Source organism: Hordeum vulgare, chromosome 1H (assembly GCF_904849725.1).
Source record: "Hordeum vulgare subsp. vulgare chromosome 1H, MorexV3_pseudomolecules_assembly, whole genome shotgun sequence".
Classification (NCBI taxonomy): domain Eukaryota; kingdom Viridiplantae; phylum Streptophyta; class Magnoliopsida; order Poales; family Poaceae; genus Hordeum; species Hordeum vulgare.
The window spans coordinates 83,076,879-83,148,967 of NC_058518.1; the positions used below are offsets into that span (position 1 = coordinate 83,076,879).

Consider the following 72,089-nt stretch of genomic DNA (forward strand, 5'->3'; position numbering starts at 1 on the left):
TTTTTACTTAGGCGACTCTGGGTCGCAGCTAAGTCCCCGAGTGTGACTTTTAGTGTACACTCGGAGCGAGTTTGTACTTAGGCGACTCTGGGTCGCAGCTAAGTCTCCGAGTGTGACTTTTCGTGCACACTCGAAGCGAGTTGTTACTTAGGCGACTCTGGGTCGCAGCTAAGTCTCCAAGTGTGACTTTTCGTGCACACTCGGAGCGAGTTGTTACTTAGGCGACTCTGGGTCGCAGCTAAGTCTCTGAGTGTGACTCTTAGTGCACACTCGGAGCGAGTTGTTACTTAGGCGACTCTGGGTCGCAGCTAAGTTTCCGAGTGTGACTCTTAGTGCACACTCGGAGCAAGTTTGTACTTAGGCGACTCTGGGTCGCAGCTAAGTCTCCGAGTGTGACTTCTAGTGCACACTCGGAGCGAGTTTGTACTTAGGCGACTCTGGGTCGCAGCTAAATCCCCGAGTGTGACTTTTAGTGCACACTCGGAGTTAGTTTTTTTTAGACTGGAGTCTGCAAACGCGGAAGAATTTTGAATCGGCAAGAAATCAATCTGCTTTGTATTACTTCAATGATACTTGTTCTTTACATTGTCTCCGTCGGCGGTTATGTGTAGAAGCGCTTCAGTAGACCTTCATTCCATGCTTGCGGCTCGTCCTTTCCCTGTCGAGGTTATAGAGTCGATATGCTCCGTTGTTCAGCACCTTAGAGATGATGAACGGTCCTTCCCGAGAGGGAGCCAACTTGTGTGGTCTCTGCTGATCCACTCAGAGCACCAGGTCGCCTGCTTGGAATGTGCGGCTCCTGACGTGCCGCGCGTGAAATCGTCGCAGATCTTGTTGATAAATTGTTGAACGGATCAGTGCCATCTCGCGCTCTTCTTCTAGAAGATCCACTCCGTCTTGCCTGGCTTGCTCTGCTTCGGCTTCGGAGAAGAGTTCGACTCGTGGAGAGTTGTGAAGCAAGTCACTCGGAAGGACTGCCTCTGCTCCATAAACGAGGAAAAACGGGGATCGCCCTGTCCATCTATTCGGAGTTGTGCGGAGGCCCCAAAGCACCGAAGGCAGCTAGGTGACCCACACGCCGGCGACATGTCCAACTTCTCGCAGGAGTCGAGGCTTCAACCCTTGAAGAATAAGTCCATTTGCCCGCTCTGCTTGCCCGTTTGTTTGGGGGTGCGCCACGGATGCAAAATCCACTCGGATACCTTGGCCTGTGCAAAAACCTTTGAACCTGTCCGAGTCAAAGTTTGTGCCATTGTCGGTGATTATGTTGTGCGGAACCCCGTATCCGGCGATGATGTCTCTGATAAATTTGATGGTCGTAAGGGCGTCAAGCTTCTTGATAGGCTTGGCTTCAATCCACTTGGTAAACTTGTCGACTGCTACCAGTAGATGAGTGAATCCTCCTTGGCCTTTTCTGAATGGTTCGACTGTATCCAATCCCCACACGGCGAATGGCCAAGCAAGAGGAATTGTCTTCAGCGCGGACGTTGGTTTGTGGGACTTGTTTGAGTAGAACTGACAACCTTCGCAACGGTCGACCATATCTTTTGCCATTTCATTCGCCTACCACCAGAAGAAACCAGCTCTGAATGCTTTGGCGACGATTGCTCTTGAGGAGGCATGATGGCCGCAGGTTCCCGAATGAATTTCTTCCAAGATTAACTGCCCCTCCTCAGGAGAGATACACCATTGAAGGACGCCTGAAACACTTTCCCTGTATAACTGGTCATCAATGACGGTGAAGGACTTCGACCTGCGAACGATCTGCCTAGCTTGGACTTCATCATCTGGTAACTCTTGCCTCATGATGTACACGATGAACGGCACAGTCCATTCGGGAATGACAGCTAGAATCTCCATGATCAAATCAACCACATCGGGGACCTCGACTTCAGTCTGATCTGTTGAGACTTCGGTTGTACTGGTTCCTCTATAAAAGGATCTTCTTTTACCGAGGGGAGGTGTAGGTGCTCGAGGTAGACATCACTCGGTACCGGTCTCCGAGTGGATCCAAATTTTGCCAATTCATCTGCTGCTTGGTTTTTCAGTCGGGGAACATGGTGAAGTTCCAGACCTTCGAACTTCTTCTCGAGCTTCCTTATTGCGTTGCAGTATGCAGTCATGGTGGGGTTCCTTACATCCCATTCCTCATTACTTGATTAACCACTAGATCTAAGTCGCCATAGACCATCAGGCGACGGACGCCGAGTGTGATGGCCATGCGCAACCCGTAAAGGAGAACTTCGTACTCTGCTTCGTTGTTGGAAGAATCAAAATGGATCTGCAACACATACTTGAGTTTATCACCTTTTGGGGATATGAGCACTACGCCAGCGCCGGAGCCATTCAACATCTTGGACCCATCGAAGAACATGGTCCAATGAGCCGAGTAGATGTGAGTCGGTTGCTGTTGTTCTACCCATTCTGCTATGAAGTCAGCAAGAGCTTGAGACTTTATAGCTTTCTTGGCTTCGAACTTGATGTCGCGGTATAGCATCTCCATTGCCCACTTTGCCACTCGGCCTGATGCGTCCCGATTGTGGAGAATTTCCGACAATGGAGCATCAGATATGACAGATACCGAGTGGTCTTGGAAATAATGAGCCACCTTCTTTGCAGTCATGTAGATCCCATAAATAAGCTTCTGATAATGGGGATACCTCTGCTTGGAAGGAGTCAGGACTTTGGAAACATAATATACTGGCCGCTGAACCTTGTACGCTTTGCCTTCTTCTTCGCGTTCGACTGTCAGAACGGTGCTGACGACTTGATTTGTAGCCGCGATGTACAGAAGAAGGGGTTCTTTACTGAGCGGGGAAATAAGAACCGGCTGGGTGGAAAGCAGGGCTTTGAGGTCGTCGAATGCGATTTGGGCTTCGTCTGTCCACTCGAAGGTATAGGACTTCTTCATGAGTCGGTACAGAGGTAACGCCTTCTCGCCGAGTCGAGCGATAAACCTGCTCAAAGCCGCTAGGCAACCTGTGAGCTTTTGAACATCATGTACTCTTACCGGCCGCTCCATTCGAACAATGGTCCCGATCTTTTCGGGGTTGACATCGATCCCTCGTTCGGAAACGAAGAAACCAAGTAACTTCCCGCTGGGAACGCTGAATGAACACTTGGCTGGGTTGAGCCTGATATCGTACCTACGTAGGTTGGCGAATGTTTCTGCCAAGTCAGTCAGCAGGTCGGAACCTTTGCGTGACTTGACTACGATATCGTCCATATATGCCTCCACATTTCGACCGATCTGGTCAAGGAGGCATTTTTGGATCATGCGCATAAAAGTTGCTCCTGCATTCTTCAAACCGAATGGCATAGTGAAGTAACAGAAACACCCGAATGGGGTGATGAAGGCTGTTTTTAATTCATCTGGACCATACAGACGGATATGATGATAGCCCGAATAGGCATCAAGGAAGGATAAACGCTCGCAACCCGCAGTCGAATCAACAATTTGATCAATGCGGGGGAGCGGGAAGTGATCTTTCGGACAGACCTTATTGAGATGCTTGAAATCGATGCACATATGGAGAGACTTGTCCTTCTTGGGCACCATGACAACATTAGCGAGCCACTCGGAGTGGTGTACCTCGCGAATGAAGTTGGCTGCCAAAAGTTTAGCCACCTCCTCTTCGATTGCTTTCCTCTTGTGCGCGGCAGACCGACGCAGGCGTTCTCGGACAGGCCGAGCAGCAGGATCCACATGCAGTCGGTGCTCAGCCAACTCCCTGGGTACACCTGGCCTGTCAGCAGGCTTCCATGCAAAAATGTCCCAGTTCTCACGGAGGAATTGGATGAGCTCGGCTTCCTATTTTGGATCAAGGGTGGTGGAGATGTTTGTCGGGGCGGCGGTGTCGTCCGTCGGATGGATGCTGACTTTCTTCGTGTCTCCCGCCGACTGGAATGCGGACTCGGAAGCTAGCTTCTTTGAATGCATCAGGTCAGCGGGGTCGGCGGTCTTCTTGTACAAACCAGATCGAGTATAGCCATCTGCTAATCAGCAATCCTCGACCCCTGCTGCAGACACTCCTCGACCCGCTGCCGATTGCCTGTGACAGTAATCACACCTTTGGGACCGGGCATCTTCAGCTTCAAATACACGTAACATGGACGGGCCATGAAACGCGCATATGCCGGACGGCCCAGAATCGCATGGTATGCACTCTGGAAGTCTACCACCTCGAATGTCAGCTTCTCCTTGCGGAAGTTCTTGTCAGAGCCGAAGACGACATCCAACGCAATCTGGCCGAGTGATTTGGCCTTTCTTCCTGGGACGACTCCGTGGAACTGCATGCTGCTCTCGCTAAGTTTGGACATTGGAATGCCCATTCCCTTGAGAGTGTCGGCGTACATGGTATTCAAGCCGCTGCCGCCGTCCATGAGGACTTTGCGCAGCCTAACTCCTTCCACCATCGGGTCGACGACCAAAGCCTGCCTCCCTGGGGTGGGTACGTGTGCTGGATGGTCCGACTGGTCAAAGATGATCGCAGTCTGTGACCACTTGAGGAACGTGGGAGTGGATGGGGTTGCCATGTTTACCTCCCTGTTGACCAGCTTCAGTCGAATTTTGCTTTCCACATCAGCAAAAATCATCAACGTTGCATGGACTTGCGGGAACGGATCCTCCTTGTCCTCATCATCCTGCTCGGTGTCCTTCTCACTCGGCTGTCCTTCACCGAATCCTTGGATCGGGAGGCGACACTGCCGAGTGGTATGCTTCGGCAATATGGCATTGCCTTCTTCATCCATCTTCATGTGGATTGGACACGGTTGATCCAGGATGGAATTTCCTATCTGCCTCTTCTTGGGGGTGTACTGAGCTTTCCCCTTGCCTTTGAACTTGGCATTTGTAACGGCTGCTGCCTCTGCCTGCGGAGTGGATTGAGCTTTCTGCTTCTGCTTCCGATTGTTGTTCCCATCTCCATCGGCGACCGACTTATGCTTGCCGCTACGTATGGGGTCCTCCTCTTCGCCATTTGCATAGCGCACGGCTATCTCCATCATCTTGCTCATGGAGATGTCGCCTGTCCGACCGAACTTCAGGTACAGATCTCTGTACCGCACGCCTGCCTTGAAGGCGCAGACTGCTTGGTGCTCTGTGACGTTCTCCACTCTGTGGTAGAGGGTCGTCCAGCGCTGGATGAAATCGCGCAAGGGCTCGTTCTGCCTCTGGACACAGTGTTGGAGCTCTACGAGACCAGCAGGGCGTTTGCACGTACCCTCGAAGGTCCTGATGAAGACTCGGGCCAAATCTGCCCAACTGTAGATGCTTGACGGAGCTAACTGGTTCAGCCAGGCTCGCGCTGAACCGTCGAGCATCAGTGGGAGATGTTTCATGGCGACATGGTCATCTCCGCCACCGATCTGGACCGCCACTCTGTAGTCGTCCAACCAAGTTTCTGGTTTGGACTCTCCTGTGAACTTGCTGATTCCCGTCGCCAATCGGAAGTTGGGAGGGATGTCAGCTGAGCGGATGGCCCGACTGAAGCACTCGGGGCCAGAGACAACGGTCCTGCTTCCACTCGGACGGTCTCTATCGTGACCATCACGGTGGGCTCGACTTCTGTCGACCTTCTTCTGGGCGATGTACCCTCTTGCATCAGGCCTTGGATCATGCGCGTCACCGCCCGAACGACGATCATCGTGATGTCGAGGCCCGTAAGGCCCACCCCACGGAGGAGTACGCGAACGGCGACGATCTTCTGGATGAGACCGAATGGGAAGCGGATTCCGACTCGGGTCCCTGGAACGCCTGCCCCCTCTGCGCCGCTGATGAGAGTCGGGACTGAAAACCGACCGATGCGTGTTCGTTTGAACAGAACTGTTGTGGATCGTGTTGTGTGACTCAGAGACCGCCGAATTTTGCTGCTGCGCCGTATGCAACAGGGCACGGATCTGCTTGATTCCTCTACCAGCCTCTGAATCAGTCGGCTGGAGAGAATCGGCTATCCTGGCGGCTGCAGCCAAGTTGAGGATGGGTGTGCGGGACACCTCGACGTTGCTCTGGCCAGTGCGTCGACTGGAAGAACGATGGTGTTAACGACGAGCGCCGGATGATTCTCCGAACTCATGCTCGTTCCGACCAGTCTCGAGGGGACTCTCGTGGGAATCGGACATGAGCATTTCGGTTGCAGGCCCGTGACCCGGGTACTCGGAAGGAAGTTCAGTCGGAACTGACTCCAAGTACTGGGATGACGGCGGGACCACAACCGATTCGAGCACCACCACTTGTGAGGACGCGCTTTGTCGCGCCTGGGCGTGTCGCACCCAACGCTGGAGCCGCGGACGACGGGATCGCTTGTTGCGGCGCGTGACGGGGGCGAAGATCGACACCGGGGTCGATGGCTGGAGAAGAAGAATACCGCGGGAACTGGAACGGAAGTGCGTAGCCCCACGACTAGGAAGCGCCTCGAAATCGAGGGGCGCATCCCGAAGCCATGCCGAATTGTCGGCGATGAAGGAGAGGGCACCGAAGAGGATCTCATGACCCATGCACAGATCTCCGCCGGACGACATGACGAAAAGATGAAATAGCAAACTTGCCGGAAGTCGCTTAGACGCCAGCCCCACGGTGGGCGCCAACTGTCGTGGGTATAAGTCTGACAGTAGATGTATGGGGTACGAAAGGATGGGCAGAGCCTTAGCTACGGCGAGTATGTATGAGTTCAGGCCCCTCTACGGTGGAGGTAAAATCCCTACGTCTCAGTGGTCTTGGGAGCTTTGTGTCGAGTGGATTATAGGATTACACCAAGTGCCAACCCTTGCACCGGTGGGGAAGGGCGGCTTATATAGAGTGCGCTGCCCTTCATAATGGCCCGATGAACAGGGGTGGAATAGTGGCGAGTAAATGCTTGCGTTACAGGTAACGTAAGCTTTAAATGCTAATAATGGTGAATGAAAACGTATGACCGTTGCCCTCTTGGGAGGTTACGATGTACAGAGTGGATTCCAGTCGGTACGTTAGATACGCTCCGAGTGGATCGTCGCCGACTGGATGATGAGGGCGTCCTTAGTTCAGTCGGAACTGTCTAAGGGCCTTATCTTCTATGAAGGGTAGTCCTTGGGTACGACCTATAGGGCAGACCTATGACCCTACCCTGGGACTATAACCCCATCACTTGGTTTTGGGTTCTACCATGTGGTGACCTTTCCCAGTGACAGTAGGGGCAGCAAGGCACGCATCAAGTAGTTGCCATCAAGGGTAAAAAGATGGGGTTTTTATCATTGGTTTGAGATTATCCCTCTACATCATGTCATCTTACTTAAGGCGTTACTCTGTTCTTATGGACTTAATACACTAGATGCATGCTGGATAGCGGTCAACGTGTGGAGTAATAGTAGTAGATGCAGAAAGTATTGGTCTACTTGTTTCGGACTTATGCCTATAGAAACAATCATTGCATAGATATCGTCACGACTTTGCGCGATTCTATCAATTGCTCGACAGTAATTTGTTCACCCACCATCTACTTGCTTTCATGAGAGAAGCCACTAGTAAACACTACGGCCCCCCGAGTCTATTCACATCCATCGTTTACACCTCCGCTTTTACTTTGCTTTGTTACTTTGTTGCTTTCAGTTCTCACTTGGCAAACAATCTATAAGGGATTGACAACCCCTTCATAGCGTTGGGAGCAAGTTTTTGTGTTTGTGCAGGATCTTGAGATACTCCTCCACTGGATTGATACCTTGGTTCTCAAACTGGGGGAAGTACTTACCACCGCTACGCTACATCACCCTTTCCGCTTCGAGGGAACACCAACGCAAGGCTCCAAGGCCACGGGGGAAATCATTTGCATACTTGCCTAGGAAGTCCCTTAAGGCGTAGCCGCAGCTGAAGGATTCCTGGTGCCGTTGCTGAGGAGTATCAAGCAACACTCCTATTTCTGGCGCCGTTGGAAGGTCTTTTGTTGCAGTAGCAGAAGTATTTCTGGCGCCGTTGCCGGGGATACACAGCAAACATCAGAAGTATTTCTGGCGCCGTTGCCGGGGATACACAGCAAACATCAGTGGCCTCTAGCTCCATCTCATCTGAAATAAATACCTGCATGGGCAGCCAATGGCATTCTGTCACAGATCGGACGGCTCACACTTTTGGCAGTCAGTCATCCACCTGCTCCCGGTTCACCGCATCGGGACCTCCATTGAGGTGGGCTCCAGGACCTCAATTGAGGCGGGCTCCGAGACCTTCACCCTGTTCTGGTTCGACCCGTAGTTGGGCGAGACCCCCCTTTGTTGCCTGCTTCCTCGACCTGCTTGCTATCGCGGTAGACCCGCAGATATCCGTCAAGGTGGCCCTTATTGACTTAGGGCGCCTCGCTTTCCTTATGCCATTTGGGCCCCCAGACACCGTCGCATGGCACGAGCTCCTTGCGACCGTCGCTCTACACGAACCAGACATAGACCAGTTTGCTTATCGCACTTTCTGGCATTTAGAGCCTTCGCGACAGTTCTCCATGAAGTCTCTGTACAGGGCCATCGCTGCCAATCCCGCCCCGGAGCCCTTTGAGCTGATTTAGAAGATCAGGCTCCCCGTGAAGATTAGAATCTTCATGTGGCAGTGGATCCGCGTCCAGGTCACATACGGAGTGGAGGCGCTCAAGCGAAATGGCAACGGTGCCCCTTCATGGGACTGCGGAAGAATCCAACCACATCTTCTTCTTGTGTGTTTCCACCCAGTTCCTCTGGTCTTGCATCCGCGAGACCATTGGGGGTCTTTGGTATAACACCAACTTCCCCAACATATACACCGAGATCGAGGCATCACCTTCTTCGGGGCGGCACATTAGATGGTTGGTTATTGGTGTCTTCGCGTGGACGCTATGGACGGTCCGAAATAAGCTTGTTATTCAACGTGTGCCTCTTTGATGGGCAATTGACGCGGTGTTTAAAATGTGTGGCTTTATGCAGCTCTGGCGGCCGCTTAGCCGCCAACAGGACCAGGACGCTATCAACTCCATCATCGTAGATCTCTGGACGATGGCCAGCCGCTTCGCGCCACCGCTACCTCCGCCACCTCCCGAGTCGGATTAGCTTCCTCTTTCGCAGCCTTTTTCGCTTGTGTGTTATTGTGTTTATTTTAGGGTTTGTAGAGTTGTGCCCTCAGCAGAATCCCCTGTAACTGGTGTCGTGATATCCTGGTGTGTGTGTTTTTCTTGGATTTGAACCTATGCATGTACTCGTGGTTTAATGGTTTACTTTATATATAAAGTGGGACGAAATTCTTTTTCGATAACCATAATGTGTTGCTAGTCTGCATAGATGATTGAGTGTTATTTCCCCCCCTTGTGATGAGACAAAAATCTGCCCAAGCATCACCAACTGTGACAGAGAGGGGGAATATCAACTCTCATCAATAGTTTCGTTTTTAAGCATAGAAGATTTCACTTAGTGGTGGACCCGCATCACCAACTGCATAGAAGATTTCACTTAGTGGCGGCACATTAGATGGTTGGGGCTTAAGTAGGGATGTAAATGGCAAATAAATGGCAGCCACAAGTCCCATTTATTTAGCTTTTTCTAGCTTCATAGTTTATTTTCCTCGGAAAAAAAATAAATTTTTAAACTATTAGATAATAAATAAATGGATTTAAATGGGATTAAATGGGACCCAGTTTCCATCCCTAGGCTTCACGAAGTGTGACACTCGAAAGATCATAGAGACCTTATGTGCACCTGCATGTGATGACCTTGTAGGCTTGTAGCCTTATACACCTTACAGTTTGACATCTTATGAAAGGGAAGGAATGTGATATTAGAGATTGGCTGTTGGCAAAAGTCCCCGTGAAAAAAAGGCTGTGAGCAAAAGCTTTTCTCCCAAATGTATGAATTTCTCCAGAAACCATTAAATACCAGTGAGCATAGAGAAATATATAACAGATGTACATTTTACTTCCACAAGTGAGGTATAAAAAAGAAGACAAATGCGTATTTTCAAATTGGACACTTTTGTTTGTTTTTGGGACCGAATTTGTTATTTTTGTACAGCTTAAAAAATAGTATTTTCAAAGTAGATACAACTTTCCACAGAATTCCCCCCTTTTTTTTAACATGTAAATGTGGGGTTTTATTAATTTTTTGAAAGAAAAACAATCACCATAAGCTCGCTATCCTCCATTCCTGTGAAAATGTTAGACCTATTAAAGCCTACATAAGTTTACTAAACCTTCCAACTAATCTAAACATACCCCCTAATTTTCGAGGGTGGATGGGCTTCATCCTCCTCTTAATCCAATCAGTTATTATCAAATCAGACTATCACGTAAATGTACATAAACATTTACGTAATGTAGCATTGCTCTGGCCTATATATTCCCCACCTCCTAAATATCACTGGTACACACAGCTCCTTCAATCATCTGCTCTCGTCTCGTCTCGTCTCGTCTCCGCCGCTCGTTCACTCAGCATCCACAGCTTCTACTAGTCTTCTAGTGCAATCATCTGCTCTCGTCTCGTCTCACACCGACCCTCTTCCAAGTTCCAACGTCGTTCCTTTGCCTGGAGGTTGAAGGACTCGGGGAGGGCTGTCAGTCTTGCCTCCGGTACATGTTTCCGCATTGACGATTGATCGGAGGATGAGGGGTTGTTGTATGCCGAATCTCCTTGCAGCCACCGGAAAAGCTAAAGAGAAAATTGTAAACGAATCATAGACTGACTTCCTTTTGCCTTCTCGATTTTAATCCGTTAGACCCGCTCGTCAGTTATGCCGTCGAGAAAGGGCTCATGGAGTCCCCTTCGCCGCCGGCCGTAACAAGGCATGTATTGAACGCAGGCACCGGACTAAATCCACACTCGTTGTTCCTTTATTTGTTTTGCAGGGCTCATGGAGTCCGCCGCCATCCGCGGGGCCCTATTTGTGTTGGTCAAAGCGCTGAGCCCGCTGTCCGGCGGCCTGGTCGAGGCGTGGGCGGCCACCTCGGGGCTCGGCCCCAACGTCGAGGCGCTCAAGACGGAGCTCCTCTACGCGCAGGCCATGCTCGACAACGCCCGCGGCAGGGAGATCCGTAGCCACGCGTTGGCCGAGCTGCTGCAGAAACTGCGGGCCCTGGCGTACGGCGCCGACGACGTCCTCGACGAGCTCGACTACTTCCGCATCCAGGACGAGCTCGACGGCACCTTCGAGGCCGTCGACCATGACGACCGCGGGTGCGTCCATAACCTTGTCCGCGATGTTTGCCACACGGCCAAAGCTGCCACCAAGCTGCTTGGGTGTGGCTCCTGCTACTCTGCTGCAGGTGACACTTACAAACCTGAAGAGTCTTGCATGTGCGTGCGCCGGCTCGCTTCCCATACACGTACCACCGTCCACGACTTCGGTAAACGACTCCTCTGCTCTTCCCATTTATCTGTTCGTGATGATAGTAAGCATGCCCCCAGAGTACCAAAGTTGAAATTTGATAGGGTGGACGTCTCTACCAGAATGAAATGCATCACAGACGAACTAAAGCCCTTGTGCGCTAAGGTCTCCACCATTCTTGGCCTAGAGCTGTCCGGCTCTGTCATTACAGAGCTGCGGTTACTGGGTTCTAGTGGTATTGGTAATGTTGCCTCTAAAAGTAGACCTATAACCACCTCACAAGCTTTAGAGCATACATTGTATGGGAGGGAACCCCAGAAGAACACCATTATTGAGCATATTATAAACGATGAATATATTCATGAAAAACTCACGGTCATTCCTATAGTGGGTCCTGGAGGCATAGGGAAGACAACTCTAACTCAGTACATATACAACAACAAAGAAGTGCAAGACCATTTCAAAGTTCGAGTTTGGATATGTGTATCTCTTGACTTTAGTGTGCATAAGTTGACACAAGAGATTGTGAGCTCCATCCCTAAAGCCGAAGACGAAAAAGAGAAAGCAGATAGTGAGGTACATAACTTAGACCAACTTCAGAAATTAATTGAAAAAAGACTGAAAAATAAAAGATTTTTATTTGTTTTGGATGATATATGGAAATATGGTAATGAAGACGAGTGGAAACGATTTCTAATTCCCTTTCATAAAGAGCAAGGAAATGGTGACACAATTCTAGTCACAACTAGATTCCTTGAGGTAGCTGAAATGGTAAAGCAAAGAGATAAACCAGTACATCTAGAAGGTTTGGAGCCGAAAGAATATTGGACCCTTTTTCTAGCATGTGTTTTTGGTGAAACTAATCAACGAAATAATGATGACGACTTAATTGAAATCGGGAAAAAAATAGTGGAAAAATTGAAGGGTTCTCCTCTTGCAGCAAAAACCGTGGGTAGATTGCTGAGAAATAACATATCTGTAGATCACTGGACAAGAGTTCTTGAAAGCAAAGAATGGGAATCACAAACCAGTGATCACGATATTATGCCAGCATTGAAGGTTAGCTATGACTACCTACCTTTTCACCTGCAACAATGCTTCTCCCCATGTGCATTATTCCCAGAAGATTACAAGTTTGACTGTGAGGAGCTAATTCACTTTTGGATAGGACTTGACATTATACACCCAGATAATAGAATCAAAAGAATTGAAGATATAGGGCGGAACAACTTGAATGACTTAGTTAATTATGGATTTTTCAAAATAGAAACAGGCGATTCAGGTAAACACTATGTTATTCATGACCTGCTACATGATTTGGCATTGCAGGTTTCCTCACAAGAGAGTCTACATATGTCTTCCTCTAGTACAAGAGCTCTAGAAATTACACCATCTGTTCATCATTTGTCCATTAGTATGAGTGATCCGGCCAATAGTGCTGATGGAGTTGTCAAACAAAAATTTATGAAAGAACTCAATAAAATAAGAAACGTACTGAAAACTGAAAACTTGCGCACCTTGATGCTATTTGGAGATTATAATGCAAGCTTTATTCCCATATTCAGCGATCTATTCAAAGATGCAAAATGTTTGCGTGTTGTCTATTTGTCAACAATGTTCTTCCCTGTGGAGTTTCTATTGCACAACTTCTCGAAACTTGTCCATCTTCGCTACCTACGGCTTGTGTCACATTATGATAGTACAGAACATGTACCAAAGAGTATACCTAGATTTTATCAGTTAAGGGTGGTAGACATAAGTGACTGGTGGGGTGGTAAGAGTTCGGTCGAAGATATTGCTAACCTTGTAAAATTGCGCCATTTCTTTGTCCGAAATTATAAACAGTTCCATTCAAATATCAGTAATGTGGGAAAACTACATAACTTACAAGAGCTACAAAGATTTGAAGTTAGAAAAGAAACTAACGGGTTTGAATTAATGGAGCTCGGGAAACTAGAAGAGATAGGAGGATCACTTGACATTTGTAATCTTGAAAATGCACTAGTAAACGAAGCACCTGAGGCAAATCTCTTATGCAAAAACCGCTTGCAAAAATTAACACTAAGTTGGAACATGGGCCAATCAAAAATGAGTCCTGACGCAGAAGATCAGTTACTTGAGAGCCTACGGCCACATAGCAATCTTCATGAGCTATGCATTCGTGGGCATGGAGGCTCTACTTGCCCTACATGGCTAGGTAAAAATCTATCGATCAAAGGTCTGGAGGCTCTCCGCCTAGACAATGTAGCTTGGAAACTCCTTCCACCCCTTGGAGAGTTGTACCAATCTATAGTAGAGCATGAGTCTGGAGAAGAGTATTTCGGTTGCATCACAAGCCCATGCTTTCGTAACATGAAAAGGCTAGAACTCATTGGGTTGCCAAAATTTAGAAGATGGGTAGCAACTGAAGTTTGCCCTTGGTACTTCTCACATATAGAGGTACTCATTGTGGAGGATTGCTCTGAACTAACTGAGTTACCGTTTTCATCCTATACTAGTTGTGGCCCCTCGGAAACAGATTCGAGTGTAACTTGGTTTCCTAGGCTAAATGAGCTTCAAATCAAGAATTGCCCAAAACTATTGTCACTGCCTCCTATTCCCTATAGCCACGCTTTGTGCTCTGTTGCACTGACGTGTGCAGGAAGAGGTCGGAAGGAGTTACTTTATTCAAGCAAATCATACTCTTTAAAAATAGAAGGAAGTGACGATCTACATAGCCTAGATGAAACTGTCTTAGCATTCCATAATTTAAGCCAGCTACAAAAATTGATTGTAATAAAGTGCCCACCTCTGACTGAGAAACACCTTCAAATGCTAACCTCGTTGAAGACCCTCCGCATAGGTGGTTCAAACAGTATGCTCCAGTTACCAAGACGTGACGCCATATGGCAGCTTCCAGTTACCAGTTTAACATTATGGAGCAGAAATTTTAGTGGGAAGGAAGTGACACGTCTACTCACTCATCTCCCTGAGCTCTCTAACTTGCGGATATACGAAAGTGAGAAGATAACACGGTTGGGCGTGGAGGCCGAGCAGCAACAAACGGCAGCAGCGCTATCACTGTCAGCTTCTCCAGCTTCTATTGAATTGCAGGATACACATGGAGAAGATGAGCATCAAGAAAGAATGTGGGGGGTCGAGGAAGAGGGAGTAGCAGAGGAGGTTGTTCTCGAACCAGAAGAAGACGATGATGGGCTGCTGCTCTTACCGGCCTCTCTCCAGGAGTTGTTCTTGGACAACTGTCCAGAGCTTATCCTGACTGCCAAGAACGATGAGACAGGAGGGGGAGGAGGTCTGCAAGCCATGCGCTCCCTCAAGAATATAGAAATAGCAAATTGCCCCAAGTTCCTATCCGCGTACATGGCCTCGGATCTCTCTTCCTGTTGCCCTTTCCCATCCTCCCTGCAACACCTCTTACTTAGTGATCGTATGGAAGGCATGGACACGCTAGTGCTCCTCTCCAACCTCACCTCTCTGGAGAACTTAAGCATCAATCATTTGGGTGAGGATTTTAGATGTGAGGGGCTGTTGCATCTCCTTACCCAGGGCCAGCTCACCGCGTTACAAGTCTGGAATACCCCCGAATTGTTTGCTGATTGGGATCCCGCAGGGGAGCTGCAGGGAGAGCAGCTGCTTCCTTTCCCAAAACTGCAGCAACTCGAGACGGATGAAGTGGCAGGAGTCCTTACCGCGCCCATCTGCCGCCTCCTCTCTTCCTCCCTCACCAAATTATCTTTTCAATCCAACGAAGACGAGTGCTTCACCAAGGAGCAAGAGGAGGCTCTTTTCCTCCTCACGTCCCTCCAGGACCTCGAATTCATGTGGTGCAGCAAGCTGCGGTGCCTCCCGGCAGGGCTAAACAAGCTCCCCAACCTCAAGAGATTAGAGATCTATGATTGGCCAGCCATCCGGTCGCTGCCCAAGAATGGCCTCCCGAGCTCGCTGCAAGAGTTAGTTGTTGGCCAATGCATCAAACTGTGGTGTCTCCCAGCAGGGCTGCACAGGCTCACCAACCTCAAGACACTAAGGATCGCATATTGTCCAGCAATGCGGTCGCTGCCCAAGAATGGCCTCCCGAATTCGTTGCAAGAGTTAGACGTCAGTCGTTGCAAAAACAAGGAGCTAATACAACGATGCAGACGGTTAATGGGAACCATCTCAGTAATCAGACTATAGACTACTCTAAGGTAACAACTAACAAGCACTTTCTTGCTTTTCCTTGACACAAAACAAACATGTCACTTCCTTTTGTCTAGTTTACCTCGCTACTTTATAATCTGAACAGTTTGTGATTTGATCTACTGTGCAGGGCTTCTTGGGAGTTGTACATTCTTCTAGCCTTGTAGGACTCTCTCCATCCATGCACGTTTTGCACACGACAAGATTTACTGTTTGGTGTCTTTTTCCTGTACATAAATCTGGTAAGTACACCCAAAAGGGAAATAAATGTTCAGGAAACCATGTAATCCCCAGTTAATGGTGTTACATATATAGTTTCTTTGTTATCCTTTTTTGAATATATCTGTGAGGTATTCACCATTTTTTGGCCTTTTTGCAGGTTCGTATGCTTGTTCTTGTAGCCTTCTACATACTTTGTATTTACACTTCCGTCGTGAGTCCTGAAGACTTGGTGCTGTAGCTGTCGGGCTCACATCTCAGTTCCTGCTTAGTAAGTTTCTGAATTAAACATAATTTTCAGAAACTAGGACAATCTATGGTTTTTATGTTTATTATTCATGTATCCTTCCAATCTTACTGAAGAGTTGATTTTCGTTTTTCAGAAAATGCCATGAAGTGCTAGCTATACACTGCATACCAACAGATGTGAATGCTACTTTTGTTACCGACCTTCCACTTAGTAAGTTATACTGAACTTACCAAAACTTCCAATAGTTATACTGAACTTACCAAAACTTCCAATAGTTATACTGAACTTACCAAAACTTCCAATAGTAGTAGTTCACATCACTATTTATAGTAAATTTTGAGCTTTAATTTCCGTTTTTCTTGCTTCTTGCTTCCCATTTTCGTAGCATATCTAGGAATTATCTTTATTTACTTTTGCCTTCCCTTTCGTAGGTCCAGGGAACATATTCAGAAAAAGTGAGTCGTTCCCATTCCAAGGCAGGGTATCTGAAGAATTCGGAAGATCTCCATTATGAACGGCTAAGGTAATTTTACAAATATATTTTCAGTTTTTCTTGTCTTCATACTAGATTTTTTGGTTACTTTTATTTCCTCATTGCTGTCCACAAAAAAATACAACTCTTCTATATCAGCAAGGCTCAATCAGGACTCACTTCTGCGGTTCTGCCTAGTCTTTTATTTAGGTGCTACTCAACTACAAACTTGCCTAACTGCAATGCCTCCTACTCCTAGCAGGATTGCAAAAGCTTGCCAACTTTCAGAGATTAAGGATCATTGGTGTGTGCAGCCCACTGCCCACTGAGACCTCCCCAGTTCACTATAGGCTATCCAAGGTAACAAATGCATCCTTTTTTGTTCACATATCCAATTCCCACCGATACCCTTCCTCTCGAGTTTTCTGATTCTCTCAGTAGTCAGTACACAGTTTAACGAGGCATTTCTCTGTGGTGGATTTAGTTACTCTCCTCCATGTGTCAATCCTAACTTTAACACATCTTCTTCAAGGTTTGAAGCCATCATAGACAGGAATGATGAATGAACGTCAGGAACTTTGAGAAGGTAAATGAACTAGTATAGACTTGGAACCGGCGAATTTCTGCAATAGACTTGTATATATATTAAGATCATTTGCTGCTTTGTTAATTGATCGTATGTCCTAACATAATATATTCTCAGGTTTTGTTTGTGATTATCAAGCACTTCATAATGCAAAGATGCATTATTCCCTTCACACAAAGCAATGCAGATTGTGGACCAATCTGCAGCGGATCTGAAGTTAGTCGCAATCAAGGTGAGATTTCTGCAAAGCACATCTCTCATGATTTATTTTCCAAAATAATAGGGCCCTTTGGCGAGCTATAAATAATTAAATATATTTGCCTCTTTTGCAGACAATGAAGCTGTTGGAATCTGCCATTTATATTGAACCTGAAATTCTCAGAGCTACATTGTAATTGGGTGTGATTTGCAGGCGATGGTCGGAATACAGATGCAACTTTGCTACTTGAAATAAATATCTAAGGCAATAGGCAGATGACTCTCCACACAGCAAGTTGGCTCAAGTAATTGTGGCAACCAATCTTCGTTCTCACTGTCAATCTGCACCAAGGTATTTCACTCTTTCTTATCTTTTTTACTTGAAATCTGAAGACTCTAGGATAGTCTAAATCAAAAAATAAAAATTAATGCTAGTTCTTGGTGTCAGGTATGGGAGTCATGTACAAAATGCAAATTACTAGACCGTCGGAGGCCCATATACTAAAGTGAATTATGTTGTACCGCAGGTTAGGAAATAACTGAAGACAAGAACACGGACATGAAGTTAACGAGAGAATGGTACAAAAAAATCCCGTTTTATTCAAATGCTAGTTTACCTTGGATCGTGCATATAATTTATTTGGTCACATTCTAGCCCTCACAGTTTCACATTGCTATTTTTTTCTATTGTCTGCTAATCAAAACCCAAGAGTTGAGTGTAATAAGTTGGTGTCACTTAGATTGGTTTAGATTATTATTTTGTCCCACCAGAGCCATACATAACAAAAACTGAACCATCATTTGTGCAATCTAAATATTTGGTGAGCTTTGTTAACTCTGTATCCATCTAGTCAGAAGCTCTTGAAAGCCAGTCATTCTCTTTCTTTCCTTTGATTTCTACCCTATTTGACACTTGTCACTTCAATTCATACGCTGCAATCTTCCATACTTCGTTGGTGTATATATTTACCTTGAATAACCAACTTCATCCATTTGTGTATCATCTGACACTTGATTTGCTTCCGCGGTCCTTAGTAAAGAGAGACATCCAATTAGTCGAAAGCTATTGAAAGCCACTCATTTCCTTTTTATCCTTTCATTGCCTCCCTCTTTGAGATTTGGCATTGCAGTTCGTCCACTGCGATCATACATACTCTATCAGTTCATCCGTCCACCTTGTATAAACCACTTCTTCCTGTTGGGTGTCATTGTTAACCAATGATAGATTTCATTTATGGCGCTCAGCATGCATACCACTCCCCACAGTGCTTTGTAAACAGAGCCTCTAGTCGGGAAGTCTTAAGAAAAATACTAATTAAAAAGTGGGAAAAGGAGTGTTGGCAATCTATAGAGCCAAAAGAGAAAAAAGAAAAGGAGAAAAGAGTGAGCTGGCAATCAAGAGAGAAAAAAAGTGCTGGCAATCAAAATTTAAGATGTTCTGATATTTTGATAAGTGGGAGGAGTCAAATAGCGCATACTTTCATATCCTTGTGCAATCATCAGCTGATTCCCACTCTCCATGTGGCATCCATATATTTTCCCTTGTGCATCACTATTTCTAGAGATCACCTTGTGCATCTCAGAGCATCCTCGTCCGTTTGACATATTTTCCCATCGTTCTTCCTGTGACTGGAATGACAAGGCTTCACTGTACTAGTTTCGGATACTTATTTAACATTGCAATAACTGAAATTCAGATTTGCTTACTCCATTTATCCCACCAGACCACACATAAGCCTCCACATATGCATATATAGTTTAGTGGTAGGAAGATCTTGGCCAACGGCCAGTGAAGAGCCATATGCTTGTCACTGAGAGAGATACTTGTCAACGAGAGAGATTCTAGACCATGATGAGTAAGGCCACACTGAAAAGCTCACCTCTTGGGGAAACTTTTAGCACTTGTGCTTATCAAAGGAGATCAAAACCGGACAGCAACCTTAGTTTTCCTAGTTCAGTGCTGAAGTCAAGCAATCTAGTGACTTCTTGTTAAAAAAATAACCTAAATGACGCACGGCTGTGAGGGCATTACGATGCGACCATGTAAATTTGTGCATTATCTGTTGTAAGCTTGCAGGTTTGCAAAGCTCGAGAACAACTAAAGACCCTTCTCCATCGTCTTCTCTGCTTCGTCAAATCAATCACATCTTACATCAGAACAGAGGAAGCAACACAACCAAGTTTCCTGAATCCTGACACAAGAATGATCAAATCATATTGGTGAGGATTCCTCTTCCAACAATAGGTTAAACCCAGGGGGTTGACTTTGTCGGGCTAGTTTGGAGTCAGCTGCAGGCGCCGTAAGTTGTATTTCGTTGATTTGAGTAGTGTAGTCTTTTTCAAGGATAAGTAGTGTAATATTTCATCTTGTGCTGATTGGAGATCCGTAGAACTACTTTGTAATCAAAGAGAGGATTTTACCATATATTCACCCTACGTACAAAGATTGCTATGTGTCATCATCTTTCTACTGGTGGTGCGCGTAGACGGAGAAGATAAATGATCATTAGTGAAAGCTGCTACCACAGTGTTGCTTATTTTTCACCCTTGTGATGAGACAAAATGCAACACAAAGTGCGTCAGACGGAAAACATCGTCTCTTGTCAACAATTTCGTCTCTACATTATCATGATTTCTGACTGCACAAATTATCAGGAAACTACTGATTGCCCTGCTTCATCTGTGTGATGCCCAGTATTTTGTCCAGGTTTTATGATCCTATGAGGGCATCTCAAACACGGATCACCAAGTTTTCACCTCCAGATGTCCGCAGACATCCAGCAGGGCGCCGGCGGCGCCGGCCATCCAGTCATGATCAATAGATGTCCTCCATTTCAATCGATGGAACACAAAATACGTATGAAATTTAGTATGTTATAGCAAACCAATGAAATTTAGTATGTTATAGCAAGCCAATGAAATTTAAAGTGTTCAACATAAATTCAACTTAAACTAAACCAAGCTAGACTAAATGAAACTAGGTCAAGTAGCAGACGGTGGCCTCATAGGCATGGCCTTCGAGGCCATTGGCACCTTTGTCGTCGTCCGTAATGACATCACCGCTGTTGTTCAAGTCGTCATCATCAATGCCCGTAGCGAATGCCCGTCAGGGATCATGGCATCCCTCCCCTGCTGACGTATAAATGTATTGTCTAGTATTTTTCATTAGATCGGTCGTTTGATTGAATTGGCAAGAGCATGTACTTCTACCCATGGTATCGGAACCAAGAGGTCTTGAGTTCAAGACCCGGCTGACGCAATTAAAATGCAATCCACTTTCGGTCCAAATTAGTCTCCCCTCCGTCCGCCACCGCGACATCCGTGTCAAGTTCCCACACCCAACTGCTCCTATTTGATGAAATGGCCAAAAGGTGTTCTCCTTTTTCTTTTTTTCCTTGTCCTTCTCTTTTTTTCTACAATAATGTGAAAATATAGTTGAAATTGATAATTCTTGCAAAAGGGTGTGTGAACTAGGAAAAGAAATTGAGTTAAGTTTAGAGGATCCGCTAGTTCGCAGCATTGTAATATCCAGAATTTTCTTGGGGGCCTCCCAATAAGCTTTTTGGGGGGACAACTATTGGGAATGTGAATATGTGAATATGTGAAGTGGCTTGGTACCTTTTCTGAAATACCAAATTCAAAGGTATGTGATGCCTTATGCAAGATATGAGTTGCAAAAAAATGTTAATATAATGATGGAAATCAAAGGATATGTTCGTTACTTTTAGGCTCACAAGAAACATTACAAGGATGCTACTGATGAATCAGGTAGAAACAATAATACAAGTTGGAACTCCAGTGCTCTCTGAATGTTCTATAACAGCGGGAGACACCATGACAAAACAATATCCTTATTTATTTATGGCACATGTGTAGAACATCAAAGGGTAAATATCGGTGGAAATAGATACATATTTACCACCAATACTGCAGCTGTTAGATGCACGGTCTCACAGAAAAACCCTGTAATTATCCTAGTTCTTTTTTGGGTATTCTCTTGCACCAAATATGGTTGATCCAACCCTGACATTTGTGCTGCCCATTTCAATCTGCATAAACACACTCAAAAAAAGGTACACATCATTAGGCATTATTATTCAGTTTGTATATCTCTGAGTTATCTTCTTGTAACGTGTTCCTTACCGCCTGCTCAAAATCGGCAGACATGCCCATTGACAGCTCGCACTGCTCTTCCGGTATTCCAAGTTCATCACATACCTCCTTCCGGCAACTAGTCAATGCCTAAGCATTCAGCAAGGAGCATAAATTAGCCCTATGAAGCATATCAGTCCAATTAAATTTGTGCTTCAGAATATACCTTGAAATTCTCTGGAGTTGAGGAGTAATCAAGCATTCCAATTGTCATCAAACCAGAAAATACAAGATTTGGGCAGCTCAACTTGACATGTTTTGCTAATCCCACACATCCTGAGGGATCAACTCCAAATTTTGCTGCAAAATAGCAACAGGGTTTGAGGACACATATCTTCAGTCTATCAGTGGTCGGACAGGTATACTACACCATCATCTAGCAAATCATATCACTTATACAAACACTAAGGAGGTGTTTGTTTTGGTCACTGGTAATGTAAACGTAAATGGAAGCTGATTACACAAGGTAACGACACTGGAATGGACAAACACCATTTTGTTTGGTTGTACAATGTAAAGGAAACAGTTACCTTACCAGTGTTTGGTTTGGCACACAGTAACAACACGCATTTTTTCCCTTTTTTTCCACGTACAAAACATAACACAAGCTTTCACACACAATTTGCAAGTGCTTCACCAGCACAATTTCAAATTCATCAAACAAGTAAATAATTTAAACATATTTTTGCATTCATCCAATGCAAAGACATTTTTCAACAAGAATTTGGCTCAACTTTAACGACATTACACATTTTTAGAATGCATATTAGGCCATGGATACAAACCCAAAATTCAACGACACACTTTGAAATAAACTGCATAACTAATCCATAAAATTGTTTTCATAGGATAAATAGAAAGGCCAAGTTCACGATCTTCAAAGCAGCTTTTCCGTCAATCTTCATCTTCTAAGGCACACCACTGAACACATTTTCTAATCAACCTTGCTTATTTTTTTATCTTCCAATAAGCAAGAGTTAAAATGAGAATAAAGAAACACACAAGAGACAACCAGTAAAAAAATTAATAAGAGAAATATACCAGCAATAAGCGGTGCACATAGATAGCTCTGTTATGACCGGTACAACGTACCAACGGAGGAGGCCCAATGGGCAGGGTTAATTACGGGCTTAGCCCAAGTTATCTTACCTATCTTAGAGTCCAAGTTATATTAGAGTCCAAGTTAGAGTCCAAGTTATCTAGGGTTTAGTGGAGGCTGTCCTCCTATATAAACACATGTGCCCCTTCAATATTAAGCAGACAATAAACAGTATATTCTGTTGTCATCTCCCTCAGGAGACGAGAGCCCCAAACCCTAGCCGCCTCTCTCTCTCTCTCTCACGCCGCGACGGCGCCCAACCGCCAGCGCCGGCGTCCCCAACCTCGCAGCCCGCACTTCCACCCCTACAACCTACGTCCGAGACCTGGTAGAACCCTAGCCTCTACCAATTTGGTATCAGGTAGCTTGGGTTCGATGAGTTTGTCGGACCTTCCCACCACCACCGCCGCCGCCGCCACCGCCTTCCCCGCCACCTCACAGCAGCCGCCGCCGCCACACTACTCGCCGCCGCCGGCCACCTCAGGTCCGGCCGCCTCCGGTCCCGCGGCCCTGGCGGCCGAACCCGCCCCCATCCTCTCCCCGGCGAAGATGTCCTCGGCGATCCGCGACCTCAACCTGGCGGTCTCGAACCTCCGGACTTTCCTCCAGGCTCCGTACGCAACCCCGCCACCACCGCCTCCGCCGGCGGCGCCCTTCGCGCCACCGCCCCCGGCGACTATCGTGCCCCAGGGCCTGCCGATCACCCAGGTCCGGTGGCCGTCCCCGCTACCGACGTGGATTGACACGCCGACCTACACGACGGCGCCACTACAGCCGACGGTGTTGCAGCCACCCGCCCCCACCTTCGGGGGGTTCGGCGGGTACACTGATCCGTACGCCGGGAGCTCCGTGGTGCCGCAGCACTCTCCTTCCGCCACGCTGGGTCGTCACGAGGGCACCTACGCGGCCTCGCCACACGTGCAGCAGCCACCCCGCTTCACCAAGCTGGAGTTCGCCACCTACGACGGCACCGTCGACCCCCTGAACTGGCTCAATCAGTGCGACCAGTTTTTCAGGGGGCAGCGGACCATGGCGTCCGACCGCACGTGGATCGCCTCCTACCACCTCCGTGGCGCCGCCCAGACTTGGTACTACGCCCTCGAGCAGGACGAGGGCGGGATGCCTTCGTGGGAGCGCTTTCGCGACCTGTGTCTCCTCCGGTTCGGCCCCCCCATACGTGGGAGCCGCTTGGCCGAGCTCGGTCGCCTTCCCTTCACCACCTCGGTGCAGGACTTCGCCGACCGCTTCCAGACGTTGGCCTGCCATGCGCCTGACGTCACGGCTCGCCAACGCGCCGAGCTCTTCGTCGGCGGCCTTCCCGACCACATCCGCATCGACGTCGAGATGCACAACCCCCAGGACCTGCAGACGGCCATGTATTACGCACGCGCGTACGAGCAGCGCGTCAACGCCCTGCAGCAGGCGTTCCCGGGCCGCGGCACGCATCCCCCGACCCGCCCCGCCCTGCCGGCCGCTACTGCGGCTGCCCCCGCGCCGACACGCACCTTCCGGCGCTTGACGTCGGCCGAGCAGCTCGAGCGGCGCCGCAAGGGCATGTGCTTCAACTGCGACGAGCCGTATGCGCCGGGTCATACGTGCGCCCGCCTGTTCTACTTGGAGACCGTCGATGACGCGGAGGTGGAGGCCCTCACCGCGGAGCTCGACGCCACCACACTCTCCGAGGCCGGCGTCACGACCTACGGGCCGGTCGACGCGACCGCCTTCGTCGTCTCCCTTCATGCCATGGCTGGCATCAAGACGGCAAAGACGATGCTGCTTCCGGTGACGATCAACGGGGAGCGTCTCACCGCGCTCGTGGACACGGGTTCGACGCACAACTTCCTGTCCGGGGACGCCATGCGCCGCCTCGCACTCCAACCGGCGGGCTCGGAGAAGTTCAGCGTCACCGTCGCCAACGGGGACCGCCTTGCTTGCCAGGGGTGGCGCGGCAGGTTCCCGTCCTCATCGGCGACGAGCCGTTCTCCATCGACTGCGTCGGCATCGACCTGGGCTGCTACGACTTCATCCTCGGCATCGACTTCCTGTCCACTCTCGGCCCCATCCTTTGGGACCTAGATGTGTTGTCCCTCATCTTCTGGCGCGAGGGCAGACGTCGCGTTCAGTGGACAGGCATCGGCGGCTCCGGCGCCGTGACTCCACAGCTCCAGTTGATGGCGGCCGCACTGGACGAGGCGCATCCCCTCCTGGCCGACCTCCTGCAGCAACACAGCGACATCTTCGACGAGCCACATGGCCTCCCTCCCGTGCGGCCCTGTGACCACCGCATCCACCTGCTGCCGGACACGGCACCTGTAGCCGTGCGTCCGTACCGGTACCCTCAGCTGCAGAAAGACGAGCTCGAGCGTCAGGTGGCGGTCATGCTCGCGCAGGGCATCATCCGGATTTCGACATCGCCGTTCTCCGCCCCGGTGCTCCTTGTGCGCAAGCCCGACGGCAAATGGCGCTTCTGCATCGACTACCGCGCCCTCAACGCCCTGACGTCCAAGGACAAGTTCCCCATCCCCGTCGTGAATGAGCTCTTGGACGAGCTACACGGAGCGCGCTTCTTCACCAAGCTCGACCTTCGCTCGAGCTACCATCAGGTGCGCATGCACCCTGACGACATCGAGAAGACGGCGTTCCGCACTCACCATGGCCACTTCGAGTTCCTGGTGATGCCGTTCGGCCTCTCCAACGCGCCGGCGACCTTCCAGGCCCTGATGAACAACGTGCTCAGCCCATACTTGCGTCGCTTTGTGCTTGTTTTCTTTGATGACATTCTCATCTATAGTGCATCTTGGGCGGAGCATCTACAACACGTGGCCATCATCTTCAACGAGCTTCGAGCGCATCGTCTTCACCTCAAGCGCTCGAAGTGCTCGTTCGGCACGACCTCCGTCGCGTACCTGGGGCACGTCATCTCGGCGGACGGGGTAGCGATGGATGCGGACAAGGTCGCCGCCGTCGCCGCGTGGCCGATCCCGCGGTCACCGCGGGCGCTCCGCGGCTTCTTGGGCCTCGCCGGCTACTACCGAAAGTACATCCGGGACTTCAGCCTCATCGCCGCGCCACTGATGCGTCTCCTTCGACGCGACGCCTTCTCCTGGGACGAGGAGGCGACTACGGCATTCGAGGCTCTCCAGCGGGCGCTCACGACGGGACCCGTCCTCCAGATGCCGGACTTTGATATGCCGTTCATGGTGGACTGCGACGCCTCTGGCATCGGCTTCGGCGCCGTCCTCCACCAGGGAGAGGGACCGCTCGCCTTCTTCAGCCGCCCCTTCGCCGCTCGCCATCACAAGCTCGCGGCCTACGAGCGCGAGCTTATTAGGCTGGTTCAGGCGGTGCGCCACTGGCGGCCTTATCTTTGGGGCCGGTCATTCCGTGTGCGCACGGACCACTATAGCCTCAAGTTCTTGCTGGACCAGCGCCTCTCCACAGTTCCGCAACACCAGTGGATCAGCAAGCTCTTTGGCTTCGACTTCACCGTTGAGTACCGCCCCGGCCGTCTCAACACGGTCGCCGACGCCTTGTCCCGCCGCGACACTGAGGATGTCGCGGACGACGTCGCCATGGCTGGCACTATCATGTGCATTCGCTCCGGGCCATCTTTCGCCTTCATCGACGACATTCGCCGGGCAACTTCGACAGCCGTGGACGCCCAGGGCCTGCGCCAGCGCCTTGACGCCGGCGAGCTGGACACGCCCTGGCGCTTGGACGAGGGGCTGCTCCTACATGGCCGCCGCATCTTCGTGCCCGACCATGGCGACCTGCGCCACCAGGTCCTGACCTTGGCGCACTCTGCAAGGCACGAGGGCGTGCAGAAGACTCTCCATCGTCTCCGTGCTGATTTTTACATCCCCGGTGATGACGCGATGGTCCGCGACTGGGTGCGATCGTGCGTGACGTGCCAGCGGAACAAGACGGAGACACTACGACCCGCGGGTCTACTGCAGCCGCTGGACGTACCCTCCCAGGTGTGGGCGGATATTTCCATGGACTTCATCGAGGGCCTTCCCAAGGTGGGCGGCAAGTCCGTCATCCTCACGGTGGTTGACCGCTTCTCCAAGTACGCGCACTTCATCGCCCTGGGTCATCCATATACAGCCGCCTCCGTGGCGCGGGCCTTCTTCGACGGCATCGTCCGCCTCCACGGTTTTCCATCGTCCATCGTCAGCGATCGTGATCCCGTGTTCACGGGACATGTCTGGCGGGATCTCTTTCGACTGGCGGGCGTGAAGCTCCGCATGAGCACGGCGTTCCACCCTCAGACAGACGGCCAATCCGAGGTGGTCAACAAGGTGATCGCCATGTACCTGCGCTGTGTTACTGGTGATCGTCCACGAGCTTGGGTGGACTGGTTGGCGTGGGCGGAGTACCGCTACAACACCTCCTATCACTCCGCCCTGCGCACCACGCCTTTCGAGGTGGTCTACGGGCGCCCACCTCCGGCGATGCTCCCTTACGAGCCTGGGACGGCTCGGTCCGAGACGGCGGGCGACTTACTCCGCACCCGCGACGACATTCTGGCTGAGGCACGCCAGCATCTTCTCCAAGCACAGCAGCTGGCTCGGAAGTACTACGATGCTCATCATCGCGAGGCGGAGTTCGCGGTGGGCGATTGGGTGTGGCTGCGCCTCCTCCACAGGACCACGCAGTCTCTGGACCCGCGCTCCAAGCGCAAATTGGGACCTCGCTACGCCGGTCCCTTTCGTGTGCTGGAGCGTGTCGGCACACTCGCATACCGCTTGGAGCTGCCAGCTGGTTCTCGCCTCCACGACATCTTCCATGTCGGCTTACTGAAGGCCTACCGCGGGGACCCTCCTGCAGCGACACCGGCCCTTCCTCCTACTTCGGATGGCCGCCTCCTTCCAGCTTCCGCACAGGTGGCGAAGGTGCTACAGGCGCAGCAGCGTCGCGGCGTCTGGCATGTCTTGGTACAGTGGATCGGCCTGCCAGAGGAGGAAGCGACTTGGGAGAAGCTCGACGATTTCCGCCAGCAGTTTCCAGATGTTTAGCTCGAGGACGAGCTGTTTGAGAAGGCGGGGAGAGATGTTATGACCAGTACAACGTACCAACGGAGGAGGCCCAATGGGCAGGGTTAATTACGGGCTTAGCCCAAGTTATCTTACCTATCTTAGAGTCCAAGTTATATTAGAGTCCAAGTTAGAGTCCAAGTTATCTAGGGTTTAGTGGAGGCTGTCCTCCTATATAAACACATGTACCCCTTCGATATTAAGCAGACAATAAACAGTATATTCTGTTGTCGTCTCCCTCAGGAGACGAGAGCCCCAAACCCTAGCCGCCTCTCTCTCTCACGCCGCGACGGCGCCCAACCGTCGGCGCCGGCGTCCCCAACCTCGCAGCCCGCACTTCCACCCCTACAACCTACGTCCGAGACCTGGTAGAACCCTAGCCTCTACCAAGCTCACATTTCACAATAAAATGAACTAAAAAGAACAAATAAAAATAGAATACGACATATAAGCATAAGGAAAATATACATAATTAAGGTGCAACTAGTCATGCAATGGTGCACTAGTTCCAAATAAACTTGTACATTAGAAGCCTAAATAAGTCATAGATCTGATGGGCAATTGACATACTAACAGGTCAAGCAATGTTCCATGATCCAAACCAGAAATAATAATCCTCTATGCTATGCTATTAAGCTATGATTGAACAAAACTGGCTATACTACACACACCCTATTCTGAAAACAGCTAAACAAAGCACTGCTTTCAGCATCAGCGACCACCACAGCCACGCAGAGAAACGAGCCCGATACGGCGCCCCTAATCTCCGACGAGAAGAAATCCAACAGGAGATAACCGTTGATCAGGATCGGCAACGACGCGACCGTCCAGGTCACAATCTGCACCATCATGCATGCATGCGAAAGCCAGTTCAGAATTCTCTGTGTACCTGATAATGAAAACAGCTAAACAAAACACTAGTAGAACCTACTAGTATTATGGTGCTGCTCGTTGGACACCCTCGTTATTGTGCTGCTCATGCCAGCGGCCAACAGGCCGACCCCCCAAATGGAGAATTTCCCCCTGTTACCGATGTGCAGTATTTTTCTCGGGACCTATAATATGTGCGAGGATGGGGAAGTAATCTCCCCCGAACTTTTCCTTAGCATAGCATAGAGGATTGCTAGAACATGGTGTGACAAATATATGCTACACATCGCCCATCACAAATAACTAATGGATCAAGAACAGATAAAGAACACATATTTTTCTTACTTCCAGATCAAGAACAGGGATCGGTAACCTAACCTCCAGATCCACGGCACGAGGTTGATGGAGGAGGGATAGATCAATTGGAAATCCGGAGACGGGCCTTGGTGCTCCTCGTCGCTAGCTTCAACCGTCCATCTTCATCGGCGGCGCGGCGGCGGCGGCTGGCGTTCCGGCGATGTGATGTCTTCCTTCCAAGCGGCTAGACCAGGAGGAGAGGACCGAGGGGAATCGTCGGCGGCTGGACGGAGATCGAGGGGAGGTGGCAGCGGTGTTGGACTTGAAGGAGATCGAGGGGAGGCGGCGGCGCAGAAGGGGATCGAGGGGAGGCGCGGAGGGAGGAGGAGGGCTCGGGGCAGAAGGGGATCGAGGGGAGGTAACGCGCGTTACCGGTGGGGGGTGAGGGGCAACGAGGGATAATAGCCTGGATCTGATTACGGTGGAACTTAATTACGTTGTGTTATTACCAAACGTGGGTAAAGGTATCTGTTTACAGTGTAAACCGATGCGGGGCAAAAAAACATGAAACAAACACGTTCTAACAGTAGCTAACAATGTATTGCATACCAGTGTTCAAAATTAGAGACTTGGATCAATGTGTTCACAATTGTATTAAAAAGGAGAATTAGGGTACCCACATTCTTCTCCACTTGTGTTGACTTGGACCAAGACCTTAAGAGGTTTTCTCCCCAAATCAGCTACCACCCGATCAAGACGATTTGCAATCTGAAAGAGAACAAATATTACATTCAATCTCACTATAGATGCATGATCAAGAATCTGGTCTTGCAACAAGACAAATGCAATAGAGACACAAGATTTGCATTTCTTCAGAAAAAGAAACAATATAAGAATGCCAATACAATGCAAATTTTATTTCCAAGGTCTATTGGCACAATATTACAAAAAATATGATACAAACACATGTTGATTGAACAATGGAAATAAACAACTTAACAAGTTCTATGAGGCCAGTGATATGCATGAAGCCTGGGAAAGCATACTACAGTGATGTGATCCTTGATGACTAAGTGCCTGATGTAAGTATTTCCTAAAACTAGAAAAAACTGCAGTCGAATAAACCACAAGACAACATAACTGATCATATATACCTTCTCGTCATCTACGCTCTCAACCATGTCAAGATTTGGTACACCAGCTGTAGGTTAAGAGAAGATGAGAAACATTAGCTCAGTAGCAAGCAATAAAGTAGAGAAGATATCAGGTATGAATTTCAGTACAGAGGTGAAGACATATCCTATATACCTAAGAGAGTCATCCCCACTGACTTATTTATCTCAACATGCAAGCATGCCACCTCACCGTACAATTATGAATGGGATAAGACCCACCTCAACATGCAATCATGCATGGGACAAACCCCACCAAACATTCAAACATGCATGGGAAATGTTTTCCATTCAATTATTCTACTAATATTCAATAAATATTAAATAGTTTACAACTGTATATAATCAAATATAATAAGTCATGTGTATTTTAAATTTTGGTTCCATGTTATCAAATCAATTTTTTATTAACAAATTCCTGCAGCAACCTGCTGGGTATCCTCTAGTTAAGTAAAAGAGGAATATCTCTAAAAACAATTAGATGAAAACAGGAGCTCTGTCATTCATTAAAAAAGAAAGTGTTTACAAACAGAGCTTGCACACAGCAATACAAAACCAAACCAGCCAATTATTCCAGAATAAAGTAACTAGCACTTAACCGTATCTTGAGCCAAAACACCAGACTCATTTTATGACAATAAAAACCACACATTTGCCAACACCAAACCACATTGTGTAAATACTCCTAATTTGTTGAATATGTTTGCTATCTAAAAACAAGTGTAGTGTGAGTAATATATAACAATTTATGTAGCGGTAAAATCTAAGCAACTGAAAATCAAAAGTTGAGAAGACTTGTCTCTGCCAGAATAGCAAAACAAAAATGCAGACACTAACCTAAGAGGGCTTTGGCTTTGTTGCTCTGCAGGTTCCCAATGAAGTGCCACTCAATATCCTCCGGAAGCTGGAAAAAGAAGAACACTTGCTAAGACAACTAAATGACTGATAAGAATTAGGTCACTGGGTTGACAGGCTACCAAACATAGTGCTCAAGCCCTGCAACATGCAAGTACATCCATTTAAATTTTTGAAACATTTCAGAAATTATTGAGAGTGGAAAGCTGTTGGGGAAATATGGCCACACATTAGAATGTTGATTGGTTATACGAAAGTAATGTCTGATGACACATATACATCTCCACACAGGATAACTTTGTACCCTCTGGTACGAACCAAGCTTCCTACGAGAGAGGACGGCAAACAAAGCGAACATGAACATTCGGATGGTCCCCGTATTTCTTTCCGGCCTCTTTGAATCACAGGAATTTTGCAGGAGTTCAATTCATATGAAATTTTCCTATAAATGTGGTTGTTTGATTTTTAGGATCATAAACCTTAGAATTTCTCCCACGGATCACGTACTGCTCGATTCCAATAGAATATCCACATTGAGTTTAACCTGTTGGCAGAATTCCTATTGCTCATCAATTCATATATGTTTTCTGGCATGGCATAATTCATCTGTGGTGTACAAGGCGTAAGAATAATGAGCATCTAACACCCCTGCTCAAATGCTAACTGTACATGGGTGATAACTCTGGAATGAGATTACTAAGCGACTTGTTCTCCATTCGCGTTCCAATCAGCAGTTCATTCACGCAGCCAGAAAGGGGGACAAAAATCTCGAGCTAATCCGCTGGGGGTACAACCTGGGGGGCCTTGTCGATGAGCTCCTGGACGTAGTTCTCGCCGAAGCAGCGGTGGCCGGCGTCGTACACGCCGCGGATGACGCCCACGGGCTTCGTCTTGCTCACCGCCACCACGCGCACCGACTCGGGCGACCGCCCCGTCCGCGCCGCCGCCTGCTGCGCGCGCGACAGCACTGACCGGAGCGCTGCGGCCGCGCCCTCCACCGCCGCTACGGACGCCATCGCCGGCGCCGCTGATTCGCCGCCCTCCGCCGTGGCCGCTGCCGCCGTCGCCGTGGTTGGTGGGAGCCGCCTATAGGTGTAATGTGTTACAGTCGTGTGTGGCTCCTCGTGTGGTTAACTTTTTCCCCTGATCTATTTCACAGGAAATGAGCGATTGGTTGTAAAGCAACTTCATCATTTAGCTTTTTTTTTATTTAGTTGAAGTTGAGGGATCTTTTACAACAACAATGTTTGCATTTTTGTTTGTTCTCCGATCCTCTTTTTTTTTGCGGGGGCTCCGATTCAAAACTTTAAACTGTGCTACTACTGAAATTTATCAAAATTTGGTAAATTGGCTGTTTAGCCATATTCTCAAGCATATACTCCCTCCGTTCCTAAATATAAGACCTTTTAGAGATTCCACTATATACTACATACAGATGTATGTAGTCATATTTTAGAATGTAGATTCATTCATTTTACTTTGTATGTAGTCTATAGTCAAAACTCTAAAAGGTCTTATATTTCGAAACGGAGGGAGTATTTTGTAAGTGCTCTAGTACAGGTTTATAACAAAGGAAACTGAACATTTTCATTTCTTTTTCTTTTTGAAATCAATATCTACCAATCTCGCCTAATAATAAAGCGTGGAGCGTTTCTGTCGTCCGTCGCGTCCGTCATGGCATTTTTTGCAGAAAGGCCCCTGAGGTTTCATGTATTCAATCCGCGCTCCAGTTTTAAGTGGCTAAGCACCGAAAACGCTTCGTTCTTCCATATAGACCCTGTAGTATTTGATGTTTAGCTTGTGCTCTTCTTTTCAGTAGCCAACACACACGAACAGGGGATCCATTGATGCGAGCTCTCAACCTCCAAGCCTCCTAGATCTCCAGCCCAAATCCATGGAGTTCACGACCTAGATTTCAAATGGATTCGGCGCCTCAGGAGGATGAACGACACGGCGGCGGATTCATTCGATCGAGTGTGCCATATGTGGCGTTTGTGTTTTGCTTCCGGCGGCCAGTTATACGGAGCTGCTGCTGGTGCGCGGTGAAGCGGGACGTCTGCAGGTCGCTGCTGCTGTACAGCTCGCCCGCCGTAGCCGCCGCCGTCGAGGACACCGACGTGCCCTGTGGCCGCACGTAATACTGGAGCCGGTTGGAGCCCCGGCAACGCCAGAGCCGTTGTAGGTCCCCGAGGAGTTGGGCCCGACGGCGGGCGGTGCGGCATTGGGGTGGAGGTGCGCGGAGGAGGTCGGTGGCATGTAGAAGTAGGGGTTCTAGCCGATGTTGCGCTCCTTCTTGTGCGTGTTCTGGTGGCCGCTGAGCGCCTGCGACTTCAAGAACTTCTTGTTGCGGAAGAGGCAGGGGAAGAGGCGGACATCCTTGCCGTCGATGCACGCGCCGACGCCGCCATCATCGCCCCCTTCTCCATCCTCGGTGACAGACTACACCGCGGGCGCGAGCGTGAGCGAGAGGTCGGTTGGCTTGGACGACGGCGGCATGGGGGCGAGTCCATGTCCATGTGGCGGCGCCAGCACGATGCGATTAAACAACGTCGAGAGGATATGATTATATATCTACAAGAACAGAAAGTGGGTGGTTGCAGGGAGAGCAAGCTCATGTCCGTTAACAGAGGCATATTAAGATTAGTATGGCATTTGGCACCATTACCATGCTTCCCTTGATTTTATCAGAAAAATTTCAGGGTAACAGCCTTCACTACAACATATTCGTCTACGATTTCTCCCCAAATATGAAATTATTTGCCACCTAATTTTTAATCCCCTTGAGAAAACGAGAATATTTATGGACTATGCTTTATGGATGTTGACAAATTTGATTGCAATGCAGGGGTTGGCAAAGTGCAGTGCTCTTTTCTTCCCAAATCTGATATTGTTTACCGCCTAAATTTTAATCCCCTTGAGGAAATGAGAGTATTTATGGACTATGCTCTATAGATGTTGACAAATTTGATTGCAGGGGTTGGCAAAGTAATTGCAGTGCTCACCATTGCATATATATTCAAGGATACACCAAACTTTGGTTAGAAGAACATGATGACGAGGCAGGAAGGTTCATGCAGCATTGGAAGTGAGTAAGTTTGGTGTAGAATTAATGCTGCCATCACTCTGCCCCGTCCCTCTGCATTGTCGCAATACGTTGGTTTGGGAGCATCTCATGTTTCAAAATGGCATCACGAAAACCTGCCCTCAATCGATTCATTGTACACCATGTTGAACAGAGGACGTTAACATATGAAGTACTTGAAATGCTTATCTTTTTTTAAAATGTGCTATCTTTATCTTCCGTTGCAACACACGGGCATTTTTGCTAGTTTAATATATAATAACTCTCTCGAAATTGTCCACCATTGCATGTATTATGTATCACTGGATTGTCCGTTAGAAAATGAAGTTTCTCTAGGTGCTAATCATATGATGGGCTAAGTGTAAAAAGGTTAATTTTGATTAGTTCATTTATACCAATTTGTACTAAGAAGAAATTCCATCAGCTGCTCATGTTTTGACCGGAATATTCATTGCACATTCTATAAAGCAACAAACAGAGTTCCAAAACTCAAAATTATTATTCACCAAAAACTGACTCACAGATTCATGACAAATACTACTAATAGGCATACATCTTTGTTTGAATACTTCGATATTTAACAACCATATTATGGCCTCGTTATTTTCATCTGCAGATTCTGAGAAAGTAGATCATGAATCATGATTAAATGTACAAGGAATCACTTGTGTGCAAAATCCCGGAGAACCTACTGTCCAATTATTTTTGGCTGCTGCAGTGTTAGATTGTTGTATGAGTTGTCTGGCAAAACCCTGTTCTTTTTGGATTGTTATATAACTCCGCAAGCAAAAACCACAATATATTGAAGAACAACTACAATATATGAAAGAACAACCACAATATATCCAACAGACCAAAGGTGTTCATCTACAATAAAATAGTGCTTTAAACTGCAAAACCAAAACAGACCATAACAGTCTGCTAATCTTTCACAAATACACTGAAAATACACCACCATTTGTAACATTTCGTTCTAAGATTCAAAATTAATATGATGCCTCTTAGACAAGATGTCGCGGTCAGAATATACATGGAAATACCGAATACTTGGTTTAGAAGATAAACTGGTAATTTTGCTTGAGATCATGTTACATAATTTTGTCACGATTAACCCTCTTCTCCCTATAGTCCCAGAGAACCACGGTAGAAAGCATCATGTGAGAATTATTGTTGAGCTCTCACTTAGAAGATTGCGAGTCGCCAAAACTAGGTACCCAGCACTCATGATCTTTGGCATATTCTTCAGGAGTTCATGACATTTACGTAACTGCGATAATTTGTACAATCTGAAAACAAATGATCTATGCAATGGTTGTCTGGAGATGTGCTGCTGAAAACTATAACAAATTGCGCACATCTATAAAAAAAGGTGTGAATCAAATGTGCAAAATAAATTGTAATGGTCCATCGAAGTTTGTTTGGGAAATAAACTAAACAAAGAAGGATGGCATAAGATTCTGTGTAAATGCACATATTAGACATCAAATGGATACCTCCAAATAAAATGGAGAAAGGTGAATGAGGCCTACAGGTGGCCCAGGCTGTCATTACATACCACCATTGCAACAAATAATCTGCATGAATCGGTGACTTGTGTGGCGAATAACATTGCATATATAATATTATATATTGACTTTGATCGTACAAGGAAAAGTACAAAACACATAAGTTCTTCCAATCCAATTAAGGAGAAAGTTATGAAGACATGACATATGATGAACATGCACTTCTTTCAAAAAGTGATAAAATATAAATTTTCCGGAAGGGGCAAATTTTATGTTAGAGATACCTTCCATTCCATACAACATGAAGATGCGCACTGATCATGCTTACTTATATACAACATACGAACACGAGATCATGTTAACCCAGGCGAAAGCAAATTAGATATTCCCGCGGTAATCAGGAAAAAAACAAAAACAAGAAACTCACACATCAATTTAGCAGAAGAGAATTAAATATTTATGAATCATGCGAGCCTCAGTCTTATAAAAGGCACTAGAGATAATAATGGACAAATTATGGCGCATAACATACATGACCATATGATTAGATAGATCTATGGTGGCTTTGTTACAGTAACATCAATTTAGCAGAAGAGAATTAAATATTTATGAATCATGCGAGCCTCAGTCTTATAAAAGGCACTAGAGATAATAATGGACAAATTATGGCGCATAACATACATGACCATATGATTAGATAGATCTATGATGGCTTTGTTAAAAGTAATAAAAGATTATCATCTATCATATCAACGAAAGTATTCCCCTTATTCTAAAATATAAGTTTTTTTCAAAGTCAAACTTTTCTATGTTTGACCAAGTTTTTAGAAGAAAAAATTAATATCCCAAATTAGCATTAGATCCATCATGAAATATATCCTCATATTTTATTTATTTGGTATTGTAAATGTTGATATTTTTGTATAAACTTGGTCAGACATAGACATGTTTAACTTCTGAAAAAATTAATACATATTATAGTTTGGAAAGGGGGAGTAATAAAAAATCACAAATACCCTAGAATAAAATCATATCAATAGCATAATTGCAAATCATCACGGTTATTGAGCACACTCAGGCATGCTTGATAGATGACATAAATGGCAGATGGTACACATAGATGGAGATAGTTTATTTTCTTTGGGACTAATAAAGTGGACATACATAAATCTGAATCCCACAGTCAATTTACACTCAGCTGCTTACTTGGGATTAACGTACGACTCAACAGTAAGGACAGTCTGTGCAATGGTGCAAAAAAGCACAATAACACCAGCCAATGCTGCGACCACCAACCATGGATTGCTCAAATGGTTGTGCCTCAGCCAGGCAACCCACCTGTGCAGACGGTTTTGATAATATGCCTCCAGGGCAATACACAGGGGATTGAGGTAATAGTTCCCGTAGAAATCGAAGACAACACCTTTCGTCAGCCTGGTAAAGAGCTGTGATACTTCTTTATCAGTACGCATATGATGGGCGATGACCCCCTTTCGGGCCAGCAGTGCTACATCATCGGGCATGCTCATCAGCTTGGCCATGAAAATAATGTAAGCAGTAACATCATTTCCGACTTGCGGAGATGTTTGCTCCAGTGCTATGAAGTTCCTGAAACGGACTATGGATTCTTCATCCACAAACAGGAATGGAATTTCCAGAACACCGCCCCTGAGCTTGATATCCAGGAGAGAATGAGGATTACGCTCAGATTGTGTTCTTCTACTAAACTCGATCCCAGCTTCATGATACTGTGTTGCTCTCCGCCATCGATTTGGGAAATGGCCATCATGCGACAAACCTAAATGGACATTGCGCGACAAACCTAAATTGCTGAGATAATCCCGTCCCAGCTGAAGGAACTGATGAATGTAGTGTCGCGTTGATAGATCATCATGCTCATCCTGGTTAGAACTGTGTCTGAAGTACATATGGCACAAGTGTAACAAATGATCAAAATCTTTTGGGCGATTGGACTCACGTATTGCTGTTGGATAGAATGATACATACTTTTCCATATATTGAGCAACACTTGATTTACACGTAGTTGTTGGTACCATCTTGTTCGAAGTCAGTACCTCGTATATTCCCTCGACTATGAAAAAGGGAATTTGGTTCTCCAGCAGGAGTAGGTCATGTGTAACAAAGACATCATACCACTGTCCAATCAGCTGAGCATTATCCTGATATAGACATTGTCCTGTCTGATGACCACTAGTTTCTGAGCATAATTCGATCTCAAGCACTAAATTTTCTACCCCAGAATGCTTGGAATTGACAGACTGTTGTTCCACTACAGTGCCCTTCATGGCATTCTGCGTTCTCATGTTCATTTGTTCACCCTCATTTCTCGCCGTTACATTGTGCAGTCCAGAACTCAGATCTTCCTCAAGTATTCTGGTATGTGGTGAACTAGACAAACCACTCTGGTCCCCACTAATAAGCTCATTTAATCCCACTAATGAAACAAGCACAAAACATCCACCGAGCAAGAGAGTCTGCAACAACTTCCTCTTGTTCATTTTGACATCTCCAGAATAGCACATTCTTGCTCGTTTCTCTAGTCCGTTGACAATGGTCAAGTAATCTTTCAGACCCTTCTCACAATTCAACTTAAGTAAGTAGTCCAAGCAGTTCCATTTTTCTCTCTCCATAAAAGAAAGTGCTGGAGATCCATCGTGATAGGGACCAATTGACACTATTATTGGTTCATAAGAATATCTATCAATCACTCGGATGTGCTCATGTATTCTTGGAATCAAACAGAACTCAAATGCGCTGTCATAAACGATATCCAACAATAAATTTTTCGTCAATGCACCTTTCATCGAATTACCTAGTTCCTCTATCTCGATATCTGACATAATGTCTTCAACTTCTGTCATTTCTTATATCTTCCAAATGCTGCTGCATAGTCACGTGCAAAGACAATGAGCATCAGTTATGACCTACGACAATAGGCAGGAACGTAAGAATAAAATGCAGAGATTAGTGCTCGATAATAGGCATAGATTAGCAAAATCAATAGTGCAATCTACCTATGAACACTCTGTTATATGAGAAAAGGTAGTTTTAAGGAAAATATTGCTGTCAAATCCATTAATCTTATCAGATCAGTATGCTGGCAGGAGATACTCCCTCCGTTCCTTTATTAAGGTGTATTTGTTTTTCAAAAGTCAAACAAGTGCAAATTTGACCCTTTTTTAAGAAAAAAATGAATATCCACAAAACTAAATTTATATCACTTGATTCATCATGAAAAGTAGTTTCATATTTTATCTATTGGGCATTGCATATGTTGTTATTTTATTCTATAATCTTGGTCAAACATTCAAATGGTTGACGTGCAGGGAAATCAATACACCTTATATTCTGGAACGGAAGGAGTATTTGTACAAAGATAGCATCGTGTGTAGGCTAGAGAATGAATAAACAATGTAAACAACAGTGTCGAGAGTATATAATCAAGCATATGAAGAACATAAGACTAATCCAAGCTTAGCCTAGTTTTTTGTTGTCACAAACCAGCACGTGAATTGCTCCCAGATTCAAACGGCCTCCACTCTAACAACACATCCTACATTAGTGCAGCAACCCCTAGATAAAGTGATGCATCTTGTGGCACCATGGCAACGTCCCCCTCCCCCCTCCTGTTTGGGAAGCAGTGGCGTAGCTCGACGAAGTTCCTCAAAGTGGCCAGCGTGATACCACCCATGTGGTGACACCACTGATGGTTTTGTACACTGGTACACGGGCTTGAGAATTGGGAAGGCCCTCAATGGTGATCTGCAGCCTGGCGCTAGCCTGTGGACATGGCGACCACAGGAGTGATACAAAAACCAGGGGACGACAGTATCCACATTGCTGCTTTTGTGATCTGCTTTCGCTGCTCATGGTATAACTTTGGGAGGGATTTTTATAGAACGCATTGCATAAATAGCTAAAGAAGTGACTTTGGGACATTTTGTCAAACACATGGCGGCAAGGTATATGTCCGGCGGAGTAGGACATACCTGGGCGACGACCGTACCCGGAGCGGCAAGGACATCCGGAGGGACGGGGGCTGCTGGTGGCGCCACTGCAGGTTGGGGACGACGGTGGAGCTAGGGTGGGGATGACAATGGAGTTAGGCAAGGGGCGACGCAGACGAGGAAAGAAGTGTCAAGAAGAGGGCAGGTCACATGCGAGGGCTGGGACGATTGGAGAGATTTGGGATGGGTCCGGCCTGTTGGATCCAACGTGACAGACGCGGTCGGGCGGACCCAAATCCGCTCCACATATAGGTTAAGTTTGAGGGGTGTCGGACATATGGAGGGGTAAGGGGGTCGGCTGGAAGGTTATTGTTCCATACTTTCTTTGCATATACTCTGCAGACCTTTTGAATTTGTACCCTTTTCTTTTGAACAAGCATCACCAAGGCATAAAGTACACAACGGTGAACAGCAGAACAGCCAAAATGCATCAGATACAAAGCCAAGAACAAAAAGAAGAGGAAGAAGTACTTCTTTATCAATGTCATGATTATGAATTCAGGACTTGTTTTTAGCACCTTTATTGGAGAAAAAAAATGATATGTCCACTTATCCCAAAATCACATGGCCGCGGTTCAGTTGTCGTCGCCGAATTCAGGAGAGCAATTGTTGTGAGATAGCCTGCTTAAATTCTTTAGGCCTTGTACAGTGCCTGGTGCTTAGAAAAGCATGGATAATTAGGCACCCCTGTTGAAAGAAGGCAGATGCTTAATTAGGCACCCCTGTTGCAGAGATAAGCACGGATGCTTAAGAAAAACTTGGTTTATTTTACTAAGCACCTCGCTAAGCATCTTGCATTGTACAAGGCCTTAGGCTTGGCCAATTTTCAACGTTTCGCCTCAGCACATACTGTAATCTACCACAACCATGAAATGTAGTCGCATTGTGCGCTCTTCAAATTCTACAGAGAGAGCCGGATGAACAACTGAATTCCTTTCATCTTGTCCATGTTCTTGCAACAACAGGCAAAATGAATTTTGACACCATGAACAAGAAGACTTCGTTGGCAACGGGCATCACACTAGCAGATGGGAGATGTATTCGTCTTCTTGATTGCAGAGAGGGCAAGCATCAAGATGAGGTACACCTCAGCAACACGCTCAGCAGTTCAACATTTCTTTGCTACAGAAAGTCATGTAAAGATTTTGATACGGTGAGAGCGATGATCAACCTGACCAACAAAGAAAGAACTATACGTGGTCTTGGCAGACTATTCTCTCGACTCAGTCTAACACCGTTGCAAGCTGAGCCAGGATGTTGCTTACCTAAACGGCTAAACCTGATCCAAGACTAGCTCAAATGGAGGATTTCAAAATTTCTTGCACATGTAGTGCATGAGTAATGTCACCAATCTATCCGACTATCTGAATGACCAAAGATGTCGACTAGAGGGATTGAATAGGGTACTATAAATTTCATGGTTTCGGTGATTTTAGGTTAGTGCATAAATATAGGTTCACTAAGATGCAACTAAATGCGTCAACTTATATGGCAAGGTAACTCTAGCACACAAGTATGAGTTAAACACCTTGAACTACACTAAGCACAAATAATGAAAAGGGTACAAATAACCAAAATGGGAGCACAAGAAGATGTGCAAATTTACCCCGAAGTTGGTCTGCAAAGCTCCAACCATGGATGGGAAGAAATTTTGCTCGTGTGGGACGTGTAGTTCTTGCAAAGTCCATCCTCACCGCGGTTGGCATTTTTGACATGTCTATCATTTACCTTCCCAAGTGGGCCCGGAAAATTTTTGACAAAATAAGGCGGGCATTTATTTGGAAAGGTGACGATGGTGAACATGCCTGTGGTGGACACTCCTTAGTAACTGGGACATAGTATGTAGGCCGAAGAAGTTTGGAGGGCTTAGTGTGTTTGATTTGGACAAATTTGGGCGTGTCCTTCGTCTCAGTCGCCCTTGGATCAAAAGGATTGCCCCAAATAGGCGATGGGCAGGGTCTAAGCTACCTTGTAATGAAAAAGATATGGCTCTTTTTAGGGGCGCAACTACCATCACTGTGGGAAATGGATCCAAAGCAAGCTTTTGGTTTGATAGATGGTTGGACGGAAGAGCCCCAAAAGACAATGCGTCGTCAATTTTTCTGCTTGCGAGGTGCAAGCGAGGGTTGGTTATGAACGAAGTTCGGGACAACCGCTGGATCTGATCACTTCAGAATATTTGCACCACTTTACAAATTCAAGAAAATATCACTCTTTGGTCCTTCCTGCAGGACATCCAGCTTGACCCTGTTGTTGATGATACCATTCTGTGGACTGCTTCCTCTTCAGGTTCGTACTGAGCCTCCTCCGCTTACCAGCTCCAATTTGTTGGTGCCACAATCCCTTTCTTGGCTACAAAGGTTTGGGGCACAAAGGTTGAGCCAAAATGCAAGCTCTTTATGTGGCTCCTCCTGCACGGAAGGCCCTTACTGCAGATTGTTTGGCCATTCGAGGTTAGCCTCACGATGAGGTTTCCAAGTTGTGCCTCACTGGATATGAAACAAATGAGCACCTCGCACAGGAGTGCTTTTTCTCCCTTGGGGTCTGGGGCATTGTCACCACTTTGTTATCCATCCCCCATGGAGCGGCACCTATTTTCTCCACCCTCGAGGAGTGGTGGAATGCCAATACACAGGGGTGCGACGTGGCTGCTCACATGGGGTTCAGTCATGCGACTGTTGGAATTATGCCCTAGAGGCAATAATAAATATGGTTATTATTATAATTCTTGTATCAAGATAATAGTTTATTATCCATGCTATAATTGTATTGAATGAAGACTCATTTACATGTGTGGATACATAGACAAAACACCGTCCCTAGCATGCCTCTAGTTGGCTAGCCAGTTGATCAATGATAGTCAGTGTCTTCTGATTATGAACAAGGTGTTGTTGCTTGATAACTGGATCACGTCATTGGGAGAATCACGTGATGGACTAGACCCAAACTAATAGACGTAGCATGTTGATCGTGTCATTTTGTTGCTACTGTTTTCTGCGTGTCAAGTATTTATTCCTATGACCATGAGATCATATAACTCATTGACACCGGAGGAATGCTTTATGTGTATCAAACGTCGCAACGTAACTGGGTGACTATAAAGATGCTCTACAGGTATCTCCGAAGGTGTTAGTTGAGTTAGTATGGATCAAGACTGGGATTTGTCACTCCGTGTGACGGAGAGGTATCTCGGGGCCCACTCGGTAATACAACATCACACACAAGCCTTGCAAGCAATGTAACTTAGTGTAAGTTGCGGGATCTTGTATTACGGAACGAGTAAAGAGACTTGCCGGTAAACGAGATTGAAATAGGTATGCGGATACTGACGATCGAATCTCGGGCAAGTAACATACCGAAGGACAAAGGGAATGACATACGGGATTATACGAATCCTTGGCACTGAGGTTCAAACGATAAGATCTTCGTAGAATATGTAGGATCCAATATGGGCATCCAGGTCCCGCTATTGGATATTGACCGAGGAGTCTCTTGGGTCATGTCTACATAGTTCTCGAACCCGCAGGGTCTGCACACTTAAGGTTCGACGTTGTTTTATGCGTATATGAGTTGTATGGTTGGTTACCGAATGTTGTTCGGAGTCCCGGATGAGATCACGGATGTCACGAGGGTTTCCGGAATGGTCCGGAAACGAAGATTGATATATAGGATGACCTCATTTGATTACCGGAAGGTTTTCGGAGTTCCGGGAATGTACCGGGAATGACGAATGGGTTCCGGGAGTTCACCGGGGGGGGGGGGGGGGGCAACCCACCCCGGGGAAGCCCATAGGCCTTGGGGGAGACACACCAGCCCTTAGTGGGCTGGTGGGACAGCCCAAAAGTGCCCTATGCGCCAAGGAGAAGAAAATCAAGAGAGAAAGAAAAAAAAGGAGGAGGTGGGAAGGAAGGGGGACTCCCTCCCACCAAACCTAGTCCAACTCGGTTTGGGGGGGAGAGTCCTCCCCCTTGGACTCGGCCGACCCCCTTGGGGCTCCTTGAGCCCCAAGGCAAGGCCCCCTCCCTCCCACCTATATATACGGAGGTTTTAGGGCTGATTTGAGACGACTTTTCCACGGCAGCCCGACCACATACCTCCACGGTTTTTCCTCTAGATCGCGTTTCTGCGGAGCTCGGGCGGAGCCCTGCTGAGACAAGGTCATCACCAACCTCCGGAGCGCCGTCACGCTGCCGGAGAACTCTTCTACCTCTCCGTCTCTCTTGCTGGATCAAGAAGGCCGAGATCATCGTCGAGATGTACGTGTGCTGAACGCGGAGGTGCTGTCCGTTCGGTACTAGATCGTGGGACTGATCGCGGGATTGTTCGCGGGGCGGATCGAGGGACATGAGGACGTTCCACTACATCAACCGCGTTCTCTAACGCTTCTGTTGTACGATCTACAAGGGTACGTAGATCATTCATCCCCTCTCGTAGATGGACATCACCATGATAGGTCTTCGTGCCGTAGGAATTTTTTTATTCCCATGCGACGTTCCCCAACAGTGGCATCATGAGCTAGGTTCATGCGTAGATGTCTTCTCGAGTAGAACACAAAAGTTTTTGTGGGCGGTGATGTGCGTTTTGCTTCCCTCCTTAGTCTTTTCTTGATTCCGCGGTATTGTTGGATTGAAGCGGCTTGGACCGACATTACTCGTACGCTTACGAGAGACTGGTTTCATCGTTACGAGTAACCCCCTTTGCTCAAAGATGACTGGCAAGTGACGGTTTCTCCAACTTTAGTTGAATCGGATTTGACCGAGGAGGTCCTTGGATGAGGTTAAATAGCAACTCATATATCTCCGTTGTGGTGTTTGCGTAAGTAAGATGCGATCCTACTAGATGCCCTTGGTCACCACGTAAAACATGCAACAACAAAATTAGAGGACGTCTAACTTGTTTTTGCAGGGTATGCTTGTGATGTGATATGGCCAACGATGTGATGTGATATATTGGATGTATGAGATGATCATGTTGTAATAGAAATATCGACTTGCACGTCGATGGTACGGCAACCGGCAGGAGCCATAGGGTTGTCTTTATACTAACGTTTGTGCTTGCAGATGCGTTTACTATTTTGCTAGGATGTAGCTTTAGTAGTAATAGCATAAGTAGCACGACAACCCCGATGGAAACACGTTGATGGATGATCATGGTGTGGCGCCGGTGACAAGAAGATCGTGCCGTTGCTTTGGTGATGGAGATCAAGAAGCACGTGATGATGGCCATATCATGTCACTTATGAATTGCATGTGATGTTAATCCTTTTATGCACCTTATTTTGCTTAGAACAACGGTAGCATTATGAGGTGATCTCTCACTAAAATTTCAAGACGAAATTGTGTTCTCCCCGACTGTGCACCGTTGCTACAGTTCGTCGTTTCGAGACACCACGTGATGATCGGGTGTGATAGACTCAACGTTCACATACAACGGGTGCAAAACAGTTGCGCACGCGGAACACTCGGGTTAAGCTTGACGAGCCTAGCATGTGCAAACATGGCCTCGGAACACATGAGACCGAAAGGTCGATCGTGAATCATATAGTTGATATGATTAGCATAGGGATGCTTACCACTGAAACTATACCCAACTCACGTGATGATCGGACTTGGGATAGCGTAAGTGGATCATGAACCACTCAAATGACTAGAGAGATGTACTTTTTGAGTGGGAGTTTAGCATATAATTTGATTAAGTTGAACTCTAATTATCTTGAACATAGTCTAAGTCCACTTTGAATATATTTGTGTTGTAGATCATGGCTCACGCGACAGTCATCCTGAATTTTAATACGTTCCTAGAGAAAGCTAAGTTGAAAGATGATGGAAGCAACTTTGTAGACTGGGCTCGTAATCTTAAGCTAATCTTACAAGCTGGGAAGAAGGATTATGTCCTTAATGCTGCGCTAGGAGATGAACCACCCGCTACGGCTGATCAGGATGTTAAGAACGCTTGGTTAGCACGTAAGGAGGACTACTCAATAGTTCAATGTGCAGTCTTGTATGGCTTAGAACTGGGACTTCAACGTCGCTTTGAGCGTCATGGAGCATTTGAGATGTTCCAGGAGTTGGAGTTTATCTTTCAGAAGAACGCCCGGATCGAGAGGTATGAGACCTCCGATAAATTCTATGCTTGCAAGATGGAGGAAAACTCGTCTGTCAGTGAACATGTGCTCAAAATGTCTGGGTACTCAAACCGTCTAGCTGAACTAGGGATTGAACTCCCACAAGAAGCTATCACTGACAGAATCCTTCAATCACTGCCTCCAAGCTACAAAGGCTTTGTGTTGAACTACAACATGCAAGGGATGAACAAGTCTCCCTGCGAGTTGTTTGCGATGTTGAAAGTCGCAGAGTCTGAACTCCGTAAAGAGCATCAAGTGTTGATGGTGAATAAGACCACTAGTTTCAAGAGAAACGACAAAGGCAAGAAGGGCAATTCGAAGAAGAGCGGCAAGCCTGTTGCCAATCCGCCGAAGAAACCCAAAGCTGGACCTAAGCCTGAAACGGAGTGTTTCTATTGCAAGGGTATGGGTCACTGGAAGCGCAATTGCCCCAAGTATCTGGCAGATAAGAAGGCGGGCAAAGAAAAATCAGGTATATTTGATATACATGTTATTGATGTGTACTTAACCGGCTCTCGTAGCAGTGCCTGGGTATTCGATACCGGTTCTGTTGCTCATATTTGCAACTCGAAACAGGAACTGCAGAATAGACGAAGGCTGGCGAAAGACGAAGTGACGATGCGCGTAGGAAATGGTTCCAAGGTTGATGCAATCGCCGTCGGCACAGTGTCACTTCAGCTACCATCGGGATTAGTGATGAACTTAAATCATTGTTATTTAGTGCCTGCGTTGAGCATGAACATTATATCTGGATCTTGTTTATTGCGAGACGGTTACTCTTTTAAGTCTGAGGATAATGGTTGTTCTATTTCTATGAGTAACATCTTTTATGGTCATGCACCGAATGTGAGAGGATTGTTCATATTGAATCTTGATAGCGATACGCATATACATAACATTGAGACCAAAAGAGTTAGAGTAAACAATGATAGCGCCATATTTTTGTGGCACTGCCGCTTGGGTCATATTGGTGTAAAGCGCATGAAGAAACTCCATGCTGATGGACTTTTGGAGTCACTTGACTTTGATTCACTTGACACGTGCGAACCATGCCTCATGGGCAAGATGACTAAGACTCCGTTCTCCGGAACAATGGAGCGTGCAAGTGACTTATTGGAAATCATACATACCGATGTGTGTGGTCCAATGAGCGTGGAGGCACGCGGCGGATATCGTTATTTTCTCACCTTCACTGACGATTTAAGTAGATATGGTTATGTCTACTTGATGAAGCACAAGTCTGAAACATTTGAAAAGTTCAAGCAATTTCAGAGTGAAGTGGAAAATCATCGTAACAAGAAGATCAAGTTCCTACGTTCTGATCGTGGGGGTGAATATCTGAGTTTCGAGTTTGGTGCTCACTTAAGACAATGTGGAATTGTTTCACAGTTAACACCGCCTGGAACACCACAGCGTAATGGTGTGTCCGAACGTCATAATCGTACTTTGTTAGAGATGGTGCGATCTATGATGTCTCTTACTGATTTGTCGTTATCATTTTGGGGTTATGCATTAGAAACAGCTGCATTCACTTTAAATAGGGCACCATCAAAATCCGTTGAGACGACACCATACGAACTGTGGTATGGCAAGAGGCCAAAGTTGTCGTTTCTTAAAGTTTGAGGATGTGATGCTTATGTCAAAAAGCTTCAGCCTGAAAAGCTGGAACCCAAAGCGGAAAAATGCGTCTTCATAGGTTACCCAAAAGAGACAGTTGGGTACACCTTCTATCTCAAATCCGAGGGCAAAGTGTTTGTTGCTAAGAAACGGAGCTTTTCTCGAGAAAGAGTTTCTCTCGAGAGAATTGAGTGGGAGGAAGATAGAACTTGACGAGGTTGTCGAACCTCTCATCCCTCTGGATGGTGGCGCAGGGCAAGGGGAAACCTCTGTCATTGCGACGCCGGTTGAGGAGGAAGTTAATGATGATGATCATGAAACTCCAGTTCAAGTTTCTGTTGAACCACGCAGGTCGACGAGATCACGTGCTGCTCCAGAGTGGTACGGTAATCCCGTCTTATCAATCATGTTGTTAGACAACAATGAACCTGCAAGTTATGAAGAAGCAATGGTGGGCCCAGATTCCAACAAATGGCTAGAAGCCATGAAATCCGAGATAGGATCCATGTATGAGAACAAAGTGTGGACTTTGGAGATACTACCTGAGGGCCGCAAGGCTTTTCAGAATAAATGGATCTTTAAGAAGAAGACAGACGCTGACGGTAATGTGACCGTTTATAAAGCTCGACTTGTGGCAAAGGGTTTTTCACAAGTTCCAGGAGTTGACTACGATGAGATTTCTCACCCGTGGCGATGCTTAAGTCCGTCAGAATCATGTTAGCAATAGCTGCATTTTTCGATTATGAAATCTGGCAGATGGATGTCAAAACGGCGTTCCCTAACGGTTTCCTTAAGGAAGAGTTGTATATGATGCAACCCGAAGGTTTTGTCGATCCTAAGAATGCTAACAAGGTGTGCAAGCTCCAGCGATCCATTTATGGACTGGTGCAAGCATCTCGGAGTTGGAACAAACGCTTTGATGAGGTGATCAAGGCATTTGGGTTTATACAAGTGGTTGGAGAATCTTGTATTTACAAGAAAGTGAGTGGGAGCTCTGTGGCGTTTCTAATATTGTATGTGGATGACATATTACTGATTGGAAACAACGTAGAGCTTTTGGAGAGCATAAAAGGTTACTTGAATAAAAGTTTCTCTATGAAGGACCTAGGAGAAGCTGCTTACATTCTAGGCATTAAGATCTATAGGGATAGATAAAAACGCCTGATAGGACTTTCACAAAGCACATACCTTGATAAAGTTTTGAAGAGGTTCAAAATGGAACAGTCCAAGAAAGGGTTCTTGCCAGTTTTACAAGGTACGAGATTGAGTAAGACTCAGTGCCCAGCAACTGATGAAGATAGAGAGCATATGCGCTCCGTCCCCTATGCTTCAGCCATAGGTTCTATCATGTATGCGATGCTGTGCACTAGACCGGATGTTAGCCTGGCCATAAGTATGGCAGGTAGGTTCCAGAGTAATCCAGGAGTGGATCACTGGACAACGGTCAAGAATATCCTGAAGTACCTGAAAAGGACTAAGGAGATGTTTCTCGTATATGGAGGTGACGAAGAGCTCGCCGTAAAAGGTTACGTCGATGCAAGCTTTGACACAGATCCGGACGACTCTAAGTCGCAAACCGGATACATATTTATTCTTAATGGGGGTGCAGTAAGCTGGTGCAGTTCCAAGCAAAGCGTCGTAGCAGATTCTACATGTGAAGCGGAGTACATGGCTGCCTCGGAGGCGGCTAAGGAGGGTGTCTGGATGAAGCAGTTCATGACGGATCTTGGAGTGGTGCCAAGTGCACTGGATCCAATAACCTTGTTCTGTGACAACACGGGTGCCATTGCCTTAGCAAAGGAACCACGGTTTCACAAGAAGACCAGACACATCAAACGACGCTTCAACCTCATCCGCGACTACGTCGAGGAAGAGGACGTAAATATATGCAAAGTGCACACGGATCTGAATGTAGCAGACCCGCTGACTAAACCTCTTCCACGGCCAAAACATGATCGACACCAGAACTGTATGGGTGTTAGATTTATTACAATGTAATTCACATGGTGATGTGAGGGCTGGATTATTGACTCTAGTGCAAGTGGGAGACTGTTGGAATTATGCCCTAGAGGCAATAATAAATATGGTTATTATTATAATTCCTGTATCAAGATAATAGTTTATTATCCATGCTATAATTGTATTGAATGAAGACTCATTTACATGTGTGGATACATAGACAAAACACCGTCCCTAGCATGCCTCTAGTTGGCTAGCCAGTTGATCAATGATAGTCAGTGTCTTCTGATTATGAACAAGGTGTTGTTGCTTGATAACTGGATCACGTCATTGGGAGAATCACGTGATGGACTAGACCCAAACTAATAGACGTAGCATGTTGATCGTGTCATTTTGTTGCTACTGTTTTCTGCGTGTCAAGTATTTATTCCTATGACCATGAGATCATATAACTCACTGACACCGGAGGAATGCTTTGTGTGTATCAAACGTCGCAACGTAACTGGGTGACTATAAAGATGCTCTACAGGTATCTCCGAAGGTGTTAGTTGAGTTAGTATGGATCAAGACTGGGATTTGTCACTCCGTGTGACGGAGAGGTATCTCGGGGCCCACTCGGTAATACAACATCACACACAAGCCTTGCAAGCAATGTAACTTAGTGTAAGTTGCGGGATCTTGTATTACGGAACGAGTAAAGAGACTTGCCGGTAAACGAGATTGAAATAGGTATGCGGATACTGACGATCGAATCTCGGGCAAGTAACATACCGAAGGACAAAGGGAATGACATACGGGATTATACGAATCCTTGGCACTGAGGTTCAAACGATAAGATCTTCGTAGAATATGTAGGATCCAATATGGGCATCCAGGTCCCGCTATTGGATATTGACCGAGGAGTCTCTCGGGTCATGTCTACATAGTTCTCGAACCCGCACGGTCTGCACACTTAAGGTTCGACGTTGTTTTATGCGTATATGAGTTGTATGGTTGGTTACCGAATGTTGTTCGGAGTCCCGGATGAGATCACGGACGTCACGAGGGTTTCCGGAATGGTCCGGAAACGAAGATTGATATATAGGATGACCTCATTTGATTACCGGAAGGTTTTCGGAGTTACCGGGAATGTACCGGGAATGACGAATGGGTTCTGGGAGTTCACCGGGGGGGGCAACCCACCCCGGGGAAGCCCATAGGCCTTGGGGGAGACACACCAGCCCTTAGTGGGCTGGTGGGACAGCCCACAAGTGCCCTATGCGCCAAGGAGAAGAAAATCAAGAGAGAAAGAAAAAAAAAGGAGGAGGTGGGAAGGAAGCGGGACTCCCTCCCACCAAACCTAGTCCAACTCGGTTTGGGGGGGAGAGTCCTCCCCCTTGGACTCGGCCGACCCCCTTGGGGCTCCTTGAGCCCCAAGGCAAGGCCCCCTCCCTCCCACCTATATATACGGAGGTTTTAGGGCTGATTTGAGACGACTTTTCCACGGCAGCCCGACCACATACCTCCACGGTTTTTCCTCTAGATCGCGTTTCTGCGGAGCTCGGGCGGAGCCCTGCTGAGACAAGGTCATCACCAACCTCCGGAGCACCGTCACGCTGCCGGAGAACTCTTCTACCTCTCCGTCTCTCTTGCTGGATCAAGAAGGCCGAGATCATCGTCGAGCTGTACGTGTGCTGAACGCGGAGGTGTCGTCCCCTCGGTACTAGATCGTGTGACTGATCGCGGGATTGTTCGCGGGGCGGATCGAGGGACGTGAGGACGTTCCACTACATCAACCGCGTTCTCTAACGCTTCTGCTGTACGACCTACAAGGGTACGTAGATCATTCATCCCCTCTCGTAGGTGGACATCACCATGATAGGTCTTCGTGCGCGTAGGAAATTTTTTGTTTCCCATGCGACGTTCCCCAACAGCGACTACCTATGTACTCTGGAATGTTTGGAAGGAGCAGAACATGTGAATCTTTAATGATGTCTCGCGTTCAGTGCTAGATGTTGCCTATCTAGTCATGGAAGACTTGAACCAAGTGCGTTCGCCATTTGTGCTCACTTGGTAGTTGCCTTTTGGGTTTGTACTGTAAATCTTGGGTTAGCTTGTAGCATGTAAGAAACTCTTTTACATTGTCTTTTCCCCCTATTTTTCCTTCTATATGAAATGGGTAGAGCACCTGCCTTTCACGTCAAAAAAAGAGAGGGGGGGGGTCTAATCTTAGCTCGAGAAGTTCACAATGACCAAGCCTTGTTGCCTTGAGCTTTGGCCACAAAGTCTAAGGTCAACCACTATGTGTGGATCTTGAGCGACCTACAAACTTCACAAGCTTTCTCGGGGCCAATCCACAATCTGAAAGCTCCCGAGTGACTCCAACCATCTAAGAGTTCCCATAATTTCAAGAGTAGCAATCTCCACGAATATCTCATGGGGGCGATTCAAGTTTTTCTTGGTGGAATCTTGGATCTAGGTCTCTTCTTTCTTTTCCCTCACTTGGATGGAAGACTAGTACTTCGAGGGAGAAGGAATCAATCTTAGGAAGGTCAACAATGTGGAAAATATCCGAAATCAAGTCCCCCTCAACATGGCGAAGAAGGGTGGTCTTTATATGAGCCCTCCAATTATGTCTATTACATGGCGATTCTAACAAACTTGGAGTATGAGGGTGTCCGGAATTTTGGGCTCCTTTGGGGGAAGTTGTCCAAGACATGTGAGTAGTTTCTTGGCATGCCCATAGTCTCGTGTGGAAGTCTGGAGCCTCCGGAGCACTTTTTCCAGTAATAATGCAGTACTGAGAAGGTTACATTGGGCGATTTCTCTCAAGGTTCTAGGAGTACTTAGGATGCATATCTTCCTCCTTCTTCAAACCCCACTTAATAGTAAGACTTTCCCATGATTCAAAGATAGACACAATTAAATGCAAAATTTAAAGACACCATCTTATTTATTCTTTTTGTATGTGGGGTCCCCATTCCCTTTTTTGGATACTTCCTTGGGGACTAACATACGTTAATACACTTGACTAGAAAATCGTCCCTCAATCATTCGTCAATACCACCGAAACCTACATTATGGACTAAGATGTTTTTAAACTTCCTTGATCGTGTGTCACAGAACAGTGCACTTTCCAGTGGTAGCCAAGATAGTAGGTGCCAATTCAATGATGAACTAGTCATCGATCTAGCGACTTTCCTTGAACTAGGCCTTCTCACCATTGTGTGGCCACACATTCATAAAAACATCGATAAGTGCCTTCACCATGCGGGCACATGTGACCTTGAAAGGACTCCCTGACTTGCTTGGGCATAGCATGTTGAAGTCACGACCAACGAACCCTCAATGTCCACTCCATCTTCCTTGGACCTTTGACACTAAGACCACCTAGTTCGTCTTTCAGGCACACATCTTACCATGCGACTGCACAGTTGCCTTTGTTGGCCTCATGGCAACCCTTCTAGAAAAAAGGTCATGTTGTTTCTTTTCGATTACTTCATGAACAACTTCGACATATCCAACAAGCAAGTGAAGACAAGGATGCCGACAAGATAGACTTGACAACCACCATATTGCCCTCTTTTTTAGCATTACTCCTCCCCGCCCACAAGCTTGTTATAAGTGTTGTCAAAGATCGACTGAAGGTCTGTTTTTCATAGTTTCTAGATTCTAGATGGAAAGAGGGATGACTAGATATGAAATAGAGAATTTTATAACATGGAAGCTCATAAGTTGCTTGGTGATTTTTCCAACTACATCGAATCGGAGTGGCTTCAGTGGTTTGGTGTGCAAACAAGAGACAACACAAAAGAGGTTGCAATTTTAATTTTTATTCATTGCTTTTAGGGAATCCAGAATTTTAAGTTCTCTAGATATTCAACTAAGTGAATCACCCTCTATGACACGGTACGACTACCAAAAGAAATACACAAAGTCAACACGCTAGTAATAACAAGCAGAAAGTAAAGCTCGGGGAAATAACCTCACAGTAAAGCCCTTGGGCGGTGTTAATTTCCATTTGAGTCGTGTGAGTCCAAGAAATCACTCTCGACACAAAATCTCACCTTCTTCTTCTTGAGCCCCGGACAACAAATACATGACCTTAATCACGAAGTGGGAAGCCTTAAGGCAACTTCCAACCTTCACAAACTTCTCGAAGCTCAATCCACATGAGGCAAACACTAAACCATACTAGGGTTCCCCACAAATGTAAGTGTAACAAGTAGCTCAAAGAACTCAAGCAGGATTGAAGATTGGCTTGGCGGAATCACAAATCGTGGGTTCCTCTTTCCTTTCCCCTTAATGAATCAAAGTTTGCTTGCCTGCAGAGGGATGAATGGATGCTCAAAGTAGGTCAACAATGGTGGAACATCAGATTTGGTCGACACACTCACTTTGGGAAGAAATGGGTCTTTAAAATGTCATCTCTTCATCCTTTCCCAAACCCATCCTAGTAGTATTTGCCTATAACTCAAAGATAGAGACAGTTAAATATGAAATTTAAGACGAGATCTTGTTTTATCCTTTTTATATATGGAGTCACAAACCCCTTTTTGCATAATTCCTTGCGGACTAACATACGCTCATACACTTCAATAGCAAGTAGTCCCTCAATCATTCGTCATTACCATCGAAACCAACATTAGAGGCTGAGATGTCTTTCAACTTCCTTGATTGTGTGTCACCAAGCAGTGCGCTTTCCAACAGTAGCCAAAATAGTAGGTGCCAATTCCACGGTGAACTAGTCATCAATCTAGAGATCTGCCTAGAACCAGGCCTTCCCACCATTTCCTGGCTACACATTCATCAAAACATGCATAATTTCCTTTACCATGTGACCATATGTGATCTTAAAAGGAGTCCATGACTTTCTTGGGGTAGCACATTGAAGTCACGACCAATGGACCCTCAGTGACCACTACATCTTCCTTGGACTTTTGACGTCGAAACTACCTCGTTTGTCATGCACGCATCTCACCCTGCCGTTGTGCAGTTACCTTTGTTGGCCTCATGGCAACCCTTCTAGAAAAAATGTGTTGTTTCTTGTCGATTGCTTCACAAACCATTTCGACACATCCACAAAAAGCAAGTGTGGACATGGACAACAGTCAAGACAAACTTGACAACCACCATATTGCTGTCTTTGTTGAGCATTCTTCCTCTCCATCCAACAATCTTGTTATCAATCTTGCCGAGGATCGAGTGAAGGTCTATTTTTTCTAGTTTCCAAATGGAAAGAGGGATGCCCATATATGAAGGGAATTATCTAATAAGGAAGCTCATAAATTTCTCGGTACCCTATTTTCTACCGCTATTGAATTGGAGTGAAAGAACTCTTCAGTAGTTTGGTCTGCAAACAAGAGGAAACACAAAAGAGGTTGCAACTTTACATTTTCTTGGTTGCTTTTAGGGATTACATAATTATAAGTTCTCAAATTTGCAACTAAATGAATCACCCTATATAATAGATATGACTATCACAATAAATACACAAGGTCAACACGCTAGCAGTAACGAGCACAAAGCTCAATGACGAAATAACCTCAAAGTAAAGCTGTTGGGCGGTGTTACTCTCCAATGGAGAGGCGGGAGTTCAATAAAGCACTCGGGGCTACACCCGTCCATATACTCAATAGAGCTATTACCCCCTAGTCATATGCCATTATCACCAAAACTCACATATGAGAACGAAGACGTATCGTGATAGTCTTGTTTCGTTTATGCCAATGAAGGCTTTACATGTCAAAAAAAAATTCTTTTGACAACGAACACATAACCGGGGCAATGTTCCTTAGTAGGAAAGAAGACATAAACGAGACAATTTTTTTTACAATGGTACTCAAGAGAATGAGGATGTACGGAGGCACTATGCTTTTCCCAATGGCATTGATTCATCATTTCTCATGAAAATGTTGGTACTTACTTGCGACTGAGTGATTTTACAATCCATGGCAGTTTGTTTGGTGTTTATTGTACATGTTTATTGTACATGTTTATTGTATCCAATGTAGGTTGCTTCCATTCTTGTAATAATACTTCATTAATCGTGAATCAACAGAAGGTATTTAGGATCTGATTCAAAAAAATTAAAGATACTTTGCTAAAGTGATGTACTACCTGGAAACATTCTTTTTTCTTAATGAGGCAAAATATTTTATCATTTGCATTGATTTGCTATTCTCTAGTTGAAATGACGGTTCAATAACCTCATCAAGTTCCAGCATCATCCCACTCAATTTTTTTTTAAAGAAACTCTTTCTCGAGAAATGACCCGTTCTTAGCAACAAAAACTTTGTCTTCGGATCTGAGATAGAAGGTATACCCAACTATTTCCTTTGGGAATCCCATGAAGACGCATTCATCTGTCTGGGGTTCGATCTTATCAGGCTCAAGCCTTTTGACATAAGCATCACAGCCCCAAATTTTAATAAACAACATCTTAGGTTTCTTGCCAATCCATAGTTTATACGGTGTCATATCAACGGAATTATGTGGTACCCTATTTAAAGTGAATGTGGTTGTCTCTAATACATAACCCCAAAATGATAGAGGCAAATTTGTAAGAGACATCATAGCGCGCATCATATCCAATAGGACACAGCTACAACGTACGGGCATACCATCACATTATGGTGTTTCAGGTGGCATGAGTTATGAAACAATTTCCACGTTTGTCTTAAATGTACATCAAACTCGTAACTCACATATTTACCTTTACAATCATATAGTAGACATTTTGTCTTCTTGTCACGTTGATCTTCAACTTCACTCTAAAACTGCTTGAACTTTTCAACATTTCAAATTTGTGATTTATCAAGTAAATATGTCAGTATCTACTCAAATCACCTGTGAAGTAAGAACATAACGATATCCATTGCATGCTTCCGCACTCGTTGGACTGCATACATCAAAATGTGTTATTTCCAATAAGTCACCTGCCCGTTTCATCTCACTCGAAAATGTGGCCTTCGGTCATCTTGCCCATGTGCCCTGGTTTGCATGTCTCAAGTGATTCAAAATCAAGTGAGTCCAAAAGGTCTATCAGCATGGCGTTTCTTCATGAGTTTACATCAATAGGCATGGTTTGCATATCTCAAGCGATTCAAAATCGAGTGAGTCCAAAGATCCATTAGCATGGAGTTTCTTCATGCATTTTACACCAATAATACCTAAGCGGCTGTGCTACAAGTAAGCGGTACTATCCTTACTAACTTTGCATCTTTTGGCATCAATACTATAAATGTGTGTACCACTACGATCGAGATTCAACAAACCATTCGCATTGGATGCATGGCCATAAAAGATATTATTCATGTAAATAGAATAACCCATTATTCTGTAACTTATGTGAATAATCGTCTCGCAATAAATGAAAACAATATAATTTTCATGCTCAATGCAGACACCAAATTACATTTATTTAGGTTTACCATTAATCCCAAAGGTAGATGGAGCGTGCGATGGTGATCACATCAACCTTGGAAACACTTCCAACACACATCGACGCCTCGCCCTTAGCTAGTCTCCGTTTATTCTGCAACTCTTGTTTCGAGTTACTAATATTAGCAACTGAACCGGTATCAAATACCCAGGAAGACAGACGATGATGGTGAATTTCACCATTTAGAAAGCTCGACTTGTTGCAAAGAAAGTTTCCAACAAGTTCAAGGAGTTGACTATGATGAGACTTTCTCACTCGTAGTGATGCTAAAAGTCTGTTGGAATTATGTTAGCAGTTGATGTATTATTTATGAAATCTTGCAAATAGGATGTCAAAACATTGTTTCCTCGATGGTTTCCTTGCGGAAAGGTTGTATGTGATACAACCAGAAGGTTTTGTCGATACTAAGGATGCTAACAAGTATGCAAGCTCCAGCGATCCTTCTATGGACTGGAGCAAGCATCTCGGAGTTGGAATATACGCTTTGATGAGATTATCAAAGTTTTTGTTTTATACAAAGTTTATGAGAAACTTGTATTTCCAAGGAAGTGAGTGCGGGCACTATAGAATTTCTGATTAGTATATGTGGTTGACATATTGTTGATCGGAAATGATGTAGAATTTCTGGAAAGCATAGGGTTGTTTGAAAAGTGTTTTTCAAAGGAAAACCTAGAATAAGCTACTTGAACATTGAGCGTCAAGATCTATAAAGATAGATCAAAATGCTTGATAAAACTTTCAATAAAATGCATGCCTTGACAAGTTTTTGAAGGAGTTCAAAATAGATCGACAAAGAAGGAGTTCTTAGCTGTGTTGTAAGGTGTGAATTTGAGTAAGACTCAAAGCCCAACCACGATAGAAGAAAGAGAAAGGACGAAGGTCGTCCCCTATGCTTTAGCCGTAGGCTCTATAATATGCTATGTTGTGTACCGCACCTGAGGTGTGTCGTGCCATGAATCTGTCATGGGGTACGAAAGTGATCTAGGAGTGGATTTCTGGACAGTGGTCAAAAGTTATCCTTAGTAACTAGTAGACTAAGTAATTTTTCTCGATTATGGATGTGATAAAAGAGTTCGTCGTAAAGGGTTAAACGATGCAAGCTTTGCACTAATCCGGATGACTTTGCGTAGTAAACCGGATTCATATAGTAGAGCAATCATTTGGAATAGTTCTGAATGGCACATAGTAGCAGCATCTACAGGATGACATAGAGATTTGTAAAGTACATACAGATTTGAAAGGTTCAGACTCGTTGACTAAAAACCTCTCTCACAAGCATGACGTGATCAAAACCCAGAACTGTATGGGTGTTGGATTCGTTAAAATCACATAGTAATGTGAACTAGATTATTGTGTCTAGTGCAAGTGGGAGACTGATGAAAATATGCCCTAGAGGCAATAATAAATTGGTTATTATTATATTTCCTTGTTCATGATAATCATTTATTATCCATGCTATAATTGTATTGATTGGGAACTGAGATACATGTGTGGATACATAGACAACACACTGTCCCTAGTGAGCCTCTAGTCGACTAGCTCGTTGATCAAAGATGGTCAAGGTTTCCTGGCCATAGACAAGTGTTTTCACTTGATAACGGGATCATATCGTTAGGAGAATGATGTGATGGACAAGACCCAAACTATGAACGTAGCATATGATCGTGTCAGTTTATTGCTACTGTTTTCTGCATGTCAATGTGTATTTTCCTATGACCATCCGATCATGCAACTCCCGGACACCGGAGGAATACCTTGTGTGTATCAAATGTCGCAACGTAATTGGGTGACTATAAAGGTGCACTACAGGTATCTCCAAAGGTGTCTGTTGGGTTGGCATGGATCAAGAGTGGGATTTGTCACTCCGTGTGACGGAGAGGTATCTCGGGGCCCACTCGGTAATACAACATCACAATAAACCTTGCAAGCAATGTGACTAAGGAGTTAGCCACGAGATTTTGTGTTGCGGAACGAGTAAAGAGACTTGTCGGTAACGAGATTGAACTAGGTACGGAGATACCGAGGATCGAATCCCGGGCAAGTAACATACCGAAGGACAAAGGGAACACCATACAGGATTAACCGAATCCTTGACATAGAGGTTCAACCGATAAAGATCTTCGTAGAATATGTAGGATCCAATATGGGCATCCAGGTCCTACTATTGGATATTGACTAGAGAGTGTCTCAGGTCATGTCTGCTTAGGTCTCGAACCCGCGGGGTCTGCACACTTAAGGTTCGGTGACGTTTCAGTATAGTTGAGTTATAGGTGCTGGTGACCGAAGGTTGTTCGAAGTCCCGAATGAGATCTTGGACGTCACGAGGAGCTCCGAAATGGTCCGGAGGTATAGATTGATATATAGGAAGTCCTGTTTTGGTCACCGGAAAAGTTTCGGGCTCATCGGTAGTGTACCGGGAGTGCCGGGAGGGTACCGGGGGACCATCGGGAGGGGTGTTGCTACGGCAACAGACAACAGCGCTAGAAATTGACACATTGACGGAGATTGGGCTTGCGTTGGTTTTTCCCTTGAAGAGGAAAGGGTGATGCAGCACAGGAGCAGTAAGTATTTCCCTCAGTTTGAGAACCAAGGTATCAATCCAGTAGGAGAATCTCGTCAAGTCCAGAGTACCTGCGCAAACACAAAAGAGCTTGCACCCAACGCTTTAAAGGGGTTGTCAATCCCTTCAAGATTATTTGCAAAGTGAGATCTGAAGGCGGAAAATGCAACGAAGAAAAAGAGTAAGGCTGAAAATATGGTGTGGAGTAGACCCGGGGGCCATAGTGTTCACTAGAGGCTTCTCTCAAAGTAGCAAGTATCACGGTGGGTGAATAAATTACTGTCGAGCAATTGATAGAACCGCGCAAAGTCATGACGATATCTAAGGCAATGATCATACATATAGACATCACGTCTGAGACAACTAGACCGATACTTTCTGCATCTACTACTAATACTCCACACATCGATCGCTATCCAGCATGCATCTAGTGTATTGATTTCATGACGAACAGAGTAACGCCTTAAGCAAGATGACATGATGTAGAGGGATAAACTCAAACCAATGATGAAAACCCCATATTTTTACCCTTGATGGGAACAACACGATGCGTGCCTCGCTACCCCTTCTGTCACTGGGTGAGGTCACCGCACGGTATGAACCCAAAACCAAGCACTTCTCCCATTGCAAGAATCATAGATCTAGTTGGCCAAACAAAACCCACAACTCGAAGAGAATTACAAGGATATGAAATCATGCATAAGAGAGATCAAAAGAAACTCAAATAAGATTCATAGATAATATGATCATAAATCCACAATTCATCGGATCTCGACAAACACACCACAAAAGAAGATTACATCGGATAGATCTCCATGAAGATCATGGAGAACTTTGTATTGAAGATCCAAGAGAGAGAAGAAGCCATGTAGCTACTAGATATGGACCCGTAGGTCTATGGTGAACTACTCACGCATCATCGGAGAGGCCATGGTGTTGATGAAAAAGCCCTCCGTGTCCGAATCCCCCCTCCGGCAGGGCACCAGAACGTGCCCCAGATGGGATCTTGCGGAGACAGAAGGTTGCGGCGGTGGAAAAGGTACTTTCGATGATCTCCTCATTTTTTATGGATTTTTGGGGAATATATAGGCGCAAAAATTAGGGCAAAGGAGCCTCAGGGAGCCCACAAGCCAGGGGGCCACGGGCCCCCTGGCCGCACCGTGAGGTCTTGTGGGGTCCCTGGTGGCCCCGTGCCCTGATTCTCCGGCTCTCCGATCTTTTTCTGTTCCGGAAAAAATCTTTTTGGCAGTTTCATTCCGTTTGGACTCCATTCAAAATCCTCCTCTGAAAGGGGTCAAAAACATGGAAAAACAGGAACTTGCACTTGGCACTGAGTTAATAAGTTAGTCCTAAAAAAATATAAAAGCATGCAAAACATCCAAAGTTTGACAAGATAATAGCATGAAACCATAAAAAATTATAGATACGTTGGAGACGTATCAAGCATCCCCAAGCTTAACTCATGCTCGTCTTCGAGTAGGGAAGTGATAAAGACTGATTTTTTTATGTGGAATGCTACCTAGCATAGTTGTCCTTTGCAACTTCTTTCACGTGAAATGAATGTTCAGATCCGTAAGATTCAAAACAATAGTTTGCTATTGACATGAAAACAATAATACTTCAAGCAAACTAGCAAGGTAGTCATGAACTTTCAAAATAACAAGGCCAAGGAAAGTTATCCCTACAAAATTATATAGTCTGGCTATGCTCCATCATCCTCACACAACTAATGTAAATCATGCACAACCCCAGTATCGGCCAAGTAATTGCTTTCGCACTCTTACTTTCTCAAACTTTTTATAACTATCACGCAATACGTGAGCGCGGGCCATGGATATGGCACTATAGGTGGAATAGAGTGTGGTGGTGGTTGTGAGACAAAAAGGAGGAGATGGTCACATTGTCTCGGCATATCAAAGGGCTATGGAGATGCCCATTAATAGATATCAATGTGAATGATTATAGATTGCCATACAAGGGATGCACTAGAGCTATAAGTATGTGAAAGCTCAAAAGGAGAACTAGTGGGTGTGCATCCAACTTGCTTGCTCACGAAGACCTAGGGCAATTTTGAGGAAGCCCATCATTGGAATATACAAGCCAAGTTATATAATGAAGATGCACACTAGCATATGGTAGTGACAAAGCAAGAAGCTCTCAATCATGAAGACCATGGTGCTATTATGAAGCACAAGTGTGGAAAAAGATAGTAGCATTGTCCCTTCTCTCTTTTTCTCTCTTTTTTTGGGCACTTGGGCCTCTTTTTTCTGTTTTTTTTATTTGGGCTCCTTGGCCTCTTTTTTTTTATTTCCTCACATGGGACAATGATCTAATAATGATGATCATCACACTTTTATTTACTCATAGCTCAAAACTTAGAATGATGATGACTCTATAGGAAATGCCTCCGGCAGTGTACCGGGATGTGCAACAATCTAGCATGGCGTATGACGTTGAAAACATCTCGCTAGCTATCTTATGATCATGCAATGGCAATATGAGAGTGACGGCACAAGTCATGAGACAGAATGGTGGGAGTTGCATGGCAATATATCTCGGAATGCCTATGAAAATGCCATAGTAGGTAGGTATGGTGGCTGTTTTGAGGAAGGCATATGGTGGGTTTGTGCACCGGCGAGAATTGCGCGGCACTAGAGAGGCTAGCAATGGTGGAAGGTGAAAGTGCATCTATACCATGGACTCACATTAGTCATGAAGAACTCACATACTTGTTGCGAAAGTTTTTATTAGTAATCGAAACAAAGTGCTAAACACATACTCCTAGGGGAAGGGTTGGTAGGTGTTAACCATCGCACGATCCCGACCTCAACATAAAGGATGACAACCAATAGATCAATTATGCTCTGGCTTCCTAACATAGCGGTTCACCATACGTGCATGCTACGGGAATCACTAACTTCAACACAAGTATCTCTAGATTCACAACACCCTACTAACATAGCTCTTAATATTACCAAATCCACGTCTCAAAACTAATTGAGAGGAATCAGAACTTATCTTTCTACTCAATGCACATGAAGATGGAGGTTTTTGCATCCTCTTTGGGTACCTATCACATTTTGGACTACTTTCATAGCATAAGCCAACTACCAAGGCACGCACCGCCGTGCTCTAAAAGATATAAGTGAAGCACATAGAGCAAAAGTATCTAGCTCAAAAGATATAAGTGAAGCACTATGAGCATTCTAGCAAAATCATGATGAGTGCATGTCTCTCTCTCAAAAAGGTGTGCAGCAAGGATGATTGTGACACAACAAAATGAAAAGACTCCTACGATAGAAGACGCTCCAAGCAAAGCACATATCATGTGGTGAATAAAAATATAGCTCCAAGTAATGTTACCGATGGATTGAAGACGAAAGAGGGGATGCCTTCCCGGGGCATCCCCAAGCTTAGGCTTTTTGGTGTCCTTCAATTTGGCTTGGGATGCCTTGGGAATCCCCAAGCTTGAGCTCTTTCCACTCCTTATCTCTTTGTCCATGAGAACATAACCCAAAGATTGAAAACTTCACAACACAAAACTTAAACAGAAACTCGTAATAACATTAGCACAAGAAAACAAACTACCACCTCTTTTTATACTGTAGAAAACTTGAATTCTATCTATATTGGTGTTGGGCTACTGTGTTCTCACTTTTCCATGGCTAGTACCCCCCGATACTAACCACAGTTTCATCAAAACAAGCAACCAACTCAACAAAAACAGAATCTGTCAAAAACAGACCAATCTATAGCAATCTGTATACTTCGTATACTTATGGTACCTCAGAAATTCTGAAAAATTACGACTGCCTGGGAAAAAGGCATGTCAACCAGAAGCAAAAAGAATCAACTCAAAATCTCTTTCTGAATACAAATGAAAAATCATCTCGTGAGTGAAAAGTTTCTGTCTTTTTCCAGCAGGATCAAACAACCATCACCAAGACTAGTCATAAAGGTTTTGCTTGGGTCAAACACGAAAAGAAACACAAAAAAACACAATCACAACAGAATTATGATGGTGTGGACGCAACAAAACAGAAATAAAAATATAAATTCATTGGGTTGCCTCCCAACAAGCACTATTGTTTAACGCCCTTAGCTAGGCATAAAAGCGATAGAATCACGTATCGTCGTCTTTGGTGTTCAAACCATAAGTGGCCCTCATCATGGATTCATAAGGCAATCTTATTTTCTTTCTAGGAAAGTGTTCCATGCGCTTCCTTAAAGGAAATTGAAATCTAATATTCCCTTCCTTCATATCGATGATAGCACCGATAGTCCTTAGGAAAGGTGTACCAAGAATAATAGGGCATGTAGGATTGCAATCAATGTCAAGCACAATGAAATCCACGGGTACATAGTTCCTATTGCAATAATAAGAACATCATTGATCCTTCCCATGGGTTTCTTGACAGTAGAATCAGCAAGATGCAAATTAAGAGAACACTCTTCAATCTCATTAAAACCCAGAACATCACATAAAGACTTTGGAATCGCGGAAACACTAGCACCCAAATCACACAAAGCATTGCATTCATAGTTTTTGATTTTGATTTGGATGGTAGGTTCCCACTCAACATGAAGCTTTCTAGGGATAGAGACTTCCAATTCAAGTTTCTCTTCAAGAGATTATATCATAGCTTCGACGATATGATCGGTAAAGGCCTTGTTTTGGCTATAAGCGTGTGGAGAGTTTAACATGGATTGCATCAAGGAAATGCATTCAATCAATGAGAAACTATCATAATTGAATTCCTTGAAATATATGGTAGTAATTTCATTACTACTCAAAGTTTTAACATCTTCTACTCCACTTTCAATGCTTTTAGCATCAAGATAGATGGACTCCGAATCATTGGGGCACTTTTCAACCAAAGTGGATTCATATCCAGCCCCATCATCATTAGGTTTGACACAAGAAAACAAAGATTCAATGGGAGTCACACCAAGCGCTTTAAGATCTTCGTGATTCTTATCACGAGAACACGCCTTTTTAAGCCATTCATGTCTAGCATGAATTTGGGCGGTTCTTTCTTTGCTCTCAATCATGGAAACACGCATAGATTTCAAAGTTTCATCCATATTGATCTTGGGAGGAGCACATCTAACTTTCAAAGCATCAAAATCACTAGACATTCTATCAACGCTCTTAGCCAAATTGTCAATCTTGAGTAGCTTTTCCTCTATGGACGCATTGAAAATCTTTTGAGATTTGATGAACTCTTTGATATTACTCTCTAGATCAGAGGGTAATCTATTGTAATTTCCATGAGTATTGTTGTAGGAGTTGCCAAAGTTATTAGAGGAGTTACTAGGAAAAGGCCTAGGAACATAGTTTCCTCTAAAAGCATTGTTGTTGCCAAAGTTATTCCTACCAACAAAATTAATGTCCAAGCTAGCGTTGCTACTCTCAATCAAGGAAAAAAGGGCATATCAATAGGATCTAAAGGAGCACTTCTACTAGCAACCAAATTCATTAACTCATCCATCTTAGCACTCAACGAGTTAATTTCTTCTATAGCGTGTACCTTCTTACTAGTGGGTGACCTTTCAGTGTGCCATTGAGAGTAGTTCGCCATGATGTTGTCTAGGAGCTTTGTGGCTTCCCCTAACGTGATTTCCATGAACGTTCCACCTCAGGCGGAGTCCAAGATATTACTAGAAGTGAAATTCAAGCCAGCGTAAAAGATTTGTACAATCATCCAAAGACTCAAGCCATGAGCGGGACAATTTCTAATCATCAATTTCATTCTGTCCCAAGATTGTGCAACATGTTCATGATCAAGTTGCTTGAAATTCATGATATCATTATGGAGAGAGATGATCTTAGCCGGCGGAAAATACTTGGATATATAAGCATCTTTGCACTTATCCCAAGAATCGATACTATTTTTGGGCAAAGAAGAAAACCAAATTTTTGTGCGATCTCGCAACAAGAAAGGAAAAAGCTTCAATTTAATCACATCATTATACACATCTCTCTTCTTTTGCATATCGCAAAGCTCAATGAAGGTATTGAGATGGGATGCGGCATCTTCACTAGGAAGGCCGAAGAATTGCTCTTTCATAACAAGATTCAGCAAAGCGGCAATGATTTCGTATGACTCCGCACTAGTGGCGGGAGCAATCAGAGTACTAATAAAATCATTATTATTAGTATTTGAGAAGTCACAAAATTTGGTGTTTTCATTGATGGTGACTTCAGCAAGCAAGCAAGCACACAAGCGAACAAAGAGCAAGAGAGAAAAAGGGTGAACGAAAAGGCAAACGAAAAAGGCAAATTGTGAAGTGGGAGCAAGGAAAAGGAGAGGCAACTCGCAAACAAAGTAAATGCAAGAGATGAGTTTGCGACACCTACTTGGATGAGTTCTTGACTTGATCCTACCCGGCAACGGCGCCAGAAATTCTTCTGCTATGGCAACAGACAACAGCGCTAGAAATTGACACGTTGATGGAGACTGGGCTTGCGTTGGTTTTTCCCTTGAAGAGGAAAGGGTGATGCAACACAGGAGCAGTAAGTATATTCCTCAGTTTGAGAACCAAGGTATCAATCCAGTAGGAGAATCTCGTCAAGTCCAGAGTACATGCGCAAACACAAAAGAGCTTGCACCCAACGCTTTAAAGGGGTTGTCAATCCCTTCAAGATTATTTGCAAAGTGAGATCTGAAGGCGGAAAATGCAACGAAGAAAAAGAGTAAGGCTGAAAATATGGTGTGGAGTAGACCCGGGGGCCATAGTGTTCACTAGAGGCTTCTCTCAAAGTAGCAAGTATCACGGTGGGTGAATAAATTACTGTCGAGCAATTGATAGAACCGCGCAAAGTCATGACGATATCTAAGGCAATGATCATACATATAGACATCACGTCTGAGACAACTAGACCGATACTTTCTGCATCTACTACTAATACTCCACACATCGATCGCTATCCAGCATGCATCTAGTGTATTGATTTCATGACGAACAGAGTAACGCCTTAAGCAATATGACATGATGTAGAGGGATAAACTCAAACCAATGATGAAAACCCCATATTTTTACCCTTGATGGGAACAACACGATGCGTGCCTCGCTACCCCTTCTGTCACTGGGTGAGGTCACCGCACGGTATGAACCCAAAACCAAGCACTTCTCCCATTGCAAGAATCATAGATCTAGTTGGCCAAACAAAACCCACAACTCGAAGAGAATTACAAGGATATGAAATCATGCATAAGAGAGATCAAAAGAAACTCAAATAAGATTCATAGATAATCTGATCATAAATCCACAATTCATCGGATCTCGACAAACACACCACAAAAGAAGATTACATCGGATAGATCTCCATGAAGATCATGGAGAACTTTGTATTGAAGATCCAAGAGAGAGAAGAAGCCATGTAGCTACTAGATATGGACCCGTAGGTCTATGGTGAACTACTCACGCATCATCGGAGAGGCCATGGTGTTGATGAAAAAGCCCTCCGTGTCCGAATCCCCCCTCCGGCAGGGCACCAGAACGTGCCCCAGATGGGATCTTGCGGAGACAGAAGGTTGCGGCGGTGGAAAAGGTACTTTCGATGATCTCCTCATTTTTTATGGATTTTTGGGGAATATATAGGCGCAAAAATTAGGGCAAAGGAGCCTCAGGGAGCCCACAAGCCAGGGGGCCACGGGCCCCCTGGCCGCACCGTGAGGTCTTGTGGGGTCCCTGGTGGCCCCGTGCCCTGATTCTCCGGCTCTCCGATCTTTTTCTGTTCCGGAAAAAATCTTTTTGGCAGTTTCATTCCGTTTGGACTCCGTTCAAAATCCTCCTCTGAAAGGGGTCAAAAACATGGAAAAAACAGGAACTGGCACTTGGCACTGAGTTAATAAGTTAGTCCAAAAAAAGGCATGCAAAACATCCAAAGTCTGACAAGATAATAGCATGAAACCATAAAAAATTATAGATACGTTAGAGACGTATCAGGTGTGACGACCCAAAAGACCTCATGGGTTGTGGGAGGAGTCAAACCAGCCCAGTGGGCTGGCCAAACCAACCACTAAGGCCCATGCGGCGAGGGGTGGGAAAAACCCAAAGGTGGAAAGGGTTTCCAAAGGGAGAGGGGGAATATTCCAAGTGGGAGGAGTCCTACTTGGAGTAGGATTGGAGTAGGACTCCTTGATACGTCTCAAACATATCTATAATTTTTGATGGTTTCATGCTGTTATCTTGTCATCTTTGGATGTTTTATGAACCTTTTATATCTTTTTTGGGACTAACTTATTAATTCAGTGCCAAGTGCCAGTTCCTGTTTTTTCTGTGTTTTTGGCTCTTTTCAGATCTGATTTTGGTACGGAGTCCAAGCGGAATAAAATCCCCGAAATGATTTTTTCCCGAACGGAAGAAGATCAGGGGGCCTGTAGGCAAGCCAGGAGGGATCCAGGGAGCCCACAAGCCCCCACTCCGCCAGCAGGGGGAGGCGGCGGTGGCAGGGCTTGTGGCCTCCCTGAGTGCCCCCTGACCTAGATCATTGGCCTATATATTCCCTAAAATACAACAAAAAATCAGGAGAGCCTCAAAAATACTTTTCCGCCGCCGCAAGCTTCCGTTTCTGCGAGATCTCATCTAGAGATCCTTCCCGGCGCCGTGCCGGAGGGGACTTCGGATTTGGAGGGCTTCTTCTTCATCATCATCGCCCCTCCAATGACTCGTGAGTAGTTCACTTCAGACCTACGGGTCCGTAGTTAGTAGCTAGATGGCTTCTTCTCTCTCTTGGATCTTCAATACAAAGTTCTATATGATCTTCATGGAGATCTATCCGATGTAATCTTCTTTGGCGGTGTGTTTGTCGAGATCCGATGAATTGTGGATTTGTGATCAGATTATCTATGATATATATTTGAGTCTTTGCTGATTTCTTACATGCATGATTTGATATCCTTGTAAGTCTCTCCGAGTCTTGGGTTTTGTTTGGACAACTAGATCTATGATTCTTACAATGGGAGAAGTGCTTGGTTTTGGGTTCTACCATGTGGTGACCTTTCCCAGTGACAGTAGGGGCAGCAAGGCACACATTAAGTAGTTGCCATCAAGGGTAACAAGGTGGGCTCTGTCGTTGATATGAGATTGTCCATCTACATCATGTCATCTTGCTTAAGGCGTTACTCTGTTCTTTTGGACTTAATACACTAGATGCATGCTGGATAGCGGTCGACGTGTGGAGTAATAGTAGTAGATGCAGATAGTCTCGGTCTACTTGTTTTGGACGTGATGCCTATAGACATAATCATTGCCATAGATGACGTCACGACTTTGCGCGGTTCTATCAATTGCTCGACAGTAATTTGTTCACCCACCGTCTACTTGCTTTCATGAGAGAAGCCACTAGTAAACACTACGGTCCCCGGGTCTATTCACATCTATCGTTTACACTCTCGCTTTTACTTTGCTTTGTTACTTTGTTGCTTTCAGTTCTCACTTGGCAAACAATCTATAAGGGATTGGCAACCCCTTCATAGCGTTGGGAGCAGGTTCTTTGTGTTTGTGCAGGATCTTGTGATACTCCTCCACTGGATCGATACCTTGGTTCTCAAACTGAGGGAAATACTTACCACAGTTGTGCTACATCACCCTTTCCGCTTCGAGGGAACACCAACGCAAGGCTCCAAGGCCACGGGGGAAATCCTTTGCATATTTGCCTAGGAAGTCCCTTAAGGCGTAGCCGCAGCAGAAGGATTCCTGGTGCCGTCGACACGACTATTCCTGGCGCCGTTGCTAGGGAAGCACAACTGACATCACTCCTCCACCTCCAATTTCGGCCAAACCTTGAGGGTTTGAGGCTGCCTCCTCCCCTCCCTCCTTTATATACTAGAGCATTTAGAGGGGATAGTTAACCCTAATTGCCACGTGCTCCCTCTACTTCTCTCTAGATCTGTTTCTCCTCTAGTCTAGTTCGACGGTGCTTAGGTGAAGCCCTCCTGGATTAGTTCACCACCACCACCACCATGCCATCGTACTGGAGAACTCATCTATCTCTCCGCCCCTCTTGCTGGATCGAAAAGGCAGAGATCGTCATCGAGCTATACATGTGCTTAACGCGGAGGTGTCGTCCGTTCGGCACTAGATCGGGATGGATCGTGATGGGATCGCGGGACGGATCGTGATGAGATCGCGGGACAGGCTGTGATTTGGATCGCAAAGATGTTCCACTACATCAACCACGTTATATATGCTTCCGCTTAGCGATCTACAAGGGTATGTAGATTCACTCTCCCCTCTCATAGACGATCATCACCATGCATAGGTATTGCGTGTGCGTAGGATTTTTTTTTCCCATTCTACGTTCCCCAACACTAAACACCCACAGCGCAAGCTATTGATCTACAACATAATTTGCAAAGACATTTTTGACTATGTTCATGATAATGAATTCAATTAATCATATTACTAAAGTACACCCACTCAAATCAACATCCCTCAGGTTGTTCGAGTGTGACATGATCCAAATCCACCAACCCAAGTCCGATCATCACATGAGATGAGGTGGTTTCAATGGTGAACATCTCCATGTTGATCATATCTACTATATGACTCATGTTCGACCTTTCGGTCTCCTATGTTTTGAGGCCATGTATGTACATGCTAGGCTCGTCAAGTTTAACCCAAGTGTTTTGCATGTGCAAAATTGTCTTACACCCGTTGTATGCGAACATAGAGTCTATTGCACCCGGCATGGTGCCTCGAAACGACGAACCTTTGCAATGGTGCACACTTGGGGAGAGCACAATTTTATCTTGCAATTTTAGTGAGTGATTATCTTATAATGCTATAATCGTTCTAAGCAAAATAAGATGCATAAAAGGATTAACATCACATGCAAATCATATAAGTGACATCATATGGCCATCATCATCTTGTGCTTTTGATCTCCATCTCCAAAGCACTGGTATGATCTCCATCATCACCGGCATGATACCATGATCTCCATCAGTTTGTCGCCATTGGGTTGTTGCACCAACTAAGCTTCTACAACTATTGCTAACTCACATCGATAAAGTAAAACAAAAAGGCACAAATTAATTAAAGATAACCCTATGGCTCCTATCAGTTGTCGTACTCATCGACATGCAAGTCGTGATAATCTATACAAACATGATCATCTCATACATCACATATATCTCATCATGTCTTTGGCCGTATCATATCACAACATACCCTCCAAAAACAAGTTAAACGTCCTCTACTTTGTTGTTGCAAGTTTTACGTGGCTCCTACGGGTAACTAGCAAGAACTGTTCTTACCTACGCAAAGCCACAACATTGATATTCAAGTTGCTATTTAACCTTCTACAAGGACCGCCTTTGTCAAATCTGATTCAACTAAAGCTGGAGAGACACACACCCGCCAGCCAGCTTTATGCAACAAGTTGCATGTCAGTCGATGGAACCGATCTCTCGTACGTGGACGAGTAAGGTTGCTCAGGGCCGCTTCATCCCACAATGCCGCAGAATCAAGATAAAACTAAGGAAGTAAGATATCTGAACATCAACACCCACAAACACTTTGTGTTCTACTCGTGCATGTTATCTACGCATAAACCGGGCTCTCATACCACTGTTGAGGAACATCGCATGGGAAACAAAAAATTTCCTACGCTCACCCAGATCTATCTATGGAGCTCAACAGCTACAATAGGGGGAGTGCATATACATACCCTTGTATATCGCTAAGCGGAAGCGTATATAACGCGGTTGATGTATTCATAGTCTTCACGATCCAATCTGATCAAGCGCCAAACGGATGACACCTGCACGTTCAGCACACGTGCGGCTCTATGACGTCTCCTCCTTCTTGATCTAGCAAGAGAGGAAGGAGAAGTAGATGAGATCTCAACCAATACGATGGCGTGGTGGATATGGTGGTGTCGTAGTGCCGGCAAGGCTTCGCCAAGCGCCTCTGAAACGACGTACGAGGAAGAGACGGGAGGAGGGCCGCGGTCGTGGGAGAGTCTGTTGCCCCGTTGCGCCTCCCCACATTTATACGTGGGAGGGGCTGGTGGCTTGCCCTCCAAGTGTTGGGGATCGTAGTAATTTCAAAAAAAATCCTACGCCATACAAGGATCTATCTATGGAGAAACCAGTAATGAGAGAGGTTGTAGAGCATCTTCATACCTTTGAAGATGGCTAAGCGAAAGCGTTACTATGAACGCGGTTGATGGAGTCGGACTCGCAGCGATTCAGATCACGGTGGATTCGATCTATGTGCTGAATTATGGCACCTCCGCGTTCAACACACGTGTAGCCTGGTGACGTCTCCCGCACCTTGATCCAGCAAGGACGAGGGAAAGGTTGAGGGAGAGAGCTCTATGTTGGGGAACGTTGCATGGGAAACAAAAAAATTCCCTACACACACGAAGACCTATCATGGTGATGTCCATCTACGAGAGGAGATTAGATCTACGTACCCTTGTAGATCGCTCAGCGGGAAGCGTTAATAAACACGGTTGATGTAGTGGTACATCTTCACGATCCGTCCCACGAACCGCCTCGCGATCCGTCCCACGATCCGTCCTGATCTAGCGCCGAACGGACGGCACCTCCGCGTTCAGCACACGTACAACTCGATGACGATCTCGGCCTTCTTGATCCAGAAAGAGAGACAGAGAAGTAGATGAGTTCTCCAACAGCGTGACGGCGTGCCAGTGTTGGTGATGATCTATTCCTACAGGGCTCCGCCCGAGCTTCGCAGAAATCTAATCTAGAGGAAGAACTACGAGGTGTAGGTTTGAGTTGCACGTGGAAAAGTTGTGTCTCAAAACAGCCCCAAACCTCTAGTATATATAGGAGGAGCCAAGGGGTGGGGCAAACCCTAGGGCGCCGGCCAAGGAGGCCTCCTTGGGTCGGCCGACTTGGGGAAGGGAGGAGTCCTTCACCAATCCCACTTGGATTAGGACTCCTTCCTTATTTTCCCACCTCTTTTGGAGTTTCCACTTTTTCCTCATGGGCTTTCCTTGGATGACTTTGTTAGCCCATTATACATTATTGTACATACAATAAACCCACGTGGACCCGTTGGGGCATGGTGGGCCCACCTAGTGGGCCCCCGGAACCCATTCGTCACTCCCGGTACACTGCCAGCAAT

At 45.7% G+C, this 72,089-nt stretch overlaps 3 protein-coding genes and 1 pseudogene across 5 annotated transcripts; 1 reads left to right on the plus strand and 3 right to left on the minus strand.

Moving 5' to 3' along the window:
- The first annotated feature begins 10,353 nt into the window (after positions 1-10,353).
- On the plus strand, positions 10,354-19,718 carry LOC123425401 (disease resistance protein RGA2-like). Of its 2 annotated transcripts, none has more exons than XM_045109098.1 (11): positions 10,354-10,637; positions 10,821-15,486; positions 15,609-15,720; positions 15,858-15,968; positions 16,081-16,157; positions 16,379-16,470; positions 16,682-16,779; positions 16,952-17,005; positions 17,123-17,237; positions 17,338-17,555; positions 17,731-19,718. In XM_045109098.1, exon 2 carries the CDS (start codon positions 10,826-10,828, stop codon positions 15,473-15,475), a length of 4,650 nt encoding a protein of 1,549 aa, XP_044965033.1. In that variant the 5' UTR covers positions 10,354-10,637; positions 10,821-10,825; the 3' UTR covers positions 15,476-15,486; positions 15,609-15,720; positions 15,858-15,968; positions 16,081-16,157; positions 16,379-16,470; positions 16,682-16,779; positions 16,952-17,005; positions 17,123-17,237; positions 17,338-17,555; positions 17,731-19,718. The 2 variants fall into 2 exon arrangements, with proteins under 2 accessions (XP_044965033.1, XP_044965041.1); XM_045109106.1 differs by having other exon boundaries at positions 10,354-10,544.
- Positions 19,719-20,870: 1,152 nt separating this feature from the next.
- LOC123425414 (pyridoxal phosphate homeostasis protein-like) lies at positions 20,871-31,823 on the minus strand. The gene is made up of 7 exons (XM_045109115.1): positions 31,479-31,823; positions 30,667-30,733; positions 29,812-29,858; positions 29,338-29,425; positions 21,522-21,655; positions 21,347-21,445; positions 20,871-21,252 (listed from the first exon to the last, which is right to left on the minus strand). Exons 1-7 carry the CDS (start codon positions 31,698-31,700, stop codon positions 21,178-21,180), a joined length of 732 nt encoding a protein of 243 aa, XP_044965050.1. The 5' UTR covers positions 31,701-31,823; the 3' UTR covers positions 20,871-21,177.
- Positions 31,824-32,617: 794 nt separating this feature from the next.
- LOC123397003 lies at positions 32,618-33,268 on the minus strand (annotated as a pseudogene).
- Positions 33,269-36,388: 3,120 nt separating this feature from the next.
- LOC123425424 (UPF0481 protein At3g47200-like) lies at positions 36,389-39,489 on the minus strand. Of its 2 annotated transcripts, none has more exons than XM_045109133.1 (2): positions 39,282-39,489; positions 36,389-38,172 (listed from the first exon to the last, which is right to left on the minus strand). In XM_045109133.1, the coding sequence occupies exon 2, from the start codon at positions 38,151-38,153 to the stop codon at positions 36,474-36,476; it is 1,680 nt and encodes a 559-aa protein (XP_044965068.1). In that variant the 5' UTR covers positions 38,154-38,172; positions 39,282-39,489; the 3' UTR covers positions 36,389-36,473. The 2 variants fall into 2 exon arrangements, with proteins under 2 accessions (XP_044965068.1, XP_044965060.1); XM_045109125.1 differs by having other exon boundaries at positions 36,389-38,175.
- Positions 39,490-72,089: the final 32,600 nt, after the last annotated feature.

Bases quoted from the DNA above. Each gene is read 5' to 3' on its own strand.
- LOC123425401 (XM_045109098.1), top strand. From the start codon at position 10,826: ATGGAGTCCGCCGCCATCCGCGGGGCCCTATTTGTGTTGGTCAAAGCG.
- LOC123425414 (XM_045109115.1), bottom strand. From the start codon at position 31,700: ATGGCGTCCGTAGCGGCGGTGGAGGGCGCGGCCGCAGCGCTCCGGTCA. The intron at 21,446-21,521 runs GTATATTCTGAA...CTGAATGCTTAG, and splicing joins CAACTCCAGAGAATTTCAAG to GCATTGACTAGTTGCCGGAA. The intron at 21,253-21,346 runs GTAAGGAACACG...GTGTTTATGCAG, and splicing joins CTGCCGATTTTGAGCAGGCG to ATTGAAATGGGCAGCACAAA.
- LOC123425424 (XM_045109133.1), bottom strand. From the start codon at position 38,153: ATGACAGAAGTTGAAGACATTATGTCAGATATCGAGATAGAGGAACTA.